Source organism: Passer montanus, unplaced genomic scaffold (genome assembly GCF_014805655.1).
Source record: "Passer montanus isolate IOZ18808 unplaced genomic scaffold, ASM1480565v1 scaffold9, whole genome shotgun sequence".
In the NCBI taxonomy this organism is placed as follows: Eukaryota; Metazoa; Chordata; class Aves; order Passeriformes; family Passeridae; genus Passer; species Passer montanus.
Window position 1 is genome coordinate 6,962,340 of NW_024374367.1, and position 71,934 is coordinate 7,034,273.

The 71,934-nt window shown below is 42.4% G+C and overlaps 1 protein-coding gene across 1 annotated transcript; it reads left to right on the forward strand.

Annotated features, from left to right (window-relative positions):
- Positions 1-35,443: 35,443 nt before the first annotated feature.
- Positions 35,444-53,252, forward strand: TXNRD3 (thioredoxin reductase 3). Its single transcript, XM_039734197.1, has 16 exons — positions 35,444-35,867; positions 41,197-41,257; positions 42,847-42,956; positions 43,139-43,252; positions 45,055-45,127; positions 46,089-46,208; positions 46,603-46,745; positions 48,163-48,278; positions 48,390-48,615; positions 48,832-48,924; positions 49,332-49,408; positions 49,952-50,108; positions 50,332-50,439; positions 51,332-51,427; positions 51,770-51,904; positions 52,036-53,252. Exons 1-16 carry the CDS (start codon positions 35,589-35,591, stop codon positions 52,096-52,098), a joined length of 1,971 nt encoding a protein of 656 aa, XP_039590131.1. The 5' UTR covers positions 35,444-35,588; the 3' UTR covers positions 52,099-53,252.
- Positions 53,253-71,934: the final 18,682 nt, after the last annotated feature.

The window sequence follows — 71,934 nt, forward strand, 5'->3', positions numbered from 1 at the left end:
TTCCATGTGTTTGACAGCCTCTGTCCCACTGTGAAAGACACAGTGTACATTGAAATGCTCTAATAAAATTACATGTTCCTCTGCAATTAGCTCAGCTCTTATGGCATCACTAAACAAGACAGGCTTGGGGTATTTTTTTCTTCCAAAGAAGGATTTGAAAAGACTTTGTGGACTGCAAATAGGAGGGCAGCTTGTGAATGATGGAAAAAGATCCCATCCAGGCCCAGACCAGTGGAGACTCCCACTGTGCTGGGTGTTTTGGGCTTGCCCTGTGACTACCTGGCCATTTGGCACACAGCCTAACACCCCAAAGGCCTTCCTTGTGCACCACAAAGTGCAAATGGCACTTAAAAGATCTTTGTAACCCCAATGTGGTGAAGCATCTTGTCCTTGACCTACCTCCAGCAGCCATGACAGGGATGAGTTTTTTCCTTTAGATCTGCAGACCAAATAAAAGCAGAGACCTGCAGTTTTCTTTCTCTAAAGGGTTGAAGTTTCTCTAGTCTGACATTATTACATTATTACTATATCCAGGCAGCCCTGGGCTGGATAAGGGGCTGCCAGTGGGGACAGAGGTTTAAACAGGTTGAGATGTTGGGATAAAGAAAGGGGTTCCATCTAAAACTTTGGACTCTGGGGCTCAGGCATGTCTCTCACACCCCATGGAGGGACTGAGGTGGAACCACAGCTCAGGGCTGGCAGTCAGAAAGTCAGCCAGGCTGTCCCAAGCCACTGAACATCTCAATTGCTCACTCTCTCCATCCATAAAACAGGATTATAACACTTGTCTCAGATGGGTGTGTGAGGATCTGTGGCTGCAGTAAACCTTGTGGCTGTTGGCTGGAATACACCATACCAACACTCACTGTTGTTACTAGGGAATAATTCTTTGCATATGACCCAAACAAACTGAAAGGCATTTTAGAAGGTGGCTCTGTGCCATAGAAATTACAGTGATGCTGGCTCCAGATAAGCAAATGGTTTGAACAAGTCTATCCTCCAGTGAAGGCTGAAACACAGAAAAAACCCATTTGATTGGTTTTTAATAGTGGGAAGATCCGCAATTTTTCTCTTCATATGCTTTTGGCTCTGGGAGCAGTGAAAAAGCATTAGAAGTACTCAAAACACTGGAAAAGCAAAGAGAACAACTAACATTAATCTGACCCTCAGTAGAACAGTGCAAACTAAGGCTGCTTTCATCAGATTTCTACTATGTTCATAGGAGAACTGGGAGCAATTCTAGAAATAAAATCCAAAATATGGGATCTGTTGCAGATTGCATCTGCTGAAATACCTGCAGGAGTCAGCAACTCCTCCTGCAGACTGGAGTTTGTGGAAACAACTCAAACTTTCCAACAAGTAAAACTTTCCTGGCTTTGACTCTGTTTAGGTCAAAATTTGGGGAATTACTGGAGTTTCCCCAGGCTAAGAGCAAAAATCAAGGGATGTAAAACTCATATGAAACACAACTGCAAATAGGGTCATACTCTAACACAGATGTGTCTGACACTAGAAGAGAATCCAAACCCAGCAAAACCACTGAATCTTTCCATTCCCTTCACAATTCCTGTTTTGAGTCAAGTCTCTCATGAGGCTAAAAGAGGAGAAATTTAAAATTAGGTCAGAGCTCTGAACTCCCATTAGAGGCACTGAGGTTGCTGTGGCTGTCACCAGAATCAAGTCCTGAGCTGCCATCACTGCTTACTCTGAGAAGAGCTGGGCCCCTGTGCTCCAGCAAGGATCCTCTGCCCCAGGATGGCCGTGGTATAAGGTTTAATCAGGTTAGCTGGGTTTTCTCTCTTGATTTCACAGCCTCCTTTCAGCCCACCAGATTATAAACTTTCAACATGTAATTGAAGCTGACTCAAGGAGCCAATTGTGTTACAGTGAGCTCTAAAAGGGGGAATGGCAAGGGCTAAAGTTTTCATTCAACGAATGCAATTTCTATGCACAGAAATCAATTCAATTGACATCAGTTGAGCTTTAATGCTGAATTAAAGAGCTGCCAGGTTTCCCCCATGGGGCTTTTACAGTCCGGGTTTTATGAATTCATTAAAATGCACACACAAACTTTTAGGGAAATAGCATTACACTGTAATAAGAGCTACAAATCGACCATATTCCTCTGAGAGAGAAGTCTAATTTGAGTTGCCTAGTTGGCAAAATTGTTTTCCTTCGCTTTGCATTTATTAACAGAGGGTGTCATATTTTCCCTTGTTTCCATTTTGGTTTCTAGCTGTTTGCTTAGCAGGGCAAAGCATTACATTTAGAAATATCAAGGAGAGATGAAGTCTTTCAAAAGCAGGTGCCCACTTGGGAAGTTGTAGTGCAGCTGAGGCAAACCACACTTCAGGACAGCCAGGATGGTTGCAGTGGAAGTCTGAAGGACTCAGTGGACACTTCTAGATTGATGGTGTCTGCCAATGGGAAGTTGGAGCCCCTCAGTCAAGGATGGAGATCAGCACAATGTCCACAAAGTCACCTGTGCTGAAGGAGAAACCAGCTTCAATGAGAGCTGAAAGCTGATCTCAGAAGTGAGAGACTCAGACATTTTAGAAGAATGTCTGGAGTTTCAGTGACCAGGTGAAGTTCACTGAAATGAATCTCACCAAAAAGAAATAGCCTTGCAGCAGCCCACAGCTCCCATTTTCTCTGCATTAACTGCAGGCACAATTAAACTCACAAATTTCACCTTCCTCTGATTTACTGGCAATGGCTGGGAAGCTGCAGGGGCAGCCACAGAAATCATGCCCATGGAAAAGTCCTTTGAACAGGTCAGCATCTCTGGGCTGCCTCTGTGTCTGTGCTGCTGCCCTTCTCCTGTGGCACACATTGCAGCACTGGCTGATAATGAGCATTCACAGGGTTTCGTTAAGTACGCTCTCTAATTGGATTGATGACCCTGGTGATTGGAGGTCTTGACCTATCCATAAAACAAGTGGGACTTAGAAAGCACAATTTCCTCATCCTGCTGTTTTCCTAGCATGACTTGGCTCCAGCTTTTGACGGATGAGTGAGTCTCCAGGGCTAATTCAGCTCCTGCGGGGAAGGCACAGTTGATGTCATTTGGGATGGTGAAGTTTGCAACAGGGACACACATGCCTGTGGAAGAAGACTCCAGAGACAAATCTGACAGGAAGCCAACCCTCTGTCGAGTGGTAATAGATAACAGTCACTGCCAATTCTCATTTCCAGGCTAACTTAGTGATGTGGAATGACTCCACATGCTCCAAGCAGATCTGAACTCCCCCTCTGATGGGTGAGGAGTACCTAAAGATGCAAGGGAAAAGGGCAGAGTCACCAAGGACACGACTCTCTGCTCCCGAGGTTGAAGATACCTCAGTGCTGGATGCACACGTGGGACTCTCTCCAAGTGAAAAAAGTGACTGTCACCTCTATCCTTAGAGACAAATCATCCAGAGGAGCTGCAGGGGGCATGGCGCAGAACAGACTCATACAAAGCCAGTGCAGCTCTTGGTTTCCTCTGCCTCACTCCCGAGATGCCAAGCTAGCCAACAGATCACAGTGTTACAGCTGTGGGGTGTGCAGGGTACAAAGGAATTATTTGTGTCACTTCAGTGTTTTGCACAGACTAAGCTTCTTGTCTGTGCATTCGTGAAGGGCTGTGAAGAGTAACCTACAAAAAGATTAATTCAAAGTTTGTATCTTTGAATATCTTTGAATTGCTGGAAAACTATTACTTTTAAAGAGCAGATACTTTCCTTTTCTTCAAATCTATGGGGTTTTTTCCCCCCAACAGGGATTTGCATAAAACCAGGAAAAGAAATTCATTGCAAATTTGCTGATGAGCCAGCTAAGATATTAGAGGGGGAGGGAGAGGAGCTCTGTACACCTTCTTCTTTTTCTTTTCAGTGTATCATGCTGAGTCTTTCCAGATGAAAAGAAGGCTCTTTACACTTAGAGAACTCACAGGAGAAAAGGGGGAACAAGAGGTAACTAGGCCAAGCACTCTTACAATGAACCCTGCTGATCTGCATACCAAGAAGAAAATGTCCTTTACCCATATCCCCAAACACTGTGAATATCCAGGTGGAAACTTCCACCCAAGCTGTCTGGAGACCCATCAGCAGCAGGACTGGGACCCTTCTTTTTAACCTGTAAATTGACACAAATGGGCAAATTACAGACCCAGCAGGAGGGATTATGCCTGAGGCAGACAATATGAGATTCATGCAGCAAAATCATCAAGAAGGGGAAAGCTCAGTGCCTCCATTGCTTGCCCAATCCCTTTTCCCAGGTCAAGAAGCAAAGCTTGTTGGAAATCGTTGTTGCCACAGCAGGACACAAATCCTGCTGCTGGCCAAGTCCTGCAGGCAGTGGCAGAATCAGCTGAATCAGCTTTCCTGAGGCCACCTGGCTCACATGCCCCAAGCTGCCAACTCCAAATGGAAGGCTTCCTAGCCTGGAAAATCTTAGACACTTGTCAGGGCGATTGTATATGCAGAATATGTCTGTGACAGATAGACTGCTAGATAGATCTTAATAAGAATTGTTCTTAAAACCAAATGTTCCAAAAACCTGGTCCAAAAGAGAAAAATCCTGTGAGTCTAAGAAAAATAAATCCCATTAAAAGAAATTTGGAAAAACCCCGAAAGACAGTTTGAAATAGGCAAACATTAATTGTGCAGGTTATTGCAAATCTCCATTTATTTTATCCCCCTCTCCTACATCCTCCCACACATCCCTCTCTAGACCTGCTTGTGTCTGCACTGGACCATGATAATTCATTCCCTGGGAGATTTTTTCTGGAAAGAGAAGGAACGAGCAGATTGGAAACTTCTGCTGCATCCCGGCTATCAAAAGCGATGCAGCCCCGAGGTTTGTGTTTTCCCGTTCCGGAGTGTGACTCGGAGCCTTTCGCTCGCCCTTTCCCCGCCGTGTCCCGGGAGGGGCCCCGAGGATGCTTCACTCGTGGGGTGCGAGTGACACCCTGTGGTCACCTGTCCCCGGGCCGGCAGGGAGCACGGCTGGGAGCGGGATGCTTCCAGCCCCCTGCCAGGGCGTTCCTGTCCCCTTGGGATCCACAGAGTGCCGGCTCTTCCAGCCGGGAGGAGGAAGAGGAGCCACGGTTTGGCCAGAAAGGCAAATGGCTCTCTGAGCCGCCCGGAGCTCCGGCCAAATCTGAGGTTTGGAGGGGAATCAGAGGCGTTGTGTCCCCTTTAAAGGACAGAACTGCTGCTGTCCTTCCCGCGTGTCCGCCTGGCACGGCAGAGCCCAGCAGTGATGTGAGCCGGGGTCATAGCTGGGCATGGACATCTGACAGGTCTCTTGCAACCTAAACGATCCCGAGATTCGAAGGATATCTTTGCCCATCAGACTGCTAGTTGTGCAAAGAAAGCTGTGGAGAGTTGAATAGTTTGGGCAAAAGCCGGAGAATCACCTAGGCAAATGTAAAGTGCAGTGGAGAATCACTCATTTTTAATCCAGATCCAGGCTCTCAGAGCTGTTCAGGCACACACCTGCATGATGGGGATGCAGGACCATAAATACAAAGGGCTCCCAGGCTCACCAACAGCCAGACCTGGATGCATTCAAGGTTTGAGGTTTGCTCAGCTCAGACCCAAGCCCCACCTCTGCAAATGTTTCTTTTCATGGATAGATGCATATTTGGATTGTTGGGGTTTTCCATTTTTTACATGGCACAAAGAAATTAAGACAACTTATTCCCAACACAAATATGGAATCACCCAATCCACCACGGGGCAATTATGAGGGTGCAGAACATTCTGGTTTGCTGTTGAGAGAAGAGGGGGAAAATGTCTCTTACAGGAGGAAGAAAAGCCTAACACCGCAATCCCATAGCTGTGTATTACTTGTCTGGATCAAATATTGTTTTGTTCAAAATGTCAAATTCTGGATGTCTGTGTTTCAGCAATCCAGATAGTAGTTAGCTTGAAAATCATCCTTCTGTCACTGAATTTCCAAATTACAGGGGAAAAAAACGAGTGAAAGGAACTCTGTCTTTAGGTTTGGCAACTCCTTTCAATTCAGCAACAGACCAACAGTTTTCATGTGAGTTCACTGCCCCCAGCACAATTAGGTGTTTATATTTTAGGTTTTCCTGCAGTAGGAGGAAGAAATGATTAATCTCTTTATTAGGGGTGGATGGGAGGAGAGAGTTCAGTAAACATCCACATCTCCTGAATCTCCAAACTTTGGGGGACCCACCCCTCCTGACTCTTTCACAGCATTCCTCTCAATTGGATAATTTTAGATCTTTGCCTACCTGCTAATATCCTCTGCAAAAGAAGGTGGGGGGAAAGTAGATTGCAAATTTGTGTACATTTGCATACATTTGCATAAATTTCAGCACGTTTCCTCAGAGGTACATGCCCTCCCTCTAGGAAGTGATTGTCCACCAAACTCTAATGTAAAAGTGCTACTACCTTCCTGTGTTCATCCATGAACAGAGGCAAGATGGGAAAGTCACAAATACTTATGGGTTAAACACTCCATTTTCACAGCTCAGTATCTCAGTGATGGAGCAGACCAGCCTAGAACACAGGTTATGAAATAATTTCATATCTCTTTGCTCCTGTCTGTCCCAAAACACATACCAAAGGCAAAGCCCTGCTGTGGGTCGTCCCACACGAGCACTCACAATTCTGCCTCTGCAGGATGTCTGTCCACAAACCCATCTGAAATTTGTGGGGTGTTCACCAAACTACCACAACTCTACTCCTCCTTTCACATGGTGTGAAAACATGGGAAAAAAAAAACTGCCAGGCTTGTAGGCTCCAGCAGCCACATATATGCACCACCAGCCTAGAAATCCCTGAGGCTTTGGTTCTGCCAGGTAATTTTCCAATACAATAACTCAATTCAATCATTCTCCATCTTGAAAGAGATTATGATGAACCATTTCCATGGCTCGGTCTGTAGTTCAGTGGTGGTCCTGCATGTTGGTGCATTCCCAGGAATCTAGAAATCAAAATGCAACAAAAAACCAGCCCACCCACACCACCATCCTCTAACCCTTCAGATTGTGCAAATCCTGTCCCTAATGTAAACAGCTTCATTAATCAGGATTGTTGAATATACAGTACTAAGGAATGTGCAGTTCATTATTTTTTTTCAGTGAGAACATGTTAAATTATGCTTTTTGATATCTCTTTTTGAAATGTGGATTATCAAATTTTTATGTGCTTGGATATGTGTGCTGACTCTGTCCATACATAGCAAATGCACTTAAAATACTAACATTTCCTTGTAATAGCTTGATTGGTGAGATTTTGCTTTAAAAAGCGGAGGAGAGGGAAATCAGATAAAAGAAGCTGGCTTGGGGGATTTTGATAGGAATATTTGTAATGATACCCCCAACTATCAAGTGATCCAGGAAAAAATTGTGCCCCTTTTGAGTAATCAAGGAATAAAATTGGTTGCTGTGCTCCCCCACCTGCTGCAAAGTGCAGTAATTGCTGCTGCTTGAATGAAACCACTGCTTTACAGCAGGTGACCTTTCTTCCCTAAAATGCAGAAATACAGGAAAACCACTCTGCTTTGTCCTGAGTGGTGTGGTCACTCCTCCAGCAGCTCTGCCACTGAGAGCACCAGGTCTCAGGTTGAGCCTACAATGAGTAATGAGCAGAGCAGGTGGGACATCCACACAAGATGTTTTTCTTCACAGAGAATCATTGTCCTTAGATAAAAACATACCACATCTGTCAGGTTTCCTTCTATTTGTAGGAAGGACCAAATAGAAGAGTTCAGCCTTAGATATGAGAGGTCTCCTGTCTTAGAGTCACCCTGGCTGCTAAACAGATGGTGCATTTTGAAGGAACTGAAGCTCCAATGATTCCCCTCATGCTGCAGCCTCAGATCCATCATCCTTCAGCTTTTAACAGCCAGAGGGAGACAGGCATAGCTGTGTTTCAGAACAGGGGCTGGAACATTAGTCAAGCCAACCCAAATATAAATCCAGCAGCATCAGGTCTTTCCCTGCAGCTATGTACTGTCTCCCATGTGATTTTTAGGCAACATTTTCCAATCTACTTTTTGATAACACCATCGTCAAGTAGCACTCAGGACATTATCCCAATATTAACACACACAAAACCCCTCTTCCTGCAATCAAGTATTTCCTTCCACCAAGAGAGCTACCAGGTTTTGGGCACATCTGTTTGCTTGTTTATACTTTAATGTCATCCAAATAATAAGAGCATCAGGAAAAAGAAAACAAAACACAGAAAACCCTCTAGTGGGGTTGGTGCTGCTGTGTGTACCTATGGTAACTACTGTGAGCATTAAGATGAAGCACTTCAAGCATGAATAATAATAAAAAAAATCTAGAAGATAGATTAAAGCACTACAGCACTTTGTAATAGTATTTGTAATGCAGATAAAGCATTTGTACTCTAATTTCCAGCATCACCAACAAAATAAGTAAGTGTGCTTGGATTGCATTTTTCTTTCAAAAATGGTTCAAAAATTATTCATATTGAAGGAAAACAACCTAAACTGGATTTAGAAACACAATGCAAACGGGAAGGTTGCTCACTGTTATCAGCATGACAAGAGCAACCTGTTCCTTTGATAAATGGTGCTTGAAGAAAGACACAAAGCTCATCTGCTTTGTGTTTTAAGTTTAATTAAGTAGCGAATTAATGTTTGCAAAATGCTTTGAGATCCCTCATCAGACAGAGCACGTACAAGTGCACAGTGCTTTCAGCATGAAACACATTTCCAGGAGTTGTACTAACCTATTTGTGTCTTTCTGACAGCCTGATCTGCAGCCTGAAGTGGTCAGAGATAAGACCCCTGCTGACTTCAAGGTGTATCAGATCAAGCCTGCAGGACATGAGTCTTGATTTAGTAGGCAAGTCCCCCAGAAGAGAGCTGGAATACTTCCACACTTAGAGTCAGGCACGTATTTAAGTAGCTTGCTTTAGAGAGTATATTTTTATATGCGTGCTATTCACTGAGTCATAGAGCTCAGGGCCAGAAAAGGCCATTAGCACAGCTTGGACGACCTCCTGTTTATTTCAGGCCATTATATTTTACCCAGTGTCCCTGTGTGAGTGTAACAACCTGTGTCTGCTGAAACAGATCTTCCAGAAAGTGCTCCCAGGCTCACTTTAAGGCCAGGTGGATATAAGGAATCTACCACTTTCTTTGGACTAGTGCCTAATCAACTTCACTGCTTAAAATGCGAACCTTACTTCCTTATGTCTCCTTTGAATTTATCTGGCTTCAACTCCTGGCCATTAGTTCCCAGCTCTACCTTTCTGTCCTGGACAGAGGAGCCCTTTAGGAGACAGAAATTTGCTGCAGAAACATTGGAGAGTGGAAGATCACTGCTTGAGATAAGAAAGGAATTGAAAGAATGCATGTTAGTCTATAGGATAAATGCAGAGACGTCTGTGCTCCAAAGACACCATAGCCTAAAAGGGAAAAAACAGTTAAACAAGGGAAAAGCAAAGAATGTGATTGGCATTGCAAAAGCATCTTCTTAGTTCTGTTTTATTGCCAGTCATTTGCATTGAGAAGGCTGGAGGTGTTACCAAAAATCAGTAAAAAAACAAACTCCTTAACAGAGGTGTACAACAACCTCCTTTTCTGGACAGTTACAGCCTGTGTCTTGGCAACACTTGGTTCCCAGAAGAAGCAACAGTACAAGGACTGATTCACTGAAGCAAATCTGGAACCCAGCAGGGCAGAAATCCCACCATATTTCCGTGACAGCATGTAAGTTCTGGGAGATGTGGGTAACTCTGGGTCCAGCTTCACAATATTGCTTGTGCTGCAGGAACACACACTCGGAGCACACAGGAACTGCATTTGGCCCATCACTCAGGCAGGCAGATGAAGCACCGTGATGGGGACCTGCTGGAAGGTAGAAGCTGGATACCAGCTCAAACCTTTAAACCAAACACATTTGGAAAGCCATATGCTGCCAGCCCAGGCAGTGAGGAGGAACCGTCTGTTTGCTCAGAGCCTCGTGCAACTCCCACGCATGGCAACGGAGACAGAGCTGGATGGGGCCCCTGGAAAGCACCTCTTCTTCCTTACTTTGTTATTACCTTCAGGCTCTCCTCATAAAACCTCCAGCGTGTGCAGGCAAAGAATTTGTGAGTAGACAGGGGACGCTCACCCCTGCATACACATCCAGTGTTTCTGAGTCCGGACACCTGCCTGCTCCATGATCTCCCTGCCAGCACTTCTGAACTGCAGCAAGTGAATATCATTAGCAGCACCTCCCAGCCCCTGCACTAGAGCTTCGTTTGCTTTACTGTTGGCTTGATAACAGCTGCTGCTGCTGTTTGAGGTGGCAGGAGGGCAAAGAAGTGCTTATTGCTTCAGAGCTCTTCAGGAAAGCCTTGTAGCCTCCTTGGCAGGGTTTAACAGAGGCCAGGCACTCTCTGGAGCAATGGCCAGCAAAGCTCCCAGGCAGGGCTCTTTCCTGCTGTAGCAGCATCCCTGTTTCCTCCACACAAGGGTGGGGCAGAGCAGAGCCAGGGATGGGATGAGGCACCTGGAGCAGCAAAGGAGCAGCTGGGAGCAGCCCCTGGACACACAGTCCTGACATACTCCCTGTAAGTAACAGGGCAGTGATGTGCAGCTCTGCCCCATCCCGACCTGGGAACACTGAGGGTGAAACTGCCTGAGGTCTTCAGGCAGTTCCTGAAGCAGACATTGATGGCTTTTTTATATTCAGTGGGGCAGGTGATAGAACACCCATCCAAAATGCCACTTTCCCCTCTCAGTGCATCAGCCAAGACAGACATCTGGAAGGAAAACTTGGGTCTGTGTTCAGATTTCACCAACAGCTCTGTGTAATGCAGCATGTAATGCAATTACCACCCACCTTTAATATGCTTTAATACAGCAGGCTGTGTGAAATCTAGGTCCATTTTTAGTACAGTTTGGGTTTCTCTTCAGTGACAAGCACATGAGGATGCAAGAGATGCCACTGAACATCACCTTTCTGTCCATGATGGCAGGGGGAGATGAAGCTGTGGCTTCATCCTCAGCATAAAGCCTTGAACTTGCAAAACCACATTATGTTCAGGTGAGACAAATGTCTCTTTGGAAAGATAGGAAGAGTTTTTTTTCTGGGTGATTTTTTGTTATGCCCTTACTCTTCTGCTTCCATCTGATTACAGCCAGGATATTGCCAAGTTTTCCAGACCACTATTTTTAATTCTCTCTCCCCTGCAACTCTCTGACTCCCTTGACCTGCTGCCATAATGGGCTTACAGGGAAAAGCAATTGTGGGAACTCTGGGCCTTTCTGCTTTGTGAAGGACAGGACTATCTCTGGGCTGCCATTCATCCCATCAGGCAGAGCCCAGGGAAAGCACAATTTGCTGCAAGCCGATAGCAGCACGCTGACACTCAGCAGGATGGGAACGTGCTCCAGCCTGACAAGGAACAGCCACACATCCCATTAAAGGGAAAAAGGGGACAAGGAGGGGAGAGGGAAAGAGGTAGAGAAAGGGAGAAAAAGAAAAAAAAAAAAAGAAGGAATTGTTAGCTGTTCAGAAAATGCCCTGTAATTTGGGTGTCAGTACTAAAATGTTAGGTCAGATGTTTTGATTGAATGTCAGTAGGAATTGTATGCTGGAGAGTCATGCTTCCCATTTTACTGACAGAGCAAACTAATGGGAGAATATTCCAAAGTGACTGATTTTTGTGGCAAGAGTCTTTTACTGATATCTCAAAGTAGCGCAGGAAATGCCATTGCATGAATAAACACATTTTTCTCAAGTTATTTAAATAAATATATGTATTTTGAAAAAAATTTAAAGTAAACTCAAATTCAGCTGGAAGAACAGCTGAGTTGCTGCAGCCCACCAGCCAGAGCTGCCAAGTAATAAAATAAGCAAGTGTCTTTTTTATTCTATTTCTTTTCTTTTCTTTTTTTTTTAACTCTCACAGTGAGATCAACTTGATGATCTTCCCTCTACAGCCCATATCTCCTTGGAAGAACAGTGCTGTTAATTTGCTCTCTCACATGACTGGATGTAATACACTTCTATAACCTTTTAACATTTTGCTGCTTGCGTGGCATACCTGTGTCTTACTTATTGTTCATCAAATTATGCAGGGAACTCAGAGCCCTGCTTAGATGTCTTAAATACATCTGCATCAAAAATATGATTCTGTAATCCAGGCAGCAGAAAATCATTATCACAGCCTCATCTGCATATTAGGATTCATTCTCCCAGCCTGAGAATGCAGCACTGAAATAGCCAAGCATAAAAGAGATGGAGAATTTTCCTCAGGTGGTGCTTCATAAATCATCAGTTTCCTATTTACAGATTTTTTTCCTCTGGATTTCCATCTAGTTATTTATTTATCACTTTCCAGAATACAGAGTAATTAATATTATCTTCTCTGCAGACAGGACAAAAAAAAATAAAGGAAAAAAGAAGCTGTGTTGCCTGAGCACATTTACCACGTCTCTCCATTTGAGCTTGTGGGGATAGGCAAGTTGTGGAGCTGGAAGAGAATGGTTTAGGTTTTGGCCAAGAAGTTCTGAATTCTGGACATGGCTCCTACCTCTGCTCCATATGCCCTGGGCAACCTGAGCAAATTCATCAAACCATCAGGACAGCTCAAATGTCTCTGATTTTCAGTGGGCCACACTCCTCACTTTGGGCACTGGCTCCTAAATGCAGATGGCTGGTTTAGAAGTCTTTACCTTTTATCTCTCTGTGCTTTCCCCTCTAATCCTGAGACTGTGTGAGTGTGCTCTGGGCTTTGCGTTTCATAAAAGAAGGAGACATTGCATCCTAGAGTGTTTCATAGCTGGAAACAAAAATAAGTATTTCCCCAACCTGCTGGTGGTTTCCAGTGGCTGTGCTCATGGGTGTCCAATGTGAGAAAATTAAGGTGATCTGATTTAGGGACAGTAGATTTTCAGCACTTTGGTAAAGCTGAATGCCAAAAAAATTTCAGCTGGTGATTGAAATTGTAAGCCAAAGCTTTTTACTTGCAAATCTCCTGTTCAATTCTGGCTCAGGCAAGCAGGCACTGGGAGTTGTTCCTGTCTGACAGTTGCATCAGTGGCATCTGGAAAATGAGCTGCTAAGTTTCAGCTTCATTTCTAGTGAATACATAACTAAAAACCCATTCAGTGCATACATCCTGGTACCTACCAACCACAATTGCCTATGAATCATCAGGGATGCGCTTGTACAAACGATGCTACCACAAACAAATGGTGGTGATTGCATCATTCTTGCCTCAGCACAGAAATCAGACACTAAATCATAAAACCCATTTTGTTTCTTGAGGCCAAGAGCACAGAAGGAGAGGAAACTGGCCCAGTTTTTGGAATCCAGAGCTAGATAGGTTTATCAAGCCTATGAGCTTCTCCTGAAATATTGCTGAGAAATGCTTTGTGGACTGACAGAGGCAATGGCCTCAAGGGAAGGCAAGGAGAGCAAATTAATTATAATGTTGAAGTTAAACTGGAACAAAAGTAAGTGGAGGCAGAGCCAACTGTGAGTCCAATGAACCTCTCTAAAGCAGGAATTTTCCAGCAATTAATAGGGACTGTACCCTGATAAAGGTTACCTTGTCACTGCTAACACCATGTGATTTTCCCCCTATACCCATATCTATATCGTTTGTCAGGAATGAACTTTAATAAGATTATGCTGTCAGAACTCATCATCAGAATGACCACACACATAGTACGGTAGATGCAGTGCAAAGACATGCTTTGATTTTCTCCTCTGAGGTGCCAAACTAGTTTCAAATATGCATTAGAGCCACTGGCACCAAGACAAGTCACGCAACACCACGGCAGGACTCCCCTCAGGAGCCTTCACTCAGAACAGCAAGGAGAGGTGCAAAGACAGGCTGGTAAGAGGTGAGATGCACAGATTCTGGCCCCAGCTCTGCTAACAGCTTTTGATAACTGTCAGGCAGGCTGGGTCATGATTCTTCCAATAGTGCAGTTTTATGTGTGAAAATGCCCACACAACTGGATCCTCAGCTCGGCCAAAAATTGCAGTGATGGAGCATAATGAGGTGGGGGATCCCTATCAAGCCTACACCTGCACTGGGGTGTGCAACCTAGCTAAAAAATTACACCTCTACATTTAGAGTCATAAATGATCACGTGAATGGATGAATCTTATACCTTTTATCCCCCTGAGTCTTCATGTTCTTTTCCATCTCCCTCTCCCTACAGATATTTAGAAAATGGACAGGATACTTAGCTACTTCACCAGATTACCTTTGAAAATGAATTAATGCTTGTAAAGAGCTCTGTGATTCTTGGAAGGTGCCATAGGCACAGAGATTATAATTAAACTGCTAAGCAGTGCAGCTGGATTTACTCAGAGTGCTGCCAACAACTGTGTTCTATGCTTTCAAGCAGAGCAAAACACACTTCCAACCAAAGGGACAGACACGACATTTGTGCCCTCAAGGGCTGTTTGGAACAAGAGCAACCAGCAAACTTCATCAAGTTTAGAAGGCTGTTTGAGGAAACAGAAAACTCTTTAGTAGTTCTTTGGGGCCACGAGCGCACTGAAAGCCACCTCCCATGACCCATCACAACAATATTGGGTGGAGGTGAATATTGTTGTTTTATTCAGCACAGGAGACTGAACTGAATCCTCACTCTGCTCTGTGATGGAAGAGCTCAGTGAGGCCATTTTAGCTTCTTTGAGACTTTGGGTAAGCTGGCTCTGTTCTACCTTCCAAACATGATTTTTCATGAGGTCTCCTCCAGCAGGCTGGGTAAGAGGTGCCACTTGCAAGTCTTCAGAATTGCATCCTGAGTCTCAGCCATCCAAAGTAATTTTGGCTGCTATGGAAAGGTGCAGTCACAAATGTTTGCAGCCCTGATCTACCACCCCCAAATAATAATGTATGAGGTCAAGTGGCCACCAAAGGATTAAGCAAATCATCTTCCTGACGTTCTTTCTACAGTCAGTTAAGCACATTATTATGATCTGAATTAATGTTTGGATCTGTGGAGAGGTAAAGCCTGAAAATACCTTTAGTGTGACCACTTTAACTCAAGGGATGTTCATTACAGCCCAGCCTGCAAAAGCCCAAGGTGAAGAGAGTCATGTAAACAGCCACAGTGATGGTCATGGCATTGGCATGACAAGCCTGCTCTGATGCTCATTCCTTCTCCTCTACTCTAACCATACTCTTAATTGTTCCCAGTTTTTCCTCCACGCATTCTTAGTTCCTACAGGGAGGAGAGGACCACTGTTGGGTGCTCAGCACTTACTGCCACTGAGGCTTTAGATTAGTCAGGGATATAGATACTCTAGGAGCCTCCAAAGCATTCATGCATTGCAGTGGTAATACAGGGTGGAGGAAGTGATAATATCTGTCAGACTCGTGTTTATTAACCATTTTATAATCACAATACATGCAATTACAGTTTGACAAGACACTGCCAATGTGAACAACATCTGGAAGTGTACTGGGGTCTTCAGAATGAGTACAGTTTTATTTGCATTATTTGCTTCTGCTGAGAGTGGCAGTAAACCGTAGTTAATAAAGGAAAGCCAGCTTTTATGGGCTAGGAAGACTGTAAATATATGCAAAATGGTTTGTTGAATCTAGCAGTGGGGTGCCATAAGAGGCTGCATAAAGCAGGGATAGAGTTTAGCATCATTCTTTTAGGGCTGGGTGTGATGCAGAATAAATCTCTCTTGAGTCTACTTACTGACAGCCCCAGTTCAGATGGTGTATACACAGGCAGTGTTTCTTTCTCTGCAGAGTTCCTGTTAATCACTGTTAATGCCAGTCATCAGATCACTAATCATTTGAAACAAGAAGCTGCAGATACTAAGACAGAGATTCAGAACAAGATAAATAGCACAGATCTCTCCAGGGGCAGGAAGAAGGTCTGAGCCCACTGATGCTGCCTGGTGCAGCATGAGGCTGCTTGCCTTCCTAATCTTTATTAGGATAGGAGCTACTCTACCCTGGCACAGAGAAGGAAGCAGGAGGCTTGAGAAACCTTCCATGGACTCATGGATCCAGGGGTAGATGTGGCCACACCCTGACCATGTCTGTCTGCATAAACCTCCCCCATGGCTATGCCCTACCAGACCCAAAGTCCACGTGTTTTGCAGCAGTTTGGCTATCAAGGTGCAAATGCCCATAGCCACACATGGAATCAGCAGCCTGATGGGAAACAAGGATTTCCTAAGTCCCACATCACTCTTCTGGCCCAACCTGATTCTTTCTGTTGACTATACAAACCCGAGAGCTGAAGCAACACCATTTTGTCTTGCCGCTGGGGAGGGTTTAAGAGCAGCTGCACGAGCAGAAACTGGTTCTGCTGATGGCCACTCGTGTCTCAGTTTATCACTTGTGGTCCTCGAAACATGTCCTGAGTTGTCTGAAACAATTCATTTTTCTGCTCAGAGCAAAGGCAGTGAAAAGGTTATGCCACTGCGGTGCAAATTTTCCTTGTAAATCAGATTCAGAAGTCAATGCCTGGCAGCCACCTCCTCTGACACTGCTGAAATCCTGAACCAAGGGCATGTGCCTGCAGATGTCAACATGTGGATTTACATGGCAGCCTGGGATGTGGGTCTCTGGCTGAATTTGCATGTACTACCAGTGTCAGCTTCACCTCACCTGACAATGGCATTTGGTGTCCTTGGCATGAGGCATCTTGTGGTACAGGATCTGCCATTTTAACACAGGCTCACCTCAGAGGGCTTGGAAGGAGGGAGGCAGCAGCAAAAATGCAGGACCCAGGGCCTCTCAAAGGCAGGATTTGACAAGATAACAAGCAACAAAACTGGATGTGCAGGCGAAGAGGAGGGGAGGAGGCAGAATAGACTTGTGGCTTGATCTTGCCCAGAGCTGATTTCAACAGACTCCATGGGGGTCAGGACTATTCCGTACTTAACAGTGGGAGTGCAGGCAATTGAGAGATTGAACCTTACAGGGGACCATGACTTGCCGAAGGGGAAGTCAAATAACATCAAAGCAATCAAAGGAATTCTTCAGGAATTACTGAATGAAATTCTGTGGCTCAAAGAGGACCTTAGGCTAGATTAATTACAATTGGTGCCTGTAGAGCTAAAATCTACTCACAAGTAATGTCCATTTCGATTTTGTTCTTGCTCCCAAGATTTTGTCTTGAAATCCAGATCAGACTGAAGCAAAATGGGGAACAAGACAATGAGAAGGAGCAGTGCCACGTGATGTTTTTAGAAGAAAGTCTGTCTGGAGACAGCAGGAGACAAGCTGTGTGAATACCTTTGGAGCAGATGGGTGAGGGCAAAGTTCTGCTTGCCTTCAGTGAATAAACGGAGACAGAGCCAAGCAGGCTGGTGAGATGGCCCCACAAAGCCTGCCTGGGTGTAAACAAGCCCAGAGGTACCTGCATAAACAGATTCAGTCTTGCTAAATTCCTTAGCACAGCCCAGAGACCCAACACAACCACCAGTGGGGCTGGTTCCAGATCTGTCTCTGCTGTACATCACAGTACAAACCAACATCACAGGCATTACCTCACCAACCACAGAACAACTGTGGCCCCCCAGGTCTCCCCATCAGATTACATCCCAAGCAGAAGGCAGTTGTGAAATCCTGCAGCTCTGCAAACACTTATTTAACGAGTGATGAAGGACAAGGTGTGCACATCAGCACTCCTCAGGCAAAAGCACAGTTCAGATCTTGCCTTCAAGACCACTTTGCAGCATAGCCCTGAACCTTTCAAGTCCTATCTGAGCTGAGGAATCTCCACTGTTATTCTGAGTATCTCTTTGGGGTTGTGCTGGTAAATGCTTCATTGGATTGGCAGTGATTCAATGAATTGTTTAATCTTTCTCAATCGATTCACAGAGGAAAGGATGGAGAGAGCAATTTTTTTTTAATCTCCTTTTTCTCTAAGCTTCTTTAAGAGTGAGTTCCCTCCTCTCTCCCCACTTCCAGCACTCAGCTGCACTCACATGCACACACTCACCCTGGACCCCAACACCAGCTTCCCCTGGTACAGACTGGGTGCTGTATCACTGCTGGTGGATAACATCTCTGAACAAAAACTTGTGGGAGATGGTGACAAATTATTTGCTTTCATTTTGGGTTAAGTGCAAGCCAATGAGCTGCTATGTTAACTTTAGGAGCTCAAGTTCCTCCGTATCTTCCCCAACTGCCAGCCAAAAAAACCTTGCAAGCATTTGCGCAATATCAAGGTTGCTTCTCCAGATGGCTAAAGCAGTCCTGCGTGTTTCTTTTTAAAAGTTCCCAACTGTTGCTGTCCATTTCCTAACACCATGCTGCAGAGCAGCATGTAAACCTCAGCCCCTCTGAAGATAAAAGTTTTGCTCTGTGTTGGGTGCAGTTTACACACACTTGCATCGTCCTAATGAAGTTAATATCCACAGCTTGGGTGTCTGCAGCTTACTGGGAACATTCTCCTCAATTAAATCCTTATGCAGGCAAATAAGAAATTCTGCATCTCTCCATTTCAAAAGCAGAAGGTGAAGCAAGCCCTCAAAGTCTTGTTCAGGAGCCTCATGAAGTGGTCAGACTTCCTGGAGGGGCTGAGTACCTGGCAAGTCTGATGTAGTATCAAGGGCTGGGAATTACAGAATTCTGCTGAAGCGTGGTTTGTATTAGACCTACAGAGAGGTCTCTTCAGCCTGTCAGCACATGGGGAAGCCAAGTCTGTACTCCAAGGCACTGTATAAATCTTCCATCTGCCAAAATTCAGTAGTATTGGATCCAGAGCTCAGGTTTAGCTTTATTCCAGAATACACGCACAAATGTAACATCAGTAGGTAAATAAACCATCCTGATGGGAAAATACTCATCATTTTACCCTTCTAGGAGAACAAAGAATTTTTCTTCTTGCTGAGCTATTAGAAAATTGGCTTAATGGAACTACTAATTAAGCTAGTGGTTTTTTTCTGAATCATCAGCTACATTGTAATTTCTACCAGACAAAAGGGCCCCATGGTTCATCTGGTGAGGCCAGAGAAAGGATATTGAAAATTATTGTTGTTATTTTATGACAATCTCTCTCCCGCATGCTGTTTGACCCCTTCCTGTGTAGTTTCTCTGATTCCCTCCTGCATTCCTAAGCTTGGAAATCATGGCATGGGTACTATCTTAAAGCTGTTTTATAAATGGGAAAGATATATAAGTAAAATAAAACATTAAAAAATTAGGAACTACTTTTATTATAAGCACCAGATCCATCATTACAAATGCTATTCTGTTTTACTTACACTATATATGTGTAAGTAAATAGTCTCCTTCAGGTGGACTAACAATGATTCTTCAAGTCCCCTCCTAGAGACACTTAGGATATTTATGATGAACGAGCTTCCAAGACCTCGGATATTTAATTTGCAGCTACCATGCTTAGTGATGATTAAGATCCCTTTGTTTTTACAGCGTTTCTTAAATAAAGTGCAAACACATCCTGTCCAACTCCATTAAAGAGTGAGACACAAGGGAATGCTAGTGGAATTGCTAAGAAAGATACTGAGACTGGCCAGGCACAGAGTAAATGCACATGATCACACTTATATACACCTATGCATGTGTTTGTGCATGTGCAAACAATGCACCTTTCACTGATATAGATAGATAGGCAGCTATATGTACTCCTTCTGCCTGGCCTTGGCTGCAAGTTGTCTTAATGTCTGGGGATTGCCACTAAAATACCAGCTTGATTTCCCACCAGGAAACATGGGGGAAATTAATCAATCTGTCTGGGTACTCAATGAATATAATTCCCTGTTCACAACTGATGAATCCAACAGATAGGCCTAAGCAAACAGTACCTGCTGGGAAGTCACATGAGATCTGGAAGAGGAACAGAATAATTGGCAAGAAGAAAGCCCAGTCCACAAATAGTTCCTTCCCAGCATAACCCCCCCTGAAGGACCAGCTGGGTTTGTTCCTCCTGTGATTGCACCACACAGAAGTTCACTGAGTTATATGGGGGTTTTAGGGAAGATTATTGCACTGCAGCTTGAAGCAAAAGATTTCAATTCATACATGGGAATCCAGACGCTCTCCTCATCAGACACTTCTTTTAGCTCCTTCCCCCAACTTCCATTCCTATAGGATCCTATAACAATGCCTATCAGAAATCCCAGAAGTTTATTCAAAGCTCTATTTTTCCTCATTCCTTGGCTCACCACTTCCGTTCTCTGTCTGCAAGCTGCAGATCACATGAAGATTCCCCAGGCTTTTCATAACACAATTTTATATTCTGTATTTCCTTGACTGTACAATGTAGCTGACTTTAGCAGAAATTGCCCCAAAATGTTGCAGACCATGAAATGTGAATTTCCCTGTGAAGTGACTGTCTATTCAATCTCTTCACTTCTCACCAGATATCAAGGCAATACTTTTATCCTTCTTGTTTTCTGCTCCTCAAGTGCTCTCCAGATACAGCTGATCTTTTCTCCTAAGCTTCAGTTCACCAGACAAATATCTATATACATTACACACATCCACACATCTATATACAGCAGTAAGAATTAGCAAATAACTAAATAAACAAACAGAAAAACCTGTTACACACTACAACTGCTTCATGAATTTATAACATATGGTGGCAAAGCACTATAAAAACTGTAAACTACAAAGAGGGTTACACAGCCCCGTTCATTTATCATGTTACAATGAGTAATTTGTGCACTAGGCAGGAAGGAGAAAACCCACACCACTGGAGTGTGAATATGTATTTCTGAGGCTCACACTAGAGAGCCTTTTATAAAACACACACATGATTTGAATTCCAAAGCAAAAGCACTGAGAGGCAGTGCATGGGCTAATATTGTCATACTGGTGTATGCAGAGCTTAGGAAGAATGGGCACTAGCTGACCTCCTTTACTGATAAGAGTACTTCCAAACACTCCATGTTTCTGCACAGTTCAGAGTCTGTCCATTTAGAAGCTGAGCTCTAGACTACAGCTATAAAACTTGTCCTTGGTGTTGTTACAAAAATGGCAAGATGGTGCTTGAAGAAACCATGGCTGGGTGCTCCTTCTTCTGATTCTGATCAAGTTTCCCTCATTTTTGCCTCCCTTCACATGTCTGGCAGGGGTTATCTTGAACCACATTCCCAGCTGGGTCCATATACTCACGGCCCAAGCTGTGTTTCATACCCAAATCCACATATTCTGTATGGACAAAACAAGACCAGTGAAGTTAAGCACTGCATTTCCCTAGAGGGCCTCTGACCACTGCAGTGTCTCACAATAAACCCCCTAGATTTTCCAGATAGCACAGAGCCTCGTAATTCACATCTACCTGCTCCTGATCTGACATTTCATATTTTTCATTTCCAGCTGGCAAAGAGCTTTTATGAAACACATAACACGTGCCACATGCTCTGTCCTGGAAATGGATTCATTTTCCCAGTGGAGCCAGCAAATGATGTAGGCTGTGTCCCAGTTGTCATGTCCCAGTGCAAATGGTTAAGATCTTCTTTTTATCTTAGCAAATGCCCCATGGAAGCTTGAGCTGGGTTTGGGCCCTTGGGTCATTGCTAAGCAGTTTCTCTTTCATCCTTTTCAGCACCAGCAGACATAGCTTGAAACATGTATACAAGATGCAGCTTTACAGCATCCCTTATTCACTGGTACCTTGGAGACTCCAGTTCATTGAAAGTAATAAAACCAGATCATCAAAAAGAATTCTTTTGAACAGGCTTTGGGCTCTGCTGTGCTACTTGGTTACGGATATTCATCTTCCTGGAAACTGTGCTGTTTGATACAGCACCAGCACGAAAGCCTCAGCTGCCTCCCCTGTGCATTAACCCCCTGAGCGTTGAAATCACAGTCCTCGAATAGCAAAATAGTTATCACTTATAATTGCTTGAGGGGAGCAGATTTTATTCTCCCAGATGCACCAAGGGTGCACACTGGGGTCAAAGGGTTTCCCTATCCTCATCCTGCTCCAGTGATGCAATGGGCTGTGCACAAAAAGGGAAGAGGGAGCAGAAAGAAGCAGCCTCTGTTGGTCGCAGCTACAGGCAGGCTGCAACGCAACTCCTGTATCAAAGGGTGCCATAGCACTTAATCCAAACTGAAAACACAGATGTGCTGAAAACACAGGCATTCTGGTACTTGGGGCTTTAACTTTCTGCTAACCTTACATATCTTGTGATCCTGTGTGTTTTACAGAGCACTGATGTCAAGGCTTTAACCCAAACCCCTTTGATATGGCAGGGGGAGTGTTGTCACTGTTGTTAGAGTTGCCAGAGTTCTGGTGGTTTTTGATTGCATCCAAACCCTGCCTTCTTTCATCTTTCTCAGCTAGAAAGAAGGTCAACACTGGCCCCATGAGCATAGATGTACAGCCCCTGAGTTTCATTTCTCTAAATGCAGAAAGAGCAAGGATGGTGCATCTGAGCTAATTCTGTCTGAGTGGCTGGCAGACTTAACTGCAGATTATTTGCATCTGTGCTTGCAGGTCCAGGAGGACCAAAGTCTGAACTGCTGCTCTGGTCCCTCTAGAGTTGTGTGTGCTTCTGCCCTGAGACCTCTTTGTTGAGCTCCACCTTCACCCTGGGGCAGCAAACCCAGCTTGTTTGTGAAATTCCTTCAGTAGAACATACTCTGGGTTCCAAGACTATCCCTAGAACGCAGCTTGCCAGCTGCTGGGGAGGAGCTGCAGAAGAGACCAGTCTATCCATTTGGCCTCTTTCTTATTTTCTTTTTCCAGACTCCACTACCATCCCCCATTACTGGTCAACACCAGGGATCTGGATTAGATGGTTATTTGATACCTCTTGGGCTCTGTCTCTCATACTGCACTGGTGAAACTCCAGTGCTGAAGATGAGCGAAGAGAGCTTCACTTTCCTAACTCCCTCCTTATTTCATACCACTTCCCTTGTGAGCCCTCATGTCAGGAAAACATATGGTTCCTTTTTACTAGTGGCTTCCAAATAGAAGCAAAAAAAGAGAACCTTGAGAGCCTCCCTCTCATTTCCCTGCCTGAAGCTGACCCACATCTGCCCTGTTGCACCCTTGGCACCAGAGAGAGGTCTGAGGCTTCAGATCCATACCAGAAGTTGCCTGCAGAGCATCCTTCTTTTCCCAGAACAGGCTCTGCCAGGGACAATGTTGGAAGGAAAATGGCTGAAGTTTCAAATCAGCTGAGAATAAATCAATGCAGGATCCCCAGGAGGTCTTTTCTACACAATCGCTCTGCACTAGAAGAGCAAGGGGAGGAGCAGGAGGGTAGTAGCTGGAATTGATCACACCTGATTACTTATGAAAGTTTGTAAGGAAAGATGTTGGAGGAGAAAACCAGCAGGAGCACATTTTATAACTAGTCTAGGAGGGGGTGGGGGGAAAGGGTGAGGAAAATGCCTCAAAATTGACTCCTACAATGTTCTATTGCATTATGACCCCGTATTTGTTCTCTAGATTTCATCACTAGTTCATGCATTCTGTGGCAAAGGTGAAACCAGCAGTTGTGATGGATCTGAGGACAGTCAGGACACAAACAATAATACATGCACAACTACTACATGAACAAATATTATAAAGAGGTCTCAACTGAACTGCATGTATGAGTTTGTTTCTGCACATCTCTGTATAGACACATGCCTGTGAGGACATACAGTTCCCTCTCTGCATGTGCCAGCATGTGTTTGCACATATACATAAATCTGACATTGGAAGATAAAGATCATTTTCCATGTAACAGTGGCAGTGCCTTTCATGCACATGTCTGAACAAAGCCCCCCCAAAAGTACTGGGGTTTATGCAGAGAGCCTAAAACAAGTGGATGCTAAGCAGGACAGCTCCTAAGCCACTGCAGTGTTAGTTAAGAAAGCAACATCTCTTCATAAAACTTAAAATAAGCCCTACATCAAAAACAGTACAAAACAACTCTAAACCCTCAGGCTACTGCAGGATTATACTGTTGTGAAATACATTATCCAGCCTTTAAAGTCATCTTTGACTATCTGCCTGGGGTCATCCAGACAGCCCAGATTCTCAGCTACCTAATACCAAAAAAAAGTTGAGCCTGCAGATGTTCCCAGGAAGGCAGTACATCGAGGTCCAAGCTCTTCCTGCAGGGAGAGACCAATGGGATTATATTTGAATTTTTTGCTTTCTATAACAATGGCTCGGCAGAGAATTAGATCCAACACAACCTGCTGTTGGAGGGTGCTCTACTGTGTTTGGTGGCAGGAAGAGAAAAAACAAAGAGTTACTGGACTCCTGTGAATGAGTCATTGCATCAGAGGCCTGGAAGCAGATAGGCTATTCCTTAGCAATAAAGAACCGAGACACAGCAATTTCCAATAGATGGATTTGGAGGTAGAGTTTTCTATTTTATCCACAGCAGGCACACCAACTTCAGCTTCCAGCTGCTGTTTGTGGTTAGCCAGTCAAGCTTCTAATTGGATCTCCTGTTGGACATTATCAGTGGGACACACCAGGGTGGGAGCAGAGGGCCTGGCTGCTGCTTTGCCAGCACAGCCGAGCCCTGGCAGCACCCTGCAGTGAGAGCCAGGCACAGGGACTGCCTGCAAAAACTCAGCCAATGCATCACAGAGTCCCCAGCCCACAAGGAGCTGCTTATCCTTCCATCCCAGGGCAGCACCAGACCCAGCCAGCCCTGCTCAACCCTCCCATACTGGCCAGTCCATGCTGGTTTTACACATGGGCACTCTGGACTGTCCATCCCCAGCCCAACCTCGTCTGTGCTTCTACACAAGCCCAGGAGAGGGCTGGGATCTCCAGGGAAGATGAAGTGATGGGAATTAGCTTGTCAGAGGCTTAACCAAAGGACAAGCCAAAGCAATGCTATCAGCACAGCTAAATCCAGCTTCACTTCAAGAGGCAGCTGGACACTTCAGGTGCAAGAACATAAGTGTCCTGGGCAGCTCTGCAAAAGCTCTTTGCTTGACATGAGGAATTCTCAGCCAGGAGGTCCACGTGTTTTGCAGCTCAAAATCACAGGATGAAAGTTTTGAGCTGTCCCCAGCATCCAGACAGGGTCTTCCAGGCAGCAAGAGGAAGTATGAGGTGAAGAAAGGATGTTTTTCTGTGGACAACAGGGATAAGTGTAGAGGATTTTGCTGTTCACTCCAATGACTGAGATGGCACTTTTTTTCCCTGCTGATTGTAAAGCACATTTGGCCACTCCTTTCCTTGCTTACCAGCTGCTGCAATGGTGCATTTTAAAATTCTTACTGAGGAAAATTGGCACAACTTTTATTTTCTACATAAGAACAGTAAACATTAAAAGGAGCTCAAAATCAAATTTCCATTGAAGCAAAGGCCACCTCAGGATGAGACAGGTGGCTCCACTCCTGTGTAACAGGCCAGTGCCAGAATGCCTCATCCAGTCAGTCCTGACAGGAGTTTCCCAGCCTGGCATCACTACTGACCTGAAAACAGATTTCTGTAGTGTAGGAACTAAGGAGTGCAACTGCTTCTTCAGAAGTGATGAAGTCCCTGGCCATGTACAACATGTCACTGCTGTTCCTTACAGGTTACAGCTGTGAAAGTGCTTGCACTCAATTTATCCTTCTGTTGCTGGAGATTTACAGGGGAAAAAAAGCAACGTCTGTGCTTACCAAGGAGCAGGGGGGGTTGTCCTGTGAGCTGTGTGTTCCTAGAGCTGCAGACACTTGTGTCCCCATGCCTGTGCCTGTGTGTGCAGCTGGCCACTGCAGAGTCCCTGTGTTGTGACCCTGGGTTCAGTGTAACCAATGAGCCAGGTAATCAGTTCATGTTAACATAAACAGAGGCAGTGGCAGTCAGAAAAGACATCAGAAATCAAACCTGAGGAAAGGAGTTAGGGGAAAAGCATTCATTAATTACCTCTTCTCAATGGCAATTTCTTTCCACTCACTCTTTTAAAATGACATTTTACCTGCTATTAGTTTACTGTGAGTATCTGGCGCTGCCTTCCCTCCCCACAACCGATTCCCTCAAGAACAAAATTAAATTTAAGCTACTAAAGTTGGACCTTTCTGAAGTAAAAGGAATCTTTAAAAATGGATTTTTTTAAAGGTCATTTTGAACTTTATCTGAGCACACATGGAGACGCAGGCCATTCAGCTAAATAATGCCACCTGACCACCTCTTGTCACCATTACTAGAATAAGAACATCATTTTTGTGATGGAGAGAGAGGAAGGTCTCATTCCTTTTATTCCTCTTCTAATTTTTGGAGACTTTAATGCTGTTCATTTTTATATCTGCCTCTTCACTTTCCACTTTCCTTAATAACCCATAGGAAAGTCATAAACTTATGCTAAAGTAAGACATTCTGATTTTGACCCAAAACAAGACAGACTGCACCTCCTGCTCTCATGGGATCATGCTGCATTCTCTAGGGCTCCATCTGCTCCTCACCCTTAGCATGTCCTTCCACACTGAATGGTGTCAGAGTAGTCCATCCTTCTCTTTGATACGTTTCCCTCTTCCAGAAATCCAGCTTTAAAATTAAATAAATATAACCCATTATTATGTTTCTAAACACATGCTTAACTTCAAGCACCAGAACAATCATGAGCTTTTTTTGTGAGTTTATGCTTCATTGTGAATTGGTACAGTCCATGGCAGCAAAGCCCTGCTCCAGAGGGAGCTCAGGGATGTACAGTATTTATCCCAGCAGTGTCCCTGTCTGCCAGAGAAACCCTTCACCACTGACCTGACGACCCAGAAATAATTAACACTATCTTCAATATTATCTTGACAGCAAAGGCTGGCATGGGGGGATGGCTTTGCACTGCCAGGCTCCAGTCTGAGCAAACACAGACTCTTTAAGGCAAGGATTTCATTTCCAGACATGTGAGATCCACCTCCCTACTGTCAGCTGAAGGTAAGGGGGGTTGCACACAGCTTGCTGTGTGATGAGCCCTGCAGCAGCACTCTGAAAACACTGCACGTTATTTACTGCACCCAGTTCTCTCCAATCATGACTCAAACGAGGCCATATGTACTGAAGAGACATTTAAAAATGTCCCATGGCATGCTTTGTGTGAATGGGGATTTCCCTTAAATGGAGTTTCAGCACTCCACCTCTTCCTGCAGTGGCATTGGTGTCCCACTTCACAGCTGCCTGGTCTCTTTGAACAGGCTTCCCTTTAACAACGTTCAAATATTTAATTTGCCAAGTGCTGTGGGAATCCCAAAGGTTTGGAAGAACTATCTATTATAAATGACAAAACATGACATTATTATAGGTAGCCTGCCTACTCAATGTCATCTGTGTTCTATGCTGCACCTTTAATGAGGCTGTCTTTCAAATCCTGAACAGAATAGAAAAAGATCCTGATACCAGCAGTTCCCAGGTACTATAAAATTAAAACACCCAAGTCCTTACAATATAAAAAAAGCCTGCTTTCTAAACCCTAAAACCCTCATGTTCAGAGGAATTGCTTGTAATATTCTGTTATTTAGTTGTACAAGCATTCAGGAGGAGGTTGCTCTCAGCCACCCAATGCAATTCAATAAGTGCTCCCCTGAAACCTAACCACACAGTGCCCTCTGCTGCAGTTTTCTCCAACATATTAAAAGAAGAAAAAAAAAAGAATGAAACGAGAAAAGAAAAAAAAAAACCAACAAAAAAAAATAAAAATAAAAACCCCAAAACAACCCAGCCATGCTTTGCAGCCTATCCTCTGGCTCAAACTGAGATAAGCAGATGGTTTGTTAGTACTTATCAATGACTCAGTAACATCCAAAGTACTACATAGAACACTTTAGCCAGAGAAAAGTCAAAATAACAAAATGAATTCCATGCAAGGGACAGTGAAAGCAATTGAAAAATCAGGCAGGGAATGCAGCTCCCTGCCTTAGCCTGGCTGGCCCTACTTTCCAAGCAGAACTCCAAACCCCGTGATTTAAGCTAAATAACTAGTTCCTAGGCTCTCATTACTTTGTTCTTCCCACCACCCCCAACCCCATCCAGCACACCCTCCAAACTCACAAGGGCTGTGTGAACAATCCAGACCAGACCCTCGCTGCCCTCAGTCCTGATGCTGAGTAACCCACACCACATGGAGCCACCTCAGCTCCTGCTGAGCACCCTCTCAGGAGAGAAGGATGGGCTGGGATAAGTAATTTCTGTCACCTTACTCTTCATTTTTGACAGCAGTGCTAGCAGTTGACATTCCAGGGAACAGGGATCTTCGTGGAATACCACAGAAAAGAAGGACAAACACAAAACAGCCTTGGGAAACTCAAGGCAAACAAGGTACTTCAGCAATTCTTACTTTGAGCTACTATCACTTCAGGCTCAGTTAATTAAAATCAATAACTGCATTTGTCTTGGTTTGGAGTTTAGGCCTTCACTGAACAGTACTAAGGCTTTCGTTCACAGATTCACCAATTATAAAGTCAATAATATTAAATTAGCTAGACATACTGTGAATATTGTCTTGGCAATGTAAGGCACCTCTGAACACAGGGATTCAGGGAATGCACAGGCATTAGGATTTTAAAAGAGTACCCTGCTAGTGCAGCAGATGAAGAACAGAAACATTTCAGATACTCCTATGTTCAGACCCAAACACCAGTGTTTGGGAACATTTCATTCTGATTTCTGGGTTAACCTGGTAGAAGAATAGGGTCCACCTAAAAACTGTATCAAGAGTCAATGAGATTGTCATTGATTAATCTCAGTGTCAATCTCTAAAGACCTGAGGGTTGAGTCTTGCCACCAAAGCCTACAAAAATCAATTGGCTCTAAAACTGTACTATTAAGAAATGTTGAGTTTATTACACAGTTGGCCTGATACTCAAGATTGTCAGACCCATGTTTCCAAACTACTGTTTGCACAAAGAGCTTAAAAATATGATAAAGTTTCTCTCCTCATCATCTTCTTTAGCAAAATATAAAAATTGAGAGACTTTTAAAATCATGAGATTTGAGATCAGTCTGGGTTTGTGCCTGAGATGTGCTGTTGTTTAGCAAGGTCAAGAAATCTATTTGAGAAAAAATACATGTTTATTTGAACCTTCCCTGAAATTTGAGCTTCATAAATCTCTAAACCTTTAGAAAACACCAGTCTGTTAAGTCTTCTCCTTTCCACAATACCTTCTCCTGTGCTTTCTGCATCTTCCTGGGTCCCAGCCAGGCCTGGAAGCACCAAATAACCACAAGGAAGATTGTTCCTTGAGATCACCACCCAGGAGCAGAAAAATATCATGAGCTGCTTGGGCGGGCCTGTTTTTACTAAAGGAACCACCTTACAGAGCAGATGTGGAACCTTGAATGGAGCCAGAAATTCAGCCAACAGCTTATCAGCCCCAGTTCCTTTGAAAATCAACTAATTCCACTGAAACAGCAAAAATCCTAAAAGAATGACTTCTTTTGACACATGGAGTCAGCAATATTATTCTGATCAGCAGGGAGCAGAGCATGTGTGAAACAAAGTGCACCAAGGGCAGAGTTCTCAACTCCATAGATTCAAAGATGTCCAGCCTGCTTGTCCACAGAATGGAAGACAAAACTGAGGGGGAGACTAAAAACTGTGTGCAAATCTACATACAGAGAAAGATCTCTCTGACATAGCTACCCCAAGGGTGAAAAGCTGGGAGAATCTCTGTTCAGCACAGTATTTAATTACCTAAAGGAAAAACCATGTAAATAGACTTTAAGAGACACACTTGATAATAAATCTATGACAAAAGGCAATGTAGAAATCTGTGCTTTTGAATTTATCATCTGACCTTCCTGCTGAGCATTCCCAACCAGCTGCAGGATAAAATAAATTGCACTAGCTAAAGAAACTGTAGGACACATTTGAATATTCCCTGTTCTGAAATATTAACATGTGGTAGTTTTGACCATCTCTCTCTCAAGTGTAGTCTGGCACTGTGGACAGAGGAAGGCATTAGGAATTTCCCTGGAAGAGAAGACTGGAAAAGGGAGTAGGCCCCATCTGAGACCCCTGCACTCGAAGTGCAAGAGTTGTCTTGCTAAAATGGATTAGAATTTAAAAACCCAAACCACAAAACAACCTTCATTAAAATACTCTTCTGGGCAATGTGCAGCATATGACTACTTAAAGGAACTGGTTTTGCTTAGAAATACAGCCAAGTTTTCATGTTTCTGAAAGATTAAGGACATTTTTTTATCCTTTATGTCTGCATTTATTTTCTTTTCCTTTCTCCTTTAAAAAGCCTTCATAAGAATCCCAGAAAGGAAAGGTGACTTTAGTGCACGGCAGATGGACACCATGCTGTTCATTAAAGCAGATAAATAAAGGGCTTATCCTGTAAAGCAGCTGAGCACCAGCACTTTTCCTGTCAGCTGTAGAAAGCTTATGGCTTGCAGCACTTAATACAACTGAACTGTGGAGGCCATTATTCCACAGGTTTAGATCCAGCCTCAGTCTCTCACATTTCATTAATATTTCAGCTGGACAAAGGGAGACCCTGGTCTGCACAAATCCTTGGAGACCCCTCACTGCTTTCCCTCACACTGCAGCCACCTGAGGAAGAAGGCCTGGAACTCTCTAAAGTATTATTTATTTTTAAATAACATCTTGTTGATGATGGAACATCATCAGCAAACTCTGTGCCCTATAGGAGGATATGTTCTAATTAAGGCATGTTCAGAAAATCTCATGCTTGCCTTCATAATAATGATACTACATAAAAATTAAAACACTGTTCAAGGGACATTAACCATACATTTTAGACTGAAAGTATGACAGGTAAGATCAGATGAGACACATTCAGCAGACCACCAGAGCCAAATTTTGAAACAGAGGACTACCAACATCACATTTGCAGGAAAGCAAATACGCAGTCCTATCTCACTTGCAGGCACAAACCAGCAGATGGTTTGCAAAACCAGGAAAGTGAACTTGAAGAACCCATTCTGTCTTTTACAACTTCACAAGCATGAGTTGTGCATGGAAAAATTACATGTGTACATCATTAGCAAATGCAGGTCCTAACTCTACCACTTTGATTATTTCCTTTTAACTGCCTTGTTTCTGCCTTTTAAAAAGGAGCACAACAGTTTCTCACTATTTATTCAAAATCTTGAGGAAAAATTATTCCTGGTGGGTCTTGAGCTCCCCCCATTGACTTCTCACTAGCTGCTAACATTCAGGCCTCATTCCAGCACTGCCACTGTCCAGACAAGATTTTCTGGGTGGGATGTTGAAGTTTTACAGCAATGAAGATGATTGCCCTCTGCTGTGTGTATGCTCACTGAATTTTAGTTGTATCACTGCTAACAGAAGTTATTGCTCTTCCTGGCCCTTCCTGGAGAGTGCTGCTACTCAGCTGAAGAGTTTATTTTCCTTTTTCTTTCAATTTCTCCCTAAGCTTTTCCCCCTTGCTCCCCGGCCAAAGTCTTGTGTGATCTGACACACTCTCCTCATCTCAGCGTGGAGCCCAGGGTTATTACATGCTCTGGATTATGTTCACCATCAGCACTTCAATGAGCTGACTTAACGTACTTAATGGTGCCAGAATTTCTGAATGAGCCAGAAGACTTTTGATATCATTTGCCATGAACGCTAATCCATAAAGTCTGAGCTTCAGGCCATCCACATGTCACCCAAAAGGCTGGCAAACAAATCACGTTGTCAACAGCCTCCAGCATGGCTCAGGCTCCACTGACTCTCCATTGTTGATGTTGACAAAGGGCGTAGCCATGCTTGTGGCTAAAGACTTTGGCTGTCTCCTGGCTTATAACCAAAATCTACAGTAATCCAATGAGAGACACTTGTTATTTTTTTCTCAATAAATAACCAGCCTGTCTTTTCTTTCTTCTACCCATGAAATACTTAGGGCTTTGGGGAGATCTGGAGCTCCTTCTCCAAAAAGAGGATATGCACTAAATGCAGCACCCTTATTCATCTCCTGATGCAGATAGGTGAAGTTTCCAGAAGAACAGTGAAGGCATTGGAATAATGTGGGCAAGACTGGGGCCACAGTTTAGGCCTTTTGTCACCTTCTTGGTCTTTAAGGTACATTCCCTGCACTTATCTGTGTTATGAATTCCGCATATATAAAAGAGGGAGGGAGCAACCTTAGAGAATACCATTTCATAGACAGACCCTCAATAGAATAGAAAGCTGGAGATAGGTCATGCTCTTTCTTTTCCTGTCCTGTGACATGAGGCTGTGTCAGGGAACAAAGGGATATGGCTGGAGGGAACCCTCTGATTATTCTTTGCTGTTAAACTGAATGCCTTCAGCAGCATAAGGCTCATGGCTATCTGACTGTACACGAGAAATGGGAGCAAGCCCAGGTGACAAATTAATTTGGTTTTAGATGAAAGAACGGCTAAAGATTTTCACAGTTATGTTTAACACACTTCCTTGGTTCTTTTCTACGAGTCATTTGCTCTTTCCTCCAAATATCTTGCAAACAACTTAATTTAGAAATGCTTCCAGCACCTGTTGTCTGCATGGACTTGTCTTTTGGAGCATTTCCTTTATGGCAAAAATTGTCTTACTCATGTTTTTCAGAATGGTATGTAACTTTACTCTTTCAAATAGGAGATCAGACCTTTATAATGCCAAGAACCCTCTAGTCCTATGCAAGAGCTGAGTAAATTATGCATATTCTGTTCTATTCTATTCTATTCTATTCTATTCTATTCTATTCTATTCTATTCTATTCTATTCTATTCTATTCTATTCTATTCTATTCTATTCTATTCTATTCTATTCTATTCTATTCTATTCTATTCATAAACCTCCCCTACCAGTTTCTACCTCAATGCCTTCCCATAGCACACAATGCTACATTATTAAGAATTATTTTATGTGGTTGGTTTATTACTAATCCTCAAACTAAGCTGAATAATGCCTAGGAGAGAACTGTCATAATGAGACAGTTTATATTACAGAAAGCAGACCAAGGCCTTTCATGTGGAAGGTGGGGAAGCTTCTCATCATCCTGTAAGCACTTTTTACAGCTGCTCACTGGCCTGCAGGGAGCCACAGTTCAAGCAAGCATGTTTAAACCTTTATTAAACAAGTCTTTTGCATTCCTATCCTTAAAACAGTTTCCTGATCCTTTCCACAAGTCACTTGCCCCTTCTTCAAAATCTCTTCTTGCATACCACTTCATGGTTTGCAAATACTTCTGCTGTTTCAAATATTTTGACATAATCTCTTAGTGAGTGGAATGGTTGCCCAAAAAGCTGTAGACTTCTTACATCTCTCCCCAGCACACCTGAAGACTAAGATCCTGAGAGGTGAGTATGATCTGATATTATGTGGGAGAAAAAAAACTCATACCAGAAAACAGATTCAGGGCGTCATCTGTTAACAATAATCAGAGCCATTATTGGGGTGCATTGACAGGACTCTAATGTGGCAGTCCATTCATGTCTAGAACTGAGCAACAATTTCTTTCTTTTTCTCCAGAGTTCAATCCTTTCCTTTTCTGTCAACCAGTTACAGTGACTGAAAATAGAGCTAAGCAAAAAACTACCATCATAGTGCTTCCAGACTACCCCTTTGTTTTTCAAGTCAACATTGTCCCCCTCCTCCATTCTCCACAGAATCATATAATTACAAAATGGTTTAGGTTGGAAGAGACCTTTAAAGACCACCTACTCCAACCCCCTGCAACGAGCAGGGATATCTTTAAGTAGGTCAGGCTGATCAGAGATCCATCCAACCTGGACTGGAATGTCTTCAGGAATGGGGCATCTACCACTTCTCTGGGCAACCTGGTCCAATGTTTCACCACCCTCACTGTAAATAAATTCTTCCTTGTATCTAATCTGAATCTACCCTCCTTTAGTTTAAAACCATTATCCCATTCTTGCTCTAAGGCAACAGTGGTAATAACAACCAACAGCAGAGTGTGCAGAGCAGAAAATAAACCCTCAAGTGACTTAATTTGCCTTGGACATTTATTCCTCATGGGACTTGGCACACTGCCATCAGTGTTGAGCATGCCAACAGAAAAAGATCTTTTGAATATTTATTCCTTTCTCAGACCTTTCTAGAGCTGATGGATGTTTATATTGGAGGAAACAAACCAAGCTTAATATGAAAACCTACCAGACAGTGGCACAAACCTTTGAGCTTGGTATATTAATTCCTATAACAATAGTAAAGGCAGCACTGTTTCTCACAAGGTAAAAGGAGTCTGAGGAGGAGAGCGAACAATCAGCCAAAGCTAGGAATCAAACAAGCAGTTTTGTTTGGACTATGAACAAAGTACAGTGGGTAGTTCTGGTCCATGCATGTTATGTCAAACCTCAGCAGCTGCAGGTAATGTACCCACTTTCCTATATGCTGATACTGAAATAAAAGGCTGCAAAACTTAGATTTGTTTCTCTCTGTGGGGAGTGTAGAAAGTCTTAGTCTAGGACTCCTTCTTTGCCAACAGTGAAATAAATGCAATATACATTTTTCAAGCTCACTGGGCAGTGAACATCGTAAGCACACATGATCCAAAAAGGAATTAAGCAAGTTAATTCAGTTGTCTCCCACCAGGCCCATTTTCATCACTGGTGGCATTACAGCTATTATATGTGGCTATTTTTAGCATTAGTAAATAGCAGTAGGACTGGTCTGTGGCAGGTGTGGGAGGGAGCAATGGACTTCATTACCTACGCTGTTAAAAACTCCTTATTGAATCTTATGAAATCGCTCCGTGCTTCCCTCACCTACAGAAAATAACTCCTGTCACTCAGAAGCTGGCAGGGTTTGATTTAGCGAAGTTCTTAGACCAGGACAGCGCAGTAGGACGGCTGGCAGGAGCTGCTGCTCCACGGGCACACAGCGGGTCGCTGTGAGGGGAGATGCCCGAGCTCTGGGGGCCTTGGCTCGGCACCGGCACTGCCCAAAGGCCGGGGCACAGGGAGGGCAGAGACCCGGCAGGGCTGCTCCTGCCCCTGCCCTCACACGGGCTCCTGCCATGCTTCTGACAACGGCCCCTCCAGCCCGGGCAATCACCAGGCTTCCCAAGGAAGAGCAGTCCAGCTCATCACAGATGTATGTAATAAGCAGTACCAGATGCTTCAGCACGCCCTCCTTTAACCCCGCAGTGTGTAAAAAAATGAAACTTTATCTGCTCTCTTGCCTAATAATCCATTTTATTATAGGAAATGCTCCACTTGCACCCGTTCTCCTTCCTGCGCAGGAGATCCAAGGGGCAGGTGGAGGCACACGGGGACGCAGCTTTTCCCTCATACTTCGCCCTAACTTAAGGGGCACCGAGGCAGGTCGAACCCGGGACTTCGGCCGATCGCTCCAGGCCGGGGCAATCGCGGGGGGGAAAGAACAACCCCCACACCAGCCCCCGTCGAACCCGGGACTTCGGCCGATCGCTCCAGGCCGGGGCAATCGCGGGCGGTCTGTGAGGGGGGAAAGAACAACCCCCACGCCACCCCCTGCTCCGCCCGCCCTGCCCGGCACTATCCGCCCTCCCAGCCCCGGGCGCTGAGGCGGCGCTGAGGCGGCGCTGAGGCGGCGCCACCCGGCACCGCCCCGCGTCCTGCCCGCCCGCCAGCCGCTCATGCGCGCTCTCGCCGGCCTCCTCTTGGCTCATTTCACGCCTCCTCGCAGAGGGGAGAGAGGCATAAACAACGCAAGTTTGTCCTTCTCTACGTAGCTTTTAGGCTGATAGTGACACTTCTGCCTCTGGCATAAAGTACGTTTTATTATTTTATAATGATTCATAGCGCTTGTGGCTGAAATGCAGGGTGAAGAGCCCTCCTTGGCATGCTGTCCCCCCTCGCTCGCTCCGAGTAGGCCGGCCCGGCTCGTCATGCTGCCCGCTGCGGAAGGGGCGGGCGCGGCTGAGGGTCAGCGCGGCCGCCGCGGGGAAGGCGTCGGTGCCGCTACCGCCATGGCGCCGCCGCCGGGGCAGACCCGGCTCCCGGACTGGGACGGGCTGAAGCTCCGCGTGCGGACCCTCATCGCCTCGCACCGCGTCATGATCTTCAGCAAGAGCTACTGCCCCTACTGCAACAAGGTGAGGCGGTGGCGGTGGCGGTGGGAGCCCGCTCGGCGCGGTGCCCCGCGGGCCCTCCCCTCGGGGGATGCACGGGCAGCCCGTGCCCCGAGGGCGCCCGCCGGGCCCGGGCAGCGCGCGGGGGAGCGGGGCTGAGGGAGCGGCAGAGGCACCTTCGGAGCGTACCGAAGCGGCGCTGTGTCCATCCCGCTCCAGCAGCACGTGCCAGCCCTGGAAAACCACTTTCCACTTGGATCCGTGGTGTTCGTGGTAGTTCTTTCGCTTTGCCACGGTGGGATTCGGATGTGTGGCAAGTTCTGCACAGTGTGCTTGTTCCTGCAGCTCTACAGCTGCTCGAAGCTGTGTTCCGTTCTCGCTGGGAATTTGGGTACCACACTGGTGTTCAGCTTGGACAAAGGGATGAGTTAAGTTTTCTGCCCTGTCTAAATTTGGAGAAGGTTGACTCCATAACAAGTGTGTAAATTTTACATCTTGGTCGCAGCGTGTGTTGAAAAGAAGAGAAAAGCGCTCTTGGTTGATTGTGATGTTTAGAGAAAAATATGTTTTTAGCTCTACTCTTTTTAGCCCTAAAGCCTGTACATCAGTGTTACAGGCTGGCTATAACTAGTAAGCCAAACTCATTAAAAAACTCGGGGCCTTCATTAGAATTTTATGATACCAGCAAACGGGTCATAGTCCACACAGGACCTGAGGGTTTGTGGACCTTGGGTTTCGTGGCTAGTTACAAAAGTATGTTATGAAATTTTATTTAAACCTTGCACTTCCATATTTGATAGGGCCATGGTGGAAGAAGATAATTGGAACTGTTGGATCAAGTCTTGGTGTTCTTCAATAGAAGTGATAACCAGGAAAATACTCAGAACTCTCACATTTCTGGGTTAGGTTTAATTTTGGAAATTCTGGGGAGGGAAGAGATATTATGACCCCCTTGCACAAAACTTAACTGAATATATCCTATCTCACTTGCAACTTAAATGAGGTTTTGAGAAAGGAAGCTTTTGTGTTTGGGAGGATCAACCAAACCAGTGCCTTCTGTCTAAAAACCTTTTGGCAGATAGATTTGAGTTGTGTGTTCTGTGTTACTTTCTTAACAACTTACTCAAAGTTTTGGTAAATGAAGAGTTGGAGTCTTGCTCCTGCCTAGTCCAGTTGACAAGTGTTATCTTCTGCTGAGGAGAAATAATTTCTTGAGGACTCCAGAGTTGCCCTTTGAGAAATACTCATCATGCCTGTCATTGTTCCCCTGTGTGCTTTTAGTGCTTGTGATTGTAAATGCTGATGCTCATGGCACTCAGTTCAGTGGGTTTGAGATCACATGATGGCACTGTAACTTTTTAAGCCTTCTGCCTTTTTCCTTCACCTGTTTGTGGTGTTGCAGCGGCTCTAGACTAAGGCAAGAAGGGGAGAAAAGAGATTGTAGTCCAGTATTAAATTCCAGGTTGTTGTTTCATGCATTTGTTCATAGCTTCTCCATTAGGCAGATTGTTTGCTTCAGGGAAGCAATCAGATATGAGGAATATTAGGAATATTATCCTTCTTGTCTTGCAAAGGGGAAGAATGAACACAGGGAGTAGGAGGACCCTTTGTCATGGCCCTTTCTAGGAGGGGAAGTTGAAAAATGCTGTGTGAATTTTTGTGAAGAAACAGGTAATAAGTAGGGCTGGGGAAAGAAGAGGTGACTGGCCTGGTAGGCAAATTTCCTTGGCTCATTTTTCTGCTTGGAACAGAACAGAAAGGTAATACAACAAAGAAAATGTGGAGAAGAGGTATAGATTGCAGACAGAGAATTAAAAGAAGAAAGTTTATGGAGGAAGGAAGCCTCACATCAGACATCAAGTGATAAAACAGAGGAATATCTGTAGCACTAAGGGTATTAACAATCCCTCTTACCAAAGACTTAGAAATTAGTGAAAAGAATGGGAAAACAATGGATAATGCAGGATTCTTGTTAGGTGATCAAGTCTATAGAATTAATGAAGTGAATATAATTTGGAAGTGTAGTTACAGCTTGGGTACTTAGACTGTAATCACATAGTTCTGAGTTCTTAGATATGAACAGTGTGCATTGTATTGTCTTTCACTGTGGATGGTTGTTAGCAGTGTGCTTTTTGTAGGATTAACTTAAAAATTGTTTAGTGCTCATGCTCTGAAAGTACCTAATTTGGGGGTGGAAAGAATTCTCTATTTCAAGTGGAGGTAGCCATGCTAGAAGAAAATTGAGATTGCACTTTTCTTTGGAAACACAACTGCAAATACAATCACCTACCTAATTCACTTAGGGAATTTATTCAGGTTAGCTAATAGCATGACTTGACAATTGTGCTGTTGTTCTTCTGCAAATGCAATTTGTTGTTCAACTGCTTTAACAGGGCAGTGGTGGAGAGGGGGTGGTGGTGGAATTACTTCCTTGTCATAATTTAACTTGGCTGCTTCTTCAATTTCTTAGCCATCAGAAAAGATAATAAGACAGAAATGCATAAAGAAAACATAGTTTTTTAGCATGGAAAAAATGGCAAGGCTGAACACTGTGATATGTTGATACTTTAAGAGCACCAGCTGTGATTGCATAAAGTTACTGGTTATTTTAGTTATATTTTATGCTATTACAGATTACATTCTCTGTCCTCAGGGGGTTCTGGCCAATTCAGCTGTACTATTATGAAGTGTTAGCTAATACTTGAGAAAGCAGACCTAGGACAGACCATTATTATTTTATGATATGAAGCTTATCTCAAAGCTGCTTAGCTTCCTTAGTGACAGAAGGCATCTCTGGAAAGCATTTCCTAAAGTTAGACTAATTTCTTGGTTTCAGAGGAATTATCTATTGTTTAATAACGTTTGGAAGTGTTTCCAGTCCATCATTTTTTGTGAAAACTGAAAGGGTTTAGTAGGTAACTGAGGCCATTGCATTGGTGAGAAGGGAAGTAAATGGTTTATCAGTGACTGCAGCCTTGTGTCCTATCCCAGACATTTGGAGAAATATAGTTGTGTCTTTGGGCTAGAAGTAAGAAAATCTCCCAGTGCACTGCTGAAGTTTCCAGTGGGGTGTGTGTGTGACACAGGAATTTTGTGACCTGAGTAGGTATTAGTTTTATTGAGTTCAGAGTTCTCAGTGGATTTTCTTTTTCATTAGTTGATCTAATAACTCATTTGATCTCATTTTAATTTTGGCTTTTACAGTGCCAGATAGCAGTAAGTTTTCTGGTGGTGTTCCCTAGGGAGTTTTACTTCCTTTTCATTTCAAAGTTGTTTTCTGGTAAATGCAGTTATTGCTGAGTGCCCCAGTGAGTATTTCTGAGAAATCATTTCCTGTTCAGCTTATCTTGATATTAGTCATGATTAGTGTGTTATCTTTCTACTCCTCCTAATCATTTCCTTCTCCAAACCAAAGTCATCTATTATCTCTTGCCTGCATTGAAGATTTTGTAACTGCTCATGTGCTTGCTGTGATCCTTCCTCCAGTTTCATTAGCACAACACAAGTATGATTTGTTCATAAGTGCGAAGTGCAATAGTTATGTCTAATTACGATGCTGGCATTTGTCTGATTTTTGTTCTTTCTACTGAGTACCTTCAGTAGAGAATAAAGGTGCTCTAAATGCCTTAAATCTGTCCTTTCTTGAGTGTAGTCTTTCTTGGTTTAGTAATGTAGTGTCCTGTCCTTCCTGCCAGCTGCTGTTGCAATGTTTTGGCAGATTTTTTTTTTAAAAAGAAAACAAAAACTAATGAACGCTTGCCTGTTACCTGCTTTGCTGCAAACTAAACCAGCAGCCAAGCAGCTAATTTTCTGATTTGCCTTTGCATTCTTAACACTTCCTAGTAGCAGTCACTTTAAGCTTTGCATTTTGGATCGTGCATGGCATTTACTTTGAGATTCGTAGCAGCAGATGCAGAGCAGGAGGTCTGGAGTGGTTCCACTGCTGTTTCCCTTTCATTCCGCCTGTAGCTGTAATCATTCCAGGGAGCCAGCCTGGAGGTAATGGTGAGCTTAGGACAAAAAAAATTTCAAGGATCATCTATAGCTGCTTAGAGGGCTGGAGTATCACACACAGTGAATGTGTGAAGGAGGAGCTCAGTTTGTTGAACCTTGATAAGGCTGGCCAGGGGTTTTAGTTGCTGCCTTCAGCTGACAAGTGGGAAGACAACCAGACTGTTGTTGAAGTTGTAGAGTGAAAGGAGAAGAACCAGCAAACATGAGTTGCAATGACAGACACTCCAGTGGGATAAAATGGAAGTTCTTTACTGTGAGGATGGTCAAATGTTGAGCCAGCCCAGGGAAGTTCTGGTGTCTCTGCCCCTCTTGGGTGTTCCAAGTGAAAGGACGGTGCTTGAGCAATGTTATCAGCCTTCACATTTGGCTCTGCTTTGAGCAGGGAGTTCATGCAGATGGCCTGAAAAGGTCCCTTAGAACTTCCACTATTCTAAAACTGTAGAACTGATATAATCAGTTACAGAGGCAAAGCTTTTTTTTCTGAATGTTACGGTTCATATATGATGTGCTAAGAAACTTAATTTGTAGCTGGTACAGAATACAAAATCTTGTTTGTCTGCATAAAGCTGAAACTATCAGAAAACACTGGGATACTCAGTATTCAGTATAGTAACAGTGTGAATCACAGCAATATTAAAAACATTTTATTCCTCATGTGTTAGACATCTTTAAACTTACTAGATGGGACTCAACATGCTCTTAATGAAGCTCTGTCAGTAAATTTGATGTTCATCAGAAAGCTGTTCAGACTCCATGCTGGCAAGTGGATCCATCCCACTGACATTCAGTGATTCTTGCTCGAGCTGTTTACACCGGCTAACTTCACAAAAAAATGTTACTGTAGAAATGTTGTTTCTAAAAGGTGCCTGATTTGAATCAGGTAATAGTACACTTTGTCCATCCAGAACTGAGGTTAAAAAAACACCCAGCTGAGTGCTGAATACATTTGGAATGTGCTCTTTCCTTCTGTAGCTTTTGTTTTATTTATTTCCTTGACAGGATTTTGTTTTGCTTATTATTCTCTACTCCCATTTTTCCTTCGGTGTTTTGTTTTGGTCTTCCATGGCTTTTGTTATATCATGGGTGGAGAAGTCAGCAGCTAAGCAAATTGTATCTAGAAGCTTTTTCTTAAGGTAACAGGACTTGTACTGGAAGGTGAAATGCTCTGGCTTTAAGTGAGGAACACACAAAACACAGAACCAAACTGCCAAAGCTGTGTGGAGCCTGTGCCTCAGAGACAGGAGCTGAGCCCTAGAGGTGTCCTGTGTGTGTCCAGCAGGGAAGCTGTGCCCTGAGCTGAGAAACCTTTGCACTGCCATGGTGTCTGTTCCTGTTGCAGGTGAAGGAACTCTTCCGCTCCCTGCGTGTGGAGTACTATGCTCTGGAACTGGATGTAACTGGTGAGTAGGAGAAGAAAAATGTATCACATGCTGCTGCTTAATGTAACTAAAAATGAGTGGTTCCTTAAGCTGCATGATTCCTTAAGCTGTCTTGAATTAATTATGAATTAAATGTGAAACAATTAAAATACATTTTATTATATGTAGAGATAAAGGCAGTTAGGTTTCAATGTGGTTTTTGTACAGGATGTGTTTTTAATGTAATTGAAGGCTTTGATTATAAAAACCATCCGGTGATGGAGAATGTGAGATCTGATTTCTGTACAAGGAACTATGACTTCTGGGGAATAAGTCTGTAATTTTTTTTCCTACTCCTGATTCTCTTGTGGCTTCAGATGAATTGTTAATGTTTGACTTGGTCTATTGGTGACCTTCTTTGGGGAAAGTGCTGAGTCACTGGAAGGAAGGGTAAATTCCAGTAACTTGGCTGCTGCTGGCTTCAAGTTGGTTTTTTTCCTTGAAGCCCAAGCTGCTTTAGTTTTAGGACATTTGCAATGCCTTATGTGTATATGGACATAATGCATGTAGCTTTTAATGTAGCTTTAGGAACAAATAGTTCCTTATATGGTTCTTACTGAGGTCTTAAGTGTACTTTTGGTAAACTGTTGAGTGTCTATTATTTTTTTCTGCACAAAAGTTAAACTTCCAATTTTTTTTCAAAGTTATAATGCCTTTTTGAAGTTTGTTTTTGCCTAAACATTGTTTGGGAGAAATGTTGCTATTCATCTCTTCTTAGTTACTTTTGCTTCTTATTCAAGTTGTCATACTGTGAATTAATTATAGCCCAAGATATGTAAAATACAATGCACAGCCTTTTTTTTTTCCTGGAATTACTTCTAATTAATAATATATTTCCCTTGCAGTTGCTCTGATTTCGGATACTTAGTAGATACAATCTTGAAATAAAAAGATTTTAGTCCAAGTGATTACTGTAAATCGCCATTCCCACATTTACTGCTGAGAGATCCAAATTGAGCCTGTGTGTAGGTGCTGATGATTCAGATGGCAGATGAGGTCAAGCAATGATAATTTTAAAACTATAAAGTTTCTGACAATGTGGTGGGTAGAAAAAGGAGGAAGGTAGCTTTAGGGTAAGTAGAAAAGCATGTTCATACTTCCCTTACCATTGTCTCATAATCCAAAGCTGCTGGGCAAAATTATGTTCCTGTGCACAGAACATACTCCAAAATAAGACAGTTCTCATGGAAGAAAAGGTGTCTGTGTGATCTTCTGTGATAGCTGGAAAAGAATTTTTGTGTAGTGAACACTGTACTTTGCAGCAACAAATGTGACACTGTAAGAGATAAGAATCCTTACTAAACTCTTACTACTTCAGCATTACTCCATTCTGTAGAATTGTGGCTTGAAATACCAATTTAATTTCTGTATTTAAGAATTAAATACTCCTTTGAGAAGTAGTTTCTGAAGACTTGCTTATGTCCAGGAAACCTGCAAATGGAAGGTTTATAATAAAATTGTTGTCTTGGCAGGCCTACAGTGTATCACCGTCCAAACCTTTAATACTTCAGATTGTTCTAAAATCTCCTCCTGGAATCTGTTTAAAATGTACACATTTCTTTTATTCTTAGATGATGGAGCCAGTATTCAGCAAGTATTGGCAGAGCTGACCAACCAGAGGACAGTGCCTAATGTATTTGTGAATGGAACTCACATTGGTGGCTGTGATGCAACATTTCAGGTAACTTGGCTTTAAAAATCAGCTGGAAGCAGACAAGACTGAGGGATTTTGCTGTTTGATTGTAGTTACATTTTGTGTGACACAGCAGACTGGGTGACATTGGTCACATGAGCCAATGTTATCAGTTGTTTACTCAGAAACGTGTGTGCTAATTTGATTACTTATTTCTTTTGCTCTCCCAGGCTTATAAGGATGGATCACTGCAGAAACTCCTTGGGGATAACCAAATTACAGAACCCTATGAATATGATCTCATTATTATTGGTGGTGGCTCAGGTGGACTTGCATGTTCTAAGGTAGGATGTGAAAATGACATTAAAGAATGGGTGGAATGGAAAACTTATTCAAAAGTTAATCTCTCTATTAATTATGTTGGTGTAAGAGTCTATATTTTGATGAGTATTACTGTTCATCTTGTTAATTAATGAACCAATAGTGGTCTAGTAATATGCTTACTCAGGGGATAAAGGGACCAGTTTCTAGCCATTGTCTATTCAGTTCTTGATCCTAATAATAGGTTTTAGTTTTCTGGCTGAGGGTGGAACCAAATGCTTTTTAACAATCTTTTCTGCATGTGTAATACACAGGTGCTTCCAAACAGTCATCTAGAAAACTTAAGGGCTGCTCTTGAAGCCTTTTGACAGTTTAGGATTCAGTATCACCAGTCATGTAAAATTAAGAGGTTCCAGCAGTTCCCTTCAAGGAGCTGCTTCACTCTTGAGTTCCCTTTTTAGGTGCTTTCTCAGAAAGGAAAACTGAGATTGTGTAGCCCTTACACAATTAGCTGTTGTTCAGAGTGCCTCAGGACCTAAGGTCCAGATTCAGTTTTGTCTGCTTCCCAAGGGATTTGGATGCACTCCCATTTCTCAGCCAGGGATCCTTAACTGTCAGTTTGTCTTGGGCAGGGTGAGGCTCTTCTCACAGCCTTGGCAACTGCTGAACTATACAGCCAAGCATGCAACCTTCATTGGAAAATACAAAGCAGGCAGGAGGAGCTGGCACTGGAATTCTTCAGTTGGCCAGTTGTGTATTTTCAGAATGTTCAGATCTTTCCTCACAGTACCTTCTGGGACATCAGTTGTAAACTTGGTGCTAATTGCCAAATTGTTCAGAGTAGTATTCACGAAATATAAGACAGCCAGCTAAACCTTGTTTTAGCCAGGATTGCAGTTGATGTGCAGAAGTTCTTGAATAGATTTGAGGCACCTAGAGATTTGATTTAAGTGCTTGAAAAATCAAACAATGTGTACCTGGTAATTTCTTGGATAGAGGAATAGGCTTATGAGAAGAATATCTAATGTAAGCTCCTTGCTCCAAGCAAGGTCAACTGTGAAGTCACACAGGATTGTGCAGGATCTCATTCATTTGAAATAAGCCAGGGGTGGAGATGGCACAGCCTTTCTGGGAAACCTGTTTGGTTGTCCTCATGGTGTGAAAGTTCTTTATATCCAGTGTGAGTCTTTTGTTTCAACTTAAAGCCAATGTCTTTTGTCCCTTTGCTACTTGGCCACTGTGAAGAGCCTGGCACAGTCATCTTGATGTACTTCTCATAGGTACTGGAAAGTTGCTCCTGTGTCCCCTCCAAATTCAGTTGTTCTCCAGGCTGAATGTGTCAAATTCCCTTGGCCTTCTTATAGGGGGTGTACTCCAGCCCCTTGAACATCATGGTGGTGCTCCACTGAAATGTCTCCAGTGTGTCACCTTCTTTTCCATGCGTGAACATGCCAAGTCAGTTGTGTCCTTCTGAAAGAAAAGCAGAGCTAACAGCATAAAATAGTTCTTTAGGTGAGGTAGAAGAGAATCATAGGCTGCTGAGCCCATCTCATACCATTTTCAGATCATGGCTTTTGACAGCATAGGATGATCTGGATGCAGCATTGAACATGCAGGGAACTATTCAGAGTTTGGAAAAAAGTCAGTTCTTGAGGGATTTCAGTTTTTGTCTTGAGAAGGAGACAGAAGAATCATGTATGTTAATGACTAACTGGTGAAGGAAGTAAAGAAGCCTTCTATTAGTGCTAAATGTATCATGACCATGAATGAGTGCACAGGATTGCTTGGTTCAGTAATGCTGACTGGTCTTCTCCACTCTTTTTAGGAAGCTGCTGCCTTGGGAAAGAAAGTAATGGTTTTAGATTATGTTGTTCCAACACCTCTTGGAACCTCATGGGGTGAGCTTTTTTAAACTTGTATTTGATGATGTTTGAGTACCAGTGATACATACTGAGTTGTTACATATTATGGATTTGTGTTCTTAGGAATTGAGGCTAAATTCCAGTAATTCTGGTACACAGATAACAAGAGTTATTTGCCTGGCATGCTGCTTTTCTGGTTGGATGGTTATTTCTGTTTTGAGCATTGCTAACTCTGTTCTCTGTCAAAAGTTCTTCTAGCTTTGATCACTTTCAAACCATGTGTGGTAGTGTCTGCATGCATGTTCACATTCTAATGTTTGTGGGGATATTTTGCCTTTTACTTCATCCAATTCTATATTGTAGACAACTGATAGGATCCCTTTAGAACAGTGACTCCTTTGCTGTTTATGTCTCACCTTTTCCTAATTAGGGACAGCTACTGGCTGACCTCATTAGTGACTGGCAGCTGAGAATGAGTAAAAGATTTCAATGAAACTTCTGTTGAGTCAAGAAATGAATGTGCTCTTGTAGATAGTATTTCAAACACAGGCATATTTAAAACACTACATAATAGATCATACTAAATTGTAGAAACTCTGGGCTTTTTGCCTGGCTTACTTGACAAGCTGACTAAAATCTGAAGCCTTGTGGAGTAAGTAACCAGGTTCTGTGTTTGACATGCTGTGCCTGTCTTTGGGTCAGTGAATCTAATAACACCTTAAACCAAATACAAGCTTAGTGTGTTCATTGTATTTTATAATTTCCCTTGCAATAGACATTTTATGTTACTGGTGTGACTGTAGCAAAGCTCCCTGAGTGATATGAGTGATTATATAAAGTATGTGATAGGGTAAGCATAAATCCCATTCATGGAAATAATGTACTGGTGTGACTGTAGCAAAGCTCCCTGAGTGATATGAGTGATTATACAAAGTATGTGTCAGGAAAAGTGTAAATCCCATTCATGGAAGCAATAATATGATTCTTTCCATCTTAGGACTTGGTGGCACGTGTGTAAATGTAGGTTGCATTCCCAAGAAGCTGATGCATCAAGCAGCACTTCTGGGTCAGGCACTCCAAGATTCAAGGAAGTATGGGTGGCAGTATGAAGAACAAGGTTGGTATGAACACAGAGGGAAGACCAAGACTGTACAGATGAGATGCTGAACTCAACACTGTTCTTGTCTTTAGACTTAATAAATTAGAGGCAGAGTTCTGTACTTATCTTAGGTGAATCAGAAGGTGTCCTCCTTGAGTCATAGAAACCTTTGGGGTTGAAAGTTAATTGTGCTTCACTGTATGAACTGAAATAAATGACAGAACTTCTAGAATGGGCTTAGTTCAGATAGGAACAAGTCACATAAATATTAACATGGTAGACCAAGACCTTAATATATATCCTCATTACTGATAATGATGTTTTTTTAGCATGATGTACAATGAATAAGTTTTTCTTAAGGGCCACATTGCACTTTTATTTCCTTAAAGATGAAATTACTGTCTTGTTTCAGTTAAACACAACTGGGAGACCATGGTAGAAGCAATTCAGAACTACATTGGTTCTCTAAACTGGGGCTATCGAGTGTCTTTGAGAGAGAAGTCTGTGACATACCTCAATTCTTATGGAGAATTCGTGGAACCACACAAAATCAAGGTATACCCTCCATTTAAAATACTTAGTTGGGATGGAAAACTCATGTTCAAGAAACATGAGTTTCTGGCTTATAAAATTCAGCACCAAAAAGGCTTCATCTTAACATTGTCAAGTTAGGTCAGCTGAAGTTAAGAACTCATTTGTGAAGTTACTGATTAAAATAATTATCACACTTTAGTATCTGCTACAGTGTTTGCAAACCTGGTTCTGTAAGAGTGATGTGGATATGTGTAACCCTGTGTCTTGTAAGAATAGAGGAAGGTGCTCTCAGTTTCTACCTTTATGACTGATTTCAGCAGCCTGAGTGAGGAGGGGGGAAAAGAAAGGAAACTCTAGATCTGTGATTTTTGCAACTTGGAAAATCCTCATACTAAAGCATAAAAAACTATTGAAATTAAATTTAGATTAAGCACTTGCATAAGAGCTCTGCTAGAACCTTGTGCTGTATCAGCATACAAATTAAAGTGTCAGTTTTGCAAGACAAAGCTTGTTCTGCCAATCTTGCTATAAGTGAACATACTGAAGCAAGGTTAACCTACAAGTGCATATTGAAGGCAGCAGTTGCACTCAGTGAGTGTAATTGTCTGTTTGCAATATCCAGGCTGAAGTCCTTGTGTTTTAAACCAAGAGCTCGGCACTGAAAGATAATAGTAAATTCAATTTACCTTGTGTACCACCTGTTCAAGTGTCCAAGCCACTGAAGTGTCCTTAATCAATAAATGAAGTAGAACAGAGAGACTCCTCAGCAGCAGGCTGGACTAGATGACCTCCTGAGATCTCTTCCAACCTGAATTACCTGTTGACTCAATGGGGAAAATGTTTCCCTTCATTTGTGATGGAAAACTAACAAGGAGCAAGAATGAAGGTCAGATTCTGGGAAAGATGCATTGGCAAGATGAAATTTCCAAAGACCAAGGGTTTCTAGAGGTCAAATTAGTTAGAATTCATGCAAGGTTGGGTCTTAGGCCCTCTGAACTGAAATTATGTGACTAGTTACCTTTTTTTTAATTACTTTTTTTTTTTACATTAGCTGAAGAACTAATTCATGTTATGCTGTCCCTCGCATTACATTGGCTTTTTATTGTGAGGATAAAGGGGTTGTCCTAATTTGTTGTGGCTTTTTATAACTCAGAAGTCAAGTTGTTATGAATAATCCAATCTAACTTAGTAGTTAAAATGGGCAGGATTCAAAGAGTAAGTGATTTTAAATGCTCTAATGGAAGAAGAGCCTGGTAGTCACTTGTTTAAACCTGTTGTTCTTCAGTGGCCTCTGTGGCATCTCTAAATGCATTTGTTCTTGTTTCCAACTGCTTATTCTTGATTTTTAAATATATCTACAATAATTAAGGAAAGCATTACATAATTTTTATCTTAAAGCATATGAGAATGTGTGTCTTAACTGTGTCTTCATCAACAGGCAACTAACAGAAAAGGACAAGTAACCTATCACACAGCAGAGACTTTTGTGCTGGCTACAGGAGAAAGGCCAAGATACCCAGGTATCCCTGGAGATAAAGAATTCTGCATTACCAGGTGAGATGAAAATGCACAAAAGACTGAACTTGTCTGCTCTAGTGTTTGCCAAGACAAACAAGCTTGTGTTGGAAGGACCTTGTAACTTACTTAGAGGTCTTCTCTTTTCAGTGATGACCTCTTCTCCCTGCCTTACTGCCCTGGCAAGACTCTGGTTGTGGGTGCTTCCTACGTGGCTCTGGAGTGTGCAGGGTTTCTGGCTGGCCTGGGTCTGGATGTCACTGTGATGGTGCGTTCCATCCTTCTGCGGGGTTTTGACCAAGAAATGGCAGAAAAAGTCGGCGCCTACATGGAAACACACGGCGTGAAGTTCATCAGGAAGTTTGTACCTGTTCAGGCAAGTGCTTTCTTCTCTTAACACATCATTACTTTAAACAGCACATGTAAAATGCAGGTGTTGTCTGGGAAGGCTTTGGCTCTGTGCAGAAATAAATGATTTATGAGACTGAGCTTTTTTAACTGCTTAATGATAGATTAGTAGGTCAAGGCTTGAATGACAATGGAAGTCAGCTCTCTGCTTCAGGTCATTCTAAGCTTACAAAAATTTGCACAGGTTGAGCAGCTGGAGCAAGGAATGCCAGGAAGACTCAAAGTGACCGCAAAGTCTACTGAGGGACCGGAAATCCTTGAAGAAGAATATAACACTGTAAGCATGTTTGGATTTGAAATAAATGGCTATTGAGGCACATGAATAGTATTGAAATACTTTCTTTTGAAAGGAACGCCTCCTTAAAAAGTTGTTCATGTGATTTACTGGCAGAAAAAAAAAGGGGAAATTCGGTTTTTGTCTCTAGTTGAACCCTGTCAGCCTGGAGTTTAGTTCCTATAAACAGTGTTGTTTCTGTTTTTTGTTTTGGCTTTTCTGTTTGTTCCATCTCTAAAACAAGTTGTACCTGGATGAGAGTTGTGGTAGCTCTTTCAAATTTTGGAAAAAAACAAATTGGAAGTAATTTTCTCCATATGCTTCAGTTTTTTCACTGAAAAACCAAGGGGAATCTTATGATGCATTTCTCTTGTGTAAAGTTATTGCATTTAATTTTGGGTTTTCTTTAGGTTTTGATAGCCATTGGTCGTGATGCATGTACCAGGAATATTGGTTTACAGACAATCGGTGTCAAAATCAATGAGAAGTGAGTATTGCTGAACTCCCTCAAACCACTGAGTGCAAGGATATTTTTAACCTCTAAAAATAGCTCACGATACTGATGGTCTTCTAATTCCCCACTCTTATGTATGGCAATTATGTGAACCTTTGAAAACTTTTTGGTTCTGAATTTGAGTAGAATTGTCCATTAACTTAATTTCTTCAGTATGCACTTTGTAAAACAACTATTCTGAGTAAATACGTACTAGTTGGTCATTGTGCTGAAAGCACAGGGATGTATAATAATCAGGTGAAAGACTGTGAGTGCAAAGATGTCTGAGTAGCTTGACTGCCATCAGCCAGCCACTGTTGTTCATGTCTGAACTGGCCCACTGAATACAGACTTCAGCAGTGTGTCAGAGTTGGAGGTGATTGATGCTCTGCAGAGTTTGCAGTTGAACTAAAAAAGGCATAAAGATATTTAATGAAATGAGCTGAGTAGTTAGAATAGAGTTTCTCCCCTGTTTTTTTGCAGAGATCTGAGGAAAGTTGTGATGCTGAATTTTGTGGACTTCTGTTTGTTTTACAGGAATGGGAAAGTCCCAGTAAATGATGAAGAACAAACCAATGTGCCTTACGTTTATGCGATTGGGGATATCTTGGAGGGAAAGCTTGAACTTACTCCAGTTGCCATTCAGGCAGGGAGACTGCTGGCCCAAAGGCTGTATGGGGGTAGTTCCAAAAAGGTAAAGCTATAAGCAGACAACTTCAACTTATTTCTCAATAAGTTAAAGTATCTCAATAAGATGCTTTTTGCCTCAAAACTGCAGTAACACGAGTTAATTTATCCACTTATCTGTTGGCTCTGCGAGTATTTTGTAAAAAAGAAGAAACATTCTTGTATAACTTTTTCTGTTATGTACTGTATAGAACTTGCATATCTAAATATGATTTTTTTCTTATTTTTAGTGTGACTATATCAATGTACCAACAACAGTGTTTACCCCTTTAGAGTATGGCAGCTGTGGGTATCCTGAAGAAAAAGCCATAGATGAATATGGAGAGCAAAACTTGGAGGTAAGAACACCCAAGAGTTAATTAACTTGTAGCTTGAGGGTGTTTTTCTTGGGCTTTGCTGCTTTAGTCTCAAAGAATAGTGTTAACAAGAATAGAAGTTTGGACAGGTAGAACTGTTGTGGCCGTGTTTTCATCTGGCCAGCAAGGTACTGGACTCACAGAAACCCAGGACTGGACTTGATCCCATTAGAATTGTGCATAACCATTTGCAGGTGGCTGAGAGAAGCGTTTGCCCTCAGGAGGCCAGACTTAGGTTGCAGAGCTGTAGGAGTGTTTTTTATTGTCATGAATTAAAGGCTTTTATTGCTGAAGTGTACCAAACTCCTGGGATGAACTATTTTCTGCTGGTTTGCTGTACTTGAATTGTGAATTTATTTTTTGCTGACCTTAACATGTATCTGTAGGAGTATTGGGGATAACTTCCCCATTGTATGGTAATTTCTGGCTTCTGCACATCCCTGAGGAGTTATGTTGAAGCTGCTTGCATGCCTTATGTTTAATTCCTTACATCTTTCAAAATCACTTGACATTGAGTTTCTGCTGTTACCTGTTTTGCATAATAGGTTTAAACTTATTGTAACTGGATATTAGTTTCATACTTCTCTTTCCGAAAGTTTGATTTGCAACTACTGTATATTGTAGCTTTTGTTGTTTTTATCAAGTATTTAAATCTGAGCTACATGGTTTGAGTCAAGTCTTCCTCTGCTGAGTTTTGGAGGATGGACTCTGTGGACTGAGTGGAAAAAAAAATCACTCTCTTGTCTCATTTGTTATAGACAAGAATATAGTGGGTTAAATGTCAAACCACCTATTTATAAAGATACCAAAAAGTAGAATTGTGCCTGACTGAATCAATGAAATTCTTATGCTCTTTTTCTTGTTTTTCTCCCAGGTTTATCACACCTTGTTCTGGCCACTTGAATGGACAGTGCCCGGCAGAGATAACAATACCTGTTATGCAAAGATTATCTGCAATAAACAGGACAATGTAAGTAGCAAGATGGTTATGCTGAGCGTATTTTTGAAGTGGAAAGAACTACAGAACTACTTTGTTTGAAGTGGTTATTTTTCTTTCTTAAAGACTGTGCTATTGACCTATTTGTGTAACATTTTTACAGGACAATGTAAGTAGCAAGATGGTTATGCTGAGGGTATTCTTGAAGTGGAAAGAACTGCAGAACTACTTTGTTTGAAGTGGTTCATTTTTTTCTTAAAGACTGTGCTGTTGACCTACTTGTGTAACATTTTTTGTGTAGTGGGAGTTACACACTAGAGCTTTTGTCAGACTTTGCCTGGTACTGACTCATATTTTTCTCTCACCTGTTCTCAGAACCGTGTGATAGGACTGCATGTTCTTGGACCCAATGCTGGTGAAATTACCCAAGGTTTTGCTGCTGCAATCAAATGTGGTCTCACCAAAGAATTACTTGATGAAACCATTGGTATCCACCCTACTTGTGCAGAGGTAAGAAAGGGGGAAGGCACAGCCTGATTCAAAACCTGCTCTTGAAGGCAGTTTTACCAAGAGGAGATCAGTAGCCATGTGGATGATGGTGCAGGCAACAGTAAATAAGCTCTTCTTTTGGTCTCTTACAGGTGTTCACTACAATGGATATTACCAAATCTTCTGGGCAGGACATCACTCAGAAGGGCTGCTGAGGTTAAACCTGCTGCTTTACATGTTTCCATGTTGTGCACTCTCGGTCCTGTGGAAGCTCTAACACATCCAACTGCTTTGCAGCAGTGTGAAGGTTTGCATCAGTGCCACTGTAGGTGCTGCAGCTGGGAGTGGTGCCTTCGAGAGGCTTCCTCAGCACGAGTTGTGTTGCACATGGGGCAGTAATGCAGCAGAGAAATCTCAGACTGTGAATCCTGACCTTGCTTGGATTAGCACTGCGGTGCTTTCTTGACGTTGTTGCTCAAAATCTTCTTGTGAGGTGAGCTGCGACTGATGCTGCCAGGCAAGGCTGGGAGGCTCCTGTCTAGTCAGATGACTGAACTCCTCCTGAAGGAAATTCTTAAATTGCACAAATTAAAGCTAATGCTTCTAGTTCCAGTGTCTTGTACAAATGCTTGAAATAGAAGACCAATATATAATTGAGTGATTCTTGCCAACAGTTTACAGTTGACTGATTTATCTTTTTGATGCATTTTGTTATACTTAATTGTATGTTCAGTTGAGGCAAGATGGCATAAATAGGATGCAGTGTTGAGCAGTGCAGTTCAAGCACTAGTCTCCCATCCCAACCAATCTAAAACTTTAGAGTAAGTAACTGAAGACACCTCTGTTGCTCACATTGACAGTTTTTTGACCTCAGGTGACATCATGTCTTCAAAATAAAAATTTGATTTGTAGGTGTCTTGTGTGTCAAGGCTAAAGAGTGTTAAGTGCAAGACCATGTCAGTTTGCTTAAATCTGGTTTCAGCTCTGTAATTTAAAACCTCACAGAACCCAGAATTATATCTGTGCTGTTATGTGGAATGCTGAAGTCCTGGAGAAGCAGACTCTGTCCCACTAACACAGTAGGTGCCTGCCCATGCAGGCAGAAGGGGGTGTACAGAGCTGCTCTGATTCATGTGGCAGCCCAGGGCAATTTTGTGTAGTGTTGTGTACTGTCAGTACTTTGAAGCTCTCTTCAACCCCTAGCATTCTGTCCTGGGGGATTTGTGCTTGAATCTGGCTCTTAGTTTTGTCACAAGAGCTGTTTTGAAAGACTGTTCTGAACATTGTATGATAGTAACCAGTTTTTAACTATTTAATCTGTGACCTACCTACGTGGAATTTGAAGTTCAATAAACAATGCATACAACACTCTGTGGTGTCTGACCTCATGATTTCTGTTGCCTGAGATTTTATTGGGCTTCAGTTACATTGTGTATCCCATACAGTACTAAAACCCCTGTGGATTTGTGCATATTCTAATCTTTTAAATGGAGAAACAAGTTGTCTTGTCACCCCTGGGGGCTTGCTCAAGATATCAGATGTGCTTCTGTTTGGGTACACAGAATTGAACTTAGGCGAGTTCAAACTTGAAGCCATTTCTGTATATTCCAGAAGATTGAGTACCTTGTGTTGTTTAACTGCAACACAGCTCAAAGGTGCTCAGTAGAATCTAGGCAGTGTTAGCAGCAAATCTTGCTGGTGTTCAAGTTTAGTAACTCTTGGAGACTTGGGGGTTTGCTCAGTAGCACTGCAAAACACCTTCACTTGACAGGGGAGATGCTTGCTGAGCTCCAGGGGCTGCTGTGCCGCAGAGGAGTTACTTCTGCAGTGTTACTTCTTCTGGTCCAGTAGAAATGATGACAAACTGACTGGGAATAGCCAAGTTTACCTGCTGTAGCCCTGTTGCAGAGGGAGGGAAGGAGGAAGCCAAGTCAATGAGTGCTAATTCCTGAATTTGCTATTAGTAAGCACTAATTGAGTTTTATTTCAAATTGAGATTTGATTTGCAGGTTCGTGTTAATTGATCGATAATTACCACTTGCAGATCTGTAACAGTGTCCTAATTGCAGATGTTCCTTTTGTCACGCTTGCCCCAGCTGCCAGCTCTGGATGATACAGAGCTGGTGGCATCAAGAACTTCTACAGAGTTATTATTTAAAGCTTTCAACTCTCCAGTTAAAATACACAGTAAGTAGCTTATAGCTGGAGGAAGTGAACATGTCACTTGTTGCAGTAGGCTCACGTGTAAAATAAAATGTGCTGTGACAGCAAGTCATAGATCAAAGCCAAAATTTGAAGGTGGACAGTAGGCATTAGAGAAGATGATCAGATCTGAGAAGTGGGACTTGAAACAACAAAATAAATACCCTGAATTTGGGTAGTAAGGACACTCCAGCAGTGGCATTAACTGCAAATTGGTGTTTACATTCCTGTTGTCATAAATGTTGTTGAACAAATTCTGAAGAGCTGTTCTGTGTTCTTAAAACACTGGTATTTATTTATGCTCTAATACCAGGAAGCTTTTATAAGCTGTAGTTGAAAATGCTCAGTTGTGACTGGATTTGTGCTTAGCTGGTTGTCTAGATCACTGATAATTATGGCACTGTATCTCAACTGGAGCTCTTGAAACAGTGGATGAACAGCAAAGCTCTGTGTTTTTTTAACTTATTGGTGAAATTTATCCATTTCAGGTCCAGAAGTGGTTATGATTATAGTTATTGTAAACATTGAAGACAATCATCAAATTAGTAGATGGCTTTCCGCATAGAATAAGTTTTAATTATATCTTGAGCACTGTAATTTGTCTTGAGTAACACAACCAGCTAAAGTTGGCCTGTGCAAGAACTGTGGGGGCAAGTAAGAGACAAAAGGGGAGCTGGATATTCTGTAATAAGCCATGAAATGCCAAAATTAGACACAAAATACTTTTCCTGGTTAACTGAACTGTTTAAAGCTTCTGATTCTCACAATTCCCCTTGGAGCTGCTTTTGACAAAGACTTGAAGTGTTTACCCTTTTTCAGCATATCTCATACTGGCAGAAAATTGGAAAATAGGGTTGTTTTGGTTTTCCTGAGCTCTAAACTGAAGTTAAAAGTACATGTTAAAATCCTGTGCTTGTCAAGCCTCCCTTGAATATTGGCAAGGGAAAAATTCCTGGATGTGCCTTAGAAGAGTTGGGAACAACAGAGGAAGGAAGGATCAAGCATTTTAACTAAAAATAGTAGCAGATCTCTTGAATGTCATGTGCTTTGTGATTCTTGCTCTGCAAGGGGAGAAATGTTCAAATTACCAAAATCATCTGTAAAATTGTGGATGGATATGAATAGAAAAGAAAAAAGTGACTTATCTAGAGGTTCAAGTAGAGATAGCCAAGTTTGGAGGCCTTTTGACCTGTAATATTTTTTACTAGTTTTTCTTGAAATAATTTGCTGCTCTTACAATGTGTAGAATTCAAATGTAATAGTGCTGAAAATCTGAAGACTTCTAGTTTCTACATAGAAGAATTTGTCTTAAAAGACTTCTAGGAAAATTTATTCGTGGGGTTTGCAACCATTTAACAGCTTTGTGGTTTTGACCACTGAGAGGACAGAAGTGTTAGTTCTTTAGTTAACTTGGTTACAAATTACTACTGTTTTCTGAATTACTAGAGTTGGAGGGTTCTGTGTGTAATGTGGTGTGTAAGGAATTTTTGTCTCCCTTTGCCACTCCACCCTGCTGGGTGGAATTGCTGTTTGTGCTGCTCCGTGTCTCTCTGCAGGTGCTGCACCTAAGCTGTGACTGAGTGTGGGCTGAGCACGCAGTGAACCCGAGAGCCTGGGCAAGAAACTCCCTCTGAGCAGCACTTGCTCTGCTGTGTGCTTCTCACAGGGGCTGATGGCTGTGGGTAGACGCTGGCAGGGCTCACCACTGCTGTGTCTTGTAAAAATGTCACTCCTGGAAACCTGGCACGGACTCTCTTGTGTAACCTTCCCTTGGACGTGCTCTGACTTGGGGCTGGCGTGGTGTGTGGGCGAGGGCAGCCCAGAGCAGGGATGGGGTCTGGGCTGTGCAGCTGTGATGGAGTGGGAGTTGTGGGGCTGGCATGGGGCAGCAGGGAGGGCAGGGAGCCCAGACTGGCACAGGCTGGGCAGTAGAGGGAAAAAAATAATGGTGGAAAGGGAAGGATTGGTTTCACTCACCTCTTCCTTGCCTCAAGCAGGATGAAAAATCGTGATAAAGCCTATGCCAGCCTGTGGTAAAAATGCTTTGCTGGGACTGTATCAGCCAGGTTTGTTGCCAGGTGATGTGTCTGCACGTTCCTGTTTGTTTCCTGCATGTGTCTGTTTTCTGGGTGTAGGTAGAGTCCAGTGAGCAGACTGGGAAGCAGACTTCACTATGCACAGTTCCATTCCTTTGCAGGAAGAGCTTCCCTCAGCTTGGTTAATTCTGTTCCTCTACTCATCTGTCCCTGTTGACAAGATTATTGCCTCTCCTGTGGAATATGAGATCTTCCTACTCTCTTTCCCCAAAAAATGAGGTCCCACACTTTCCCTGGAGCAAACACCTCCTGCTTGAATTTTCTTCCCCTTCCTCTGTCACTTTCTAGGCTTTCAATTACAGCTCAATTGCATTTCTATTGCTCTTGAATGTTAATTTTATTGACCTTTGCCAATCCCTGCCCTCCTCCCAGCTGAGGGACAAGCTTGAAAAGGATTATTCCTTTCAAAGGTGATGAAAAGTGCTCCTTGATTTCCAGATTGGCATCTCCATAACATTCAAGGTCTCTGCTGGGCCAGGGAGGTGGAGGAAAAAAGCTTGGGAACCAAGCCAGCTGCTTCCCACGTTGGATGAAGGATCATTAAACAGCCCCTTCCCTTCAGGCTTCTGTTTGTCTCTCCCTCTTATTAAAGGAGCTGAGTTTCTAAATTAAGAAGCCTAAGATTCTGCTGTTGAGATGTTCACATTTAATTTATTTTGCACTCTACAGGAGATGAAGTTCATCTTGCTGATCCTGACCTCAATCAGCAGGGAGTGCAGACTTTTCAGATGTGTTTGTGCCTTGTACTCAGGTTTGCTAATGTGGGCTGTGACAGCAGAGGTTACAGCTTTGCTTTGTCTTGCATTTGTGGTGTGACTGGGTTGGTTACTTAACATCTCTGAGGATAAGCTAATATTGCATGAGTGAGAGGATTAGTTGGTGTTTGCAGAGCACTCCAGATGTGTTAAGGGCAGTGTCACCAACAGGATCCATTTGACACGGAACTGATTCTGGCTCAGGGCCTGCAACTGTGTCAGGGGGCCCTGAGAAGCTGAATTCCTGGATTTCCCCATGCAAATTCTCTAAGCAAGGTGAGGTGGGTTAGCCTGGGATGGCATCAGCTGCCCCCCTAGCTGCTCTCATGCTGCCTTCTCTGCACAGGGAAAGAAAACACAAAGAGAAAGCTTCTTCTTCTAGGAAGAGACCACTCACCAGTCACTGTTGTGGGAAAAACAAACTCAACTTGAGAAAAAAACCCCTTAACTTACTGTAAATCAGTACTGGAGCAAGACAGTGAGAAATAAAAACTAAACCAACCTTCTTGCCCAGCTCAGCTTCACTCCCAATTCTTCCACCTCCTCCCCAGGAGCACAGGGGGATGGGGGTGGAGGGTTGTGGTCAGGTCATAACACTTCATCTGCAGTGCTTCTTCCCCACACCCTGCCCCTGCTCCAGTCTGGGGTCATTCCTGGGGAGAACCATCCCCAAAGTTCCCCACGTGTCCCATGCACACCCCACAGACACAGGTTGACATTACTGCCTTCAACCCCTTTTAAATGCTCAAGCACAAATAAGTAGTTGATGCTTTTGGGATGGGAATTTCTGGCTTGGCACTTCTCCTGTGGTCCTTCTGCTGTTCACAAAATACCATGAACAGGGCAGAGCTGTTGTGATTAGTATCACACCATCTGTGCATTGCTCCAGTATTCCAAGAGTCTGTACTTGTAATCAAGGATTAAACTATCTTTGCAATTCATCCTTGTGGCATATGATAGCAAGCATAGATTGCTCCTAAATATTGCAGAAGATTGTTGAGCCTTGAGTTACTTTGTTCTAGCATGGTGGCAAAGACAGATTTATTTGTCACACATTGAGAAATTCATTTCAAAATTCAGAAAGTTCTAAAGATAAGGTGAGTTCCTGAGTAGTTTGGGCACACTTTCCTTGCATGGATATTTTCTTCTGTTCTAAAGGAAAAAAAAATATTGGTTTCTGCAGAAGTCATCACTAATATTTTAATTTTTAGTGGTTTTTTTATGTATAACAGAATAAAATATTTTTTAAAACATTTTATTACCTCTAAACCTAACATAAACAAATGAGATTAGCTACCCACAATTTTGGATCCCTTTGGACGTATCTGCTACATTTTTTCACTTGGGGTCTTTGGGGGTGTTTTTGGGGTTGTTTCGATTTTTTTAGATTTAATAGCTCAAGGAAACAAAAAAAAAAGGAGGGGAAAGCATGGGAATGGATCTAAATGTAGCTGTCCCCCAAAGTTTTTTGATTTGTGTCAGGAAGGGACAGCACAATTTGCAGTAGGGATGGGATTTGTTCATCTCTGACTTTGGCCAACTCTGTGGCCTTTTTCCATGTCTTACAGGAGACATCAGTGCTGCCTCTGGCAGAGGTGGCTTGGTGGGCTGCACCATGGAGAGCTCACCTTGCTGCCTTTTCATTGCTTCTATGCTGAAATGGTTAATTCCTGGAAGATCAAAAGAATTTTCCAGCTAGCCTTAAAAATAGTAGTATGCATTTAAAGACTTAATGATTTTCAAAGTGAAATATAGAAAAAAAAAAAACAGAGTAATTCTTACACTAAATTTTTGGAGTCTTTTTTTAGTTTGTGGTTTCCTAACTCATCCTTTACAGAATGATGGTACTTCAAATGTATTTAATAATTATTACAATGTGAAAGATTTTAGCCTTTGAGAAGTTTGAGCAGTACTTACCTGCAGTGAAGGAAACTGGGTGGTAGTCTAATACTCTCTATCACTAATTTGTGTTACATTAAAATTAGGATCCCGGTAGCTGGAGCAAAGAAAAAATATTGTATGGTCCCTTTTTCAGCCTCAGTTGCTGCTTTGCTTCTTAGGTGGTTGTTTTCTGGGTGAGTTCAAGTAGCCAGCTTGCAAATGCTGTGTCCAAAGGACATCCAGGATTCCTTTTCTGGGACAGCAGCTGGGAAAAAGCTCAGGCAGTGCCTGCTCACCAAACTGAACTCTAACTCAGATGTGTTTGTATTTCTCAATTATCTTTTCAGCTGCTCGTAAAAGAGGTGTCAGTGTTTTTAATTGCCCTTAAACTTGTGCCCTTAAACTTCTGAGGGAAGTGCTTGTGATAAACTTGTTCTTAGGCTGGCCCTGACTTTGCAGTTACTAATAAACAGGAACATCTGGTTGTTGCTGTCAAAGCCAATGCTAAACACTGGAAAAATGTCAAGACTATACAAGTTTGTAGTGAAGTTTATCAGGAAAAAGGGTCTTGGGCACTTTCAAAGCTTCTTTAGAGGTTTAAAAAGCCCTCTGGCTAAGAGCCAACTTCAGCTTCTTTTTTTTTTTGTCATTAAAAAAATTAATTTTTCCTTTATTCTGTTTTCTAGTAGTAGTCTCAGGAAAACACTTGGATGAAATTTTTTTTTATCTTTCTGGGAATTAATCTTGTGTGATCTGATAGCTTTTTTATTAAAAAGAGCAGAATGCTGGAGTAAAAGGGCTGTTTGCACAAGTCACAGACATATCTAGGCTGTCACAAATCTCCTTGTCCACTCAAATATTTTTTTCTTTTTTTTTTTTTTATATTTGAATTCTTGGCTGGAGCAATGAGATTATATCAGTGGACACAAAGCAGAGGTTTTGCAAGTATTGGTGAGTGACAAGACATTTGGTTGAATTTCAAGTGTCAGGAGGTCATCCCTGAAGGAAGAAGATTTATATAAAAACTTGTGAATTCCATCATTAAAGGCAGATTTTTGAGGTGTCATATACTCTCTGCTCACTACAGGTTAAAATGCCAACAGGAGATTCCCTGCTCAGCTCCTCCAGCCAGGCTTGGCAGGGTTTCTGCAGTGTCCTCAGCTCACAAAATAAACATCATCCTGACATTTCTTCTGCTTTTAATTTTCAGGTGGGTTTTTTTTTTGGACTCAGACCCCCTCAGTGCTGGGTGTTGTGCTGCCAGCAGTGTCTGCTGCCCTTCATGAAGGATTTTACTGAACTTGAGCCTTTCTCCCAGCTCTTGTGCTTTTGAAACTTTGGGGCTCATGCTCTCAGTGTGCTCTGGTCTGGGAGTCTCACTTCTGAAACAGAATGAAAGAACCCTCCCTTGAGTAAATAAAACTGAATTTCTCAGTAAAACTGCTCCTCTTTCAAATCTGAGTAAGAAAAATATCTTTATGTAGACAAATAGAGCTCGTTTTCTTGAAGTGTCATCAGAGCAAAACAGTGTTGGCTAAACAGAGATGACGGAAAGAAATGTGAATATTTCCTGTGACATGCACAGTTAGACTCTGCAGCCTTGCAAGGCTAATACAGTATCCTGCTACATGGCAAGGACTCAAGGCTTCTCCCACCCATGGATTCTGGCAGAAATGTTCTTTGGTGGGAGAAGGCAACAATGCCAAAACTCCTCTCCCTCATTTAATCATTACTACTGCTTTATTTACACCAAGGTTCAGCATGAAAAGGATCCTCTCGCATTAAAAGATCTCTCCAGTGAAGTGTTACTGTTTGTGCTGAAGCTCAGATATGCAATGAACTTTTTAATTCACAGCAGCAACGAAAAAAATAAAGTGGGAGCTTGTATCTTATTTGCAGTGCATCTTCCTGCCAGTAATAAAAAAAAAAAAAGTCCCTTTCTGAAGCATATGTAACTCATAAAATCAGAAAATTGCTTTGAAGCACTGGCCTTGTACAGAGCTACACTGTGTAATTGGCTTTTTCAAGAAACCTCTGCATCATATGCTTTAAGGTATGTACTAAGTGATTTAATGGGGTATGTCATTTTTAATTACTGTGGAAGAGCATTCATAAGTATAAAAATGCAAGTCATGTCCTCTTGGCATAACTGGCTCTAAAAGCATTTTTATGTAACCTGCAGGAACCAGCACAGTATTTTCTTTATCCTCTAAGTGCATGATAGTTTTACATTTTTGTGATCTGCAGGATGAGTTCAGTGGATGATTTGTGGTAAATTAGCCTTAACTGAGCTCTCAGAAAAACTGCTGCCAATATCTGAGTTTAAATGGTCTAAAATTAGCTCATCCAGCTTTACAATACATCACTGTCTTAGAAGCATCCCAGTTTTCTCCACCCTCTCAATGCCATCTAATGCAGCATAATCTCTGCTAACAGGAGGGAAAAAGCCATGTCATTGTGATTGCCCCATCCGTGCCACAGCAGCGTCTGAGTCCAGTGGCCATCTGTGGAAAATAATTGATTTTTTTCTTTTTTTCTCTTGATATTGAGTTCTCAGCAAATCATTAGAATTTAAAAATGACATAAAACCTCTTTACGGGAGAAGGTGATTTGCTTTGAGAAAGTGTCGTGTGCAATTTAACCCGCAGTGTATTGTAATTGATGTTGGCTGCCTTTGACAGTTTTTTCATGATTTTCTCCTCTGTGCCTGTGCTCTGGCCCTGCATGCTGAAAGGAGCTGATGCCTGACAAAGGAAAAGCTGCTGTGCTGTTCTGGCTGCAGCCTCGGAGCATTTGAATGGCTTTTACCCATTTCTGAGTGTGTGAGTAACCCACAAAATGCAGTGAGAAACCCAGCAGAGCAGCGGTGCTGGTGGCTGGTTTGTGGGTTTAGTGGGAATAGCAGAACACTGAAACAGTGTATTCCAAAGAATTGAAGTGCGTGGGAAAGGTCCCAACCAACAAAGAAACCCCTCAGCACTTACAGGTGGAAGCTCATCTTCCATCAAAGCTGGACATCTCCAGCTAGAGTCGGTCTTTCATCACTTGCAACACTTCTAACCAAATCTGAAAGTTTCCAATACTTTTTTAGCATTTAAAAATATATGAAGTATATGGTGCCACCTATTTCATTGTATCAGTGGGGGACAACTTTTAGCATAAAATGAAGCTGTGGAAGCACTCTGGAAAACACTCTGTTTCCACTCTGTGGAAACACTTGGAAACAGCAACTGGTCCTTTGCTGCTCCTCAGCAGAGGACTAGTTGAATGGAAGCTCTTTGGCATTGAGATAGGTAATCAACTGGTCCTTTGCTGCTCCTCAGCAGAGGACTAGTTGAATGAGCTCTTCAGCATTGAGATAGGTAATCCTTTTCCTTTAATGAAAATTTAGCTTTAATTTATCATTTTCCCTCCTATTTTTTTTTTTTCTCTCTTTTCCTTGGCTAAGATTGCAGTGCTTCCTCTGCACCCAGACAAGGTGGGATATCTCTGTCTGTGTCCTTGCTGCAGCCAGCCATCAGCCTGCTGTCCAAACACCCCAGTGGAACAATTCCCCTCTGGGGGACCTCAGACCCTGCACAGCAAGGTCCTGCTTTATTTTGCCCTTTCTCTTGCCTGAAATGCTTCTTGTCCCAATTTCTGCCCTTGGCTGCTGAGGAGTCCTGTCCCATCTCTCTCACTTTCTTGGCAGAGGAGAAATGACAAATGCAGTTTTCTAGCTGCAGTCAGATGAGATGGTGGTGAGGGGGTGTGTATATATGAATATAGATAACAAGATATGTCTATATTGGTGCATTACATATTTCAGTGGCTTCTGGTTGCAATGTCAATATTGGCTTTCTTCCTTCTACAGGAATAAACATAGAGGAGCCACAGAAAACAAAACAGAGACTGAAGTTCATTCAATTTGGTTCACTTGAAGCAGATGTAAGTCTCCTGAAAATGATCTTGCTTTAGCTATGGTAAGCCTTGAAATGCCCCTGCTTCAGTTGTTTGTGTTTGCATGTGTTTTGTGGGAAAGAGGGTAGAAAGTGTTGCTAAGGAGAAGGGATTGGGAAGTTTGAAGCCATACAAGCAGCACGTGGGGAAGCTGCAGACAGGATTGCCCTGGCCTTGCTGTTTGATGGCAGCCTGTAAAGTCTGGATTAGACACACAACAACCACCTCACCTCACCTGGGCCAGGGGAGTGTAAAGGGGGGAATGAGTGCTTGAGCAGGCAAGAGCTGTTGGTTCTCTGCTGCTGTTTGCTTTCTCTGTAAGCCCTGGTTACCTGAACCTGTCTATGGCAGGTGATGAGTTCAGAGCCTCAAATTAACTGAATGCTTTCACTTCCCTTTCCTATGAACCTCACATCATAGAAATTGTTATTCTGCAAAAGCTGTGACATGATTATAGAGAAAGCTGTGCTGATGTAACCTGATGTTTCCTTTCCCAGTACCATTAAAAATACCCAGGCTTTTATCCTTTAATATAAGCTTTCACCTTGCTAATACTGCTTATTCTCCTAGACTGAATAGGAAGCCACAAATGCTGAATTGGAACCTCACTGAAGATGAGGGAAACTGAGAAAAAAATTTTGATAGAGGAATAGGAGTCAGAAAATTCATTTCCATTTTAATGGGATTTTAGTTGTGTTCTGAATATTCTTCAAGTTTAAATCCAGCACTTATAAAGCTCATATTACAAATGGGTTGTATTTTCAGTGAAGGAATATGTGTGTTGTCTCCTGAAGCACCCACTGTGGTGCATGCAGAGAGAATTGAGTGTGTAATTGTTTATTTACATGGGTGTCTGTGGGATTTAGAAACATCACAATATGTTCAGAGTCCATTTGTATTGTAGAGAGTTTGTTTGGGGTTATGTGAAGGCACATTATATTAAGAAAACTAAAAGAACCTGTGAGGATGTTGCTAATCAGGGAGCTGAATTTACATGAGCTGTAGCCACAGCCATACAGTGGTCTTATCTGCTGTAAATAATCAAGCAAAGTTATTAGTTTTATTTCATTTTATCTCCAGACTCTATTTATAATTTCTTCCACAATGAGGTCATAAGAAAACCTCAAGCTCTCTTTTTCTTTCTAAAAAAAAAAAAAAAGAAACAAAAAGAAAAGCAATTCTTTTTTCTCTTCAGTCCCTTTCAAATATTGTCTCTCCTAAGTAACAAAGAAAATACCAATTCAGACAATCACTGAATTTTTAAATAGGTAGCATCTCCAAACAGGCTCTGTTTTACTGTCTAATAAAATAATTCCAATCTTGCTGAATTGTTTCCTGTGTAATATAATAGTGACTCTGGGGTACTTTCATTGGCTTTGCAGTGGAGCTGATTACCAAAGGCTGCTCTAATGTGTTCCTAGGGAATCACCAAGTGACCCAGATCAAAAATTCTATTACTTCCTGTGTATCTCAAACAGGAAAAATACAAAAAGGAACACATTTAAGATACAGACTGTAGACCAAATTGTTAAAAAACTCACAACCACTGCCTCTGCTGTCTCTCTCTGTCACAAAACATTCTCATGTCCCTTTTCAGCAGCAAAGCTGCTGCACTCCTGCTCTCCTTCAGGCCAGGAGAGGATTGCTGCTGTGCTCAGTGAGATGCAGAATTTCAGTTAAAGCATCAGCACAACTGTTCATAGGTGTCGTTCACCCATAATGCCCAGGATTACCTTGGGTTAGTGCTCCACTGAGTTTCTCTCTGGACAGCCAGGTGCAAAGGGTTTAAGCAGACAGGAGGGCTGGGGATGGTGAAGTGACCTGCTCTGGTGCTCGTCCCTGCATCCCTGTGTGGGGTCTGCTCTTTTTTTACAGTATCAGACTTATAGATCAGGAGCTGGAGCACTGGGAATGAGGCTCACAGACCAATTTTTATTTCACTGAGCTGTTGTTATTCTGCTCCTTTGGTGAGGCTTATTCAGGAGCATTGTGGAGCAGGTGGAAAAGAAGCTAATGTGTTATGGATTATCTGACACCTTCAGCTGCATCCTTCATTCCCAAGGAACAAAAGTCATTCCACAAGTACAGAAACTTCTTTTAATTAACCATCAGAGCTAAAGAAGTCTCCACCTCCTCCCCAGGAGCTGAGTTGTCAAGTGAAACCAGGGCTGGGTTGCTCTGCTCTCTCTGGTTCTGATAGTTCTGTTCTCATGGTTCTGGTACAGATCTCTGGGTGATGAAATCAGCCAAATCCATTTTCCATTGATTCAAAGCAGAAATTGGAACCAGGAATTTGAAAAAAAAAACCTTCATCACAGCATTTCACAGTAATGTGGGGCACAGATTGCTCTGTCTCTAGGAGAATTATCTCTCTTTTCTACTTTTCTGTTACTTCCATTTTCTACTTCATTGCAGAATACTCACATAGCTATCACACCAGAATTAATAAAATGGCTTTTATGATAGACATAAGGAATCAGGAAGCCTGACTCCATTCTTGGCTAGGTTTATGTTAGTCTTTCCACTTGTATTTAAAAACAAAACTGAAAAAAACCCCTAACAATATGCAAATTTGTTGTCTCAGGGCAAATGTCATATTAAATCCTATTTAGGTGGCTATCCCAAATCCTTGCTGCATGTGGGGTCTGTGACTAAGGGATACAAAGGATTTAAACTGAAAGAGAGTTGGTTTAGTTAGATGTCATGAATAAATTCTTCCTTGTGAGGGTTATGAGGCTCTGGAACACACTTCTCAGAGAAGCTGTGGATGTCCAGGCCATGCTGGACAAGGCTCTGGGCAACCTGGTTTAGTGGAAGATGTCTCTGGCCATGGCAGGTGTGCTGGAACTGAATGGTCGTTAATTCCTGACTAACCAAAACCCCTCTGTGATTCTGTGGTGATTTCAGTGAAGTGTAGGCAGGAGAGGATGAGTCCCATGGAGTTCTGGTGGCCTGTGTGTCCTTCACAAATATTAGTAAGCTACTGTTCTTCTGTGGTTAAGATATTAAAATCTAATGTGGCTCTAGGGAAAGCTGAGGAAGAAAAAATAATGCCGCTTCTCAAATAGAATAAATCCAAGGTGAAAACTCATAGCTTTGCCTGGGAACATGGTAAGTGAAATCTGGTTTAGAATAGCATTTTAGAGATTGTTAAATCTGACCAGCACAGTTTAGGGTGCATTGGGGACTAGGGGAAATCTACTAGACAAATTCCAGGGCAGTTCTCACTGCAATTTGCACTCTGCCCTCAGTAAGAATTTGGCAACACCTGAAGTCTCAGAGGGCGTGTGCAGGTGTATCAGAGGGCAGTGGATATCAGCTCTGTGTCTGAAAGCTGCTTAAGGGTTGTATTGACAGGATGTGAGAAATTACAAAATACAAACTGGATTCTCTAGGAGCTGCAATGCTATTTATAAGAGAATGTTACTAAAGTATCTGTTTTCACTAAAGTGAGCATGTAGAAGTGGATTACAAGTGCAAATCTATATGATTGCTTGTCATTGCTCTTAAGCAGTGGTTAATTTCAAAATGCACTGCACAAGCCTCTGCCTGTGGATTTAATCTTCAGACACACCATTGATTTCAATATTTTCTCTCAGAAAATGCTGAGAGATCTACCTATGTAGCAAGAGGGAAAAAAACCAAACAACCCTCCTTCCTTCTTATACACACACACACACAGCACTCATACAGCCAGAGGTGCAATAATCCCTATTTAGCTGCCAGAGCTGCTGGGAGAGCAGTGGTGGCCCCAGGCAGAGGTTATGGGGCAAGTACAGGGAGTGACTCCTGGTGTTATCTAACACAGTTGGTGGGGGCTCTGTGGAGCCCTAAGTAATTGTTTTCTGACCCTTCCCTTCACTGGAGCCGGATTTAAATCCCCAATCAATAAAAGGAAGTTGCACCATGGCTTTGAATGAATAATGCAGCAGTTTTGCAGCACGGTGGAGCCATTGAAGGGCAGCAGCTCATGATTCAGGGCTGATCAGACTCTCACACTTGCTCTCACTGGCCTGGGTTTGGGCACTGCTGAACGTTACAGGGGTTTTCTCCATCTTCATGAGGAGCAGAATGCGGGGAAGGTTTTTATTCTGCTGACTTATCCGTGGCTCTGGATGCATGGGTGTGTCCCTGCTGGGATGTTAAAGGTACTGGGAGTCACCTTGTGTTGTGCAACCTGTGAGATGGTTGCACCTGGAAAAGCTTTTGCAGCACTCGGTCCAAGAACACCGAGTGAGAAGAGCTGATCTCTCCAGGCAGCTTTCCTGCCCTGAGAACTTCTGAGCTTTATTGCAGCTCCAGTCTGAGATGTGAAGATAAGAAAGGAGCTACAGTCGCAGTTACAGAACTCTATTTCCTGGAAAAGTTTATGGAGAGGGAAAATCACAGCATTGTGCAAACACTATGGGATGCAAGATATGAAGTGACTGCCCCAAAGGTATAGAGGGGGCAGAGCACAAAAATTAAAACACTGAAGTAGAACTAAGGAGACTTTCACTAGAGCAAGATGAGCATTTTGCACTAAGTTAGCAGTCTAGTTAGCTGTAAAAGATGTGGACTTGCCAAAACTTCAGTGTTTCCTAGAAGCACACCAGCTATGTTAAAATTAGTGTTAGAAAAGACCCTAAAGACCAGAATTAATTTTTTGTTATTTTTTCCTGAGCAAGAAACTGTCCTAATGGCCAAGATTTAATCTAGAACTGCAGAGTGCAAGTTCACTTTTTTGATTTTTCCCATTTGGTCTGGGTGCTTGAATGTGTGTTTCTCTCATCCCAAACAACTGGGAATTTTGACCTTTCACTGTTTCCAGGCACTAGCTTCATTAGCATTCCTTATTAAATGGACATGGAAGCATCGCTGGAGTCATTAGAGTTTAAAAGTGTGAAAAACCCTACTTTAAAATTTTTAATCCTATAAGTACATAAGTGGATGAGTTGAATTGTGTGTGCTGCTTTTACTAGGAGAAAAATGTTTATGTTTTGAAGGTTAAAAGCCATCTATAATTAAGAATAAATAAGTCATGGCCAATTTATTAGGCTTGCTCTTTTTTATGAGACAATTGTCTTTTAGATTTTCTTTCCTCTCTCTGGTGTGCTGCTCCTGTCGTTGTTGTTATGTAGTGCTATTAATGGCAATAATATATAACAGCACTTCACACATAGCATGAGAAGACAGCAGTGTGAAACCAGAAAAACACATCAAGCCAGGAAGTGTTTCAGGTATTTCCCCAGCCCTTTGTTGTTGTTCTGTGTATTCCTGTGTGCTGTTGTGTTTTGGTTTTGGTTTGTCAGCACAGTTTGTCTGCTGAGCCCATTCCTGATACAGCACCTAATGGACTGGGTGGTGATTTATGTTGGGAAAAATACCTAACATAATGATAGATCACTGAATCCCTCCATTTGTGGCTTATCTTGTACCTCTGGAAAGGTACAGACTGTGGCCTTCCCTAGTGAGTAAAGCACGAAAATCTCTTTTCCTGAGATGACATTCAGCTATTTCACTCAAAAAGAACCACAAAAAATACACTTAGATTACATACAAAATGGAAAGCTTTGAGTTTTAGGCAACCTCATCTGCTGGAACTGACCTGAAGGACTCTCTGGAAGGTTTTGCTGCACAGGTCCAGCTCACCAGGTGATCAGCAGCCATGTATAAAGGGGGAGAAATTGTACCACCAGCTTTCTGAGGTTTTAGCAGTCTGAAAAAATAAAGAAATACTTTTGTTGCAGCAGAAGTAAATGAAAATCCAAGAATCTGAGGAGACTATTTCAGTAATGTTCCCAGACTCACATGGGCTTGAGAAGCCCAAGTTTCCTGGGCAGTTGCCAAGTGCAGGTAATGAAAGGTTGTTTAGCACTTGGGAAGTGTACAAAGCCAATGCTAAACACCAGTTCCATTCTGCTGTCCAAGTCACAAGACTGCCTAGAGAAGTGCTGGTGATAAATGTTCACAATTATGGTAGAGAAATACCATCAGGAATTTAGGGTGGAACAAGGCAGGGCCACCCTGGGCTAATTACATGGACTCAAGGAGAGGAGAAACTTCCTTGAGAGAGAAGTTTTGAAACAGACGCATTTGACCAGAGAAGTGCTGACTGTGTGGTAAGAAATACTTTCAGGACTCAAGGAGAGGAGAAACTTCCTTGAGAGAGAAGTTTTGAAACAGATGCATTTGACCAGAGAAGTGCTGACTGTGTACAGCCTGCAGGAGGATAAACTTCCCAGTTCCAGCTTGGAAAGTGTGCTGGGTCATTCACAGAGCCACTGCATCTGAGGGCCAGCTGTGCTGCTTCTGACTGGAAACTAAAGCCACTTCCACTGATGCTTTTGCTCTCTGCAGTACTTTGCTTAAGTCACTTAAGCATCTGCAAGAGGTTTAGTGGTGCATGAGAAGAGGAAAGGTTCAGTATTTATGAATAGGTCCAACTGTGCTTCCAAGACAGATTTTTTCCATGCACAGCGGCACCAAAATTTGGGCAACAGCCAGAGTGTTACACTAAATTCTTTTATTTGTCCTCCTTATTGCTTTATTAGCAATTCCAGGGTAATCTGTTGTTTCAGAGTAATTTTACTCCTGTTTTGCAGGATTAGTGCAGGAACCATTGTAACAATCAGCTAAGGACACTGAAACACTTGAGGTCTGATCTCCATTTGCACCTGGGGAGTGGATGTGTCATGTCTGTACAGAAACTGCACAGGCTGTAGATAAAATACAACAACATCTGAACAGAAGGCATCCCTTATCATCATGAGTTGCCTTAATTAGCTTGGTGTAGAGTTAAATTGCCTTCCCTACAGAATGAAAGTTTCTGCTCATTTATTCTTTGTTTTCTGAATACTGCTGAAATCTTGCCATTTATATAAATGTGGAGTTTCTTTCCCCAAAGAGTCTTGAAGTGTTTAAGCTTAATGCAGGATGAGAGACAGGTCAATGAGTTAGGAGACTATTCCAGGGGAGAGGGAAGGACTTTTCTAGGCTGTGACAGCACAAATTCTGTAAAATATTTTGTAAGAAAGCAGAAAAGCTGAAGAAGGAGGTGAGGGATGATTAGAGAGTATGAATGAAGGAATCACAATTAGAAGAGAAAGGGGGAGCAAGGTGATACAGAAAGCCACAGAAACAAGGTGTAGGAGCTAGAACTGAACAGGTAAAAAGTCAGATATGCAAATTTACCTCCCTGCCCAGGACAGTAAATTGGCCACTGTGATGCTGGCACAACAGAGCAGCTCTAAATTCTCACAGGCAGGATTACACTGGAACAGTGACCAAGCAGGGGCTGCTGCTGAGGGTGGAAAACCACAGGACCTGCAGAGGAAAAGACAGAACTGTGCTCAAATGGTCACATTCATGTCAGCAATTCAGTTACTTATCTCTCATGAAGTCACTTCAGAGGCACCTGTAAGTCCTTTGAATATGATTGACAATTACTGTGACTATTTGCTTTTCCTTCTTGGGGATGGTGAAATTTTAATCAAAATTACCTCAATATAGTAAGTTTGTAAAAGCTGAATTCCTAATGTTTTTTCCCCAACACTTATACAATCTGATCAATCTTTAATAATGAGACTGAGCTGAAAAAAAAAAACCAACCCAATTTTCTACTCAGACAATGCAATTTCATCAGAAATGAATCATCTTAAGTGAATACATTGATTTAGATTAAATTTGATGGGAAAATATCAAAATGAATAATTTTACCTTATTTCTTTTTTGCAATGTTGAAATATTTTATATTGGCATTTCATTCATTTAATTTCAACTTCTATGATATTTACATTATTTTGATATTCTTATACTATTGCATATAAGAGTTTCAGCGATTCAAACCCTGTATGTTTGTTATTTGCACTGAAAATAAATGTCAAAATGTTGGAATTTCCCGTGGGATCAGAATTCCACTTTCTATTTACAATAAAATGTGTTAAGAAATACAGTACTCCAGAGTAAGTCTGACCTTAGTACTTCCCAGCTCTGGAATGCCAGGCAATCTAATATATGGATCAGAATTGTGTAGGAAGATTTCTGAATGATTTATGCCAATCACATTTTCATTATTTCCTCACCAATACTGGCAGTGGTAATTCCTTGTACACTAATGCATCTTTTCCATCCAGTTGGACACAACTTATGTGAAATTAACTGCCAAGAGTCTCCTTGGAGCCTAGCTTCCAGCTTTAAGGATTGTTCAGGTATTTCATCTTTTTTTGCTGAATTAAGTCCAATGCTGGTCGATTTATGATTTCAATCCCCAGTATTATCATTGATGCTTATTTTACAAAATGTTCTGCAGTGTTGAAGAGTTTCAATCCATGCAGAGATAATGGCAACTTTTCTCCTGTGCTTGCTCATAAAATTGATCTGAAAGACATCAATGAAATGGTGAAACTTTCTTTAAAACACCAGAATGACACTTAAATTAGAGGGGATTTTTTTTAATTAAGCACATAACCAATATTCATGTAAGTAAGATAGTTTCAGCTTGTGCTGAGGAAGTAGTTAACACATAAGGTGAAAGTTCACCTCTGCAAATGGTGTTCCTGAAGGTAAGGGAAACTGAATACATTCTAAGATTGTTCATCTGAAAAATACCTGTATAAAAATTGATTTGATGCTTTCCTGAAACAATAACAGTTGCCATTTCCATGTATTGCATAAACTATTTCATCAGATTGTCTTCTTGAGAAAAACTTATACAAACCCTTTGCAGAACCCACTCTGAAACTTAATATAGGTAAACTTCTTGATTCAAAAGTTTGAATTTGTCTGTCTTCTTTCAGGTCAGATTACCCTGTCCTAAAGCTGTAGGTTTTGATCTCTTAATAAGCTATCTCCTCTCAAAACATTGGTAAAGAGCTCAGATAATATTATTGAGTTTAATTCTGTGTCATTAGCCCCGCTGGAGTCTCTTATCCACCTGTTCTCCTCCTTATAGAGAATACTCAGAAACTCAGTGCAATGAGTGGAAGGAGGGTCACACAAAGTAGAGATGGTAACCAAAATTCCATCACAGGCTCTACTGAAAACTCTAAGCCCAAAGCCACACACAGAGAAAATTATCTTCTTATCAACCCAATCTTCTGGTGATCTGAAAAACAGGATTTCTGTATTTAGCTTCTCAAATGCAAACTTAAGATGCATTTGCTGATGCCTGCTGAAAACTTCCAGAGCCTTTGTGCAT

What these genes read in the sequence shown, in the direction of transcription:
- TXNRD3 (XM_039734197.1), top strand. Translation starts at nt 35,589, where the DNA reads ATGCAGGGTGAAGAGCCCTCCTTGGCATGCTGTCCCCCCTCGCTCGCT. An exon ending in ATGGGGGTAGTTCCAAAAAG is followed by an intron (nt 50,109 to 50,331) that starts GTAAAGCTATAA and finishes TCTTATTTTTAG; the next exon opens with TGTGACTATATCAATGTACC. An exon ending in ATGGAGAGCAAAACTTGGAG is followed by an intron (nt 50,440 to 51,331) that starts GTAAGAACACCC and finishes TTTTTCTCCCAG; the next exon opens with GTTTATCACACCTTGTTCTG.